General features: G+C 43.6%; 1 protein-coding gene across 1 annotated transcript; it reads right to left on the reverse strand.

Annotated features, from left to right (window-relative positions):
* Positions 1–17194: 17194 nt before the first annotated feature.
* nkd1 (NKD inhibitor of WNT signaling pathway 1) lies at positions 17195–51006 on the reverse strand. Its single transcript, XM_071529278.1, has 10 exons — positions 50967–51006; positions 50815–50847; positions 50444–50583; positions 28553–28610; positions 22908–23011; positions 22645–22740; positions 19976–20123; positions 19001–19082; positions 18336–18463; positions 17195–17727 (listed from the first exon to the last, which is right to left on the reverse strand). Exons 1-10 carry the CDS (start codon positions 50989–50991, stop codon positions 17195–17197), a joined length of 1347 nt encoding a protein of 448 aa, XP_071385379.1. The 5' UTR covers positions 50992–51006.
* Between the last annotated feature and the right edge of the window lie 4472 nt (positions 51007–55478).

The raw sequence follows: 55478 nt of genomic DNA on the forward strand, positions 1-55478 counted from the left end.
TTACTTACTGACTCATTCATTCACTAGTCACATACTCATTTACCTGTTTCATGATTCACTCACTCACCCATTTACTCACACTGCATTTACATGAACACTTTTATTTTTTTGCATTCTGATTCGGAAATAATAAAATAACTAATATTCCCACTTTAATACAGTTTTGACTTACGCCCCCTCTCCAATGTTTTTTGCAATTACCCTGAGTAGGACATAAGCCCTGAAGCACTGACCGCCTTCTTCCAGACCTTAAATTATTCAATATGGAGTTTGTTAGCAACAAAGTTTCCTCCATTACAAACATCATCAACTCCTCAACGGCCAGACATCTAAAGGCAAACACACTGTGGAAAACAAACATTACCTCTAATGACTTTTTCAGCAGGGAAACACCTGATCATTGAGCAGTATGAAAGCCACTCCAGCATTAAATTAATGATTTCTCCTTTTTTGCAAGGTGTAACCACCTGCATAATTTCAGGTGGAATCCAACAGAGGGCTGTTAAGGAAGAACCTTGTGGGAGGGTAAAAGTAAAATACACTAAAATAGTGTATGGATGTCCCAAATAGAAATATATTTCAGCTACAGGGTCAAAAATGAATGAAAAGAAAATTAATCTCTCTACCACTGAGCTTTTCACTCAGTGTCAGTCTTCATCAGGCAATGAAATGGGAAATGTTTTAAATGCCCCAATGTTCAGATACTGTTTCCCCAAGAGTGGCTATGTTTATGTAGTGATTTATTGGTATAAAGATATATTTTATACATATTTTGAGAACTTGGTATTGATGCTGTAATCACTGCCCCCCCTCTATGAGCAGCAGAGCATCAGAGCTGAAAGAAGCAGCCCCTCCCTCTCAGGCCCGCTTAGTGATTATAGGGTGGGTTTAATCCAGCCAATTATAATTTCATCAGATATATAACAAGTGAGCGCAGGGCAAATGTCGCCAGTGAAAAGTGACATTTACTGCAAATGACTACTGGGTCAGGCATACTGAACTTTAGCACTTTGTCAGCTTCTTTCCTAATTCAATGAACTTGACAATAATTGAAGTGCTTTATTTTTACCCTTCTTTCCGCACATAAAAGACTGCCATGCCAATTAGCTTTAATTCTTCTTTTTTCCTCTTTCTTTTCATGCTCTTGAGTAGGCAGAAGCCGGCATATTCCGATCATTTGCATTATCCAAAGCGAATCTGCTTTGAAGTTCTGAGATTCTGTAAGAAAAAGGGCCCACTTATGCCGCATGAAAAAATGTTCAAAGCCCATAAATTCACTGGAACAGATGTACATTATCATTGAATTTGCTTTTTTTTTTCTCTTTGCTCCTGTATTGGTAATAGACTACCTCATGTCCTTCTCATCCTTAGCGTTTAGCATCTCGCCTCTACAGAAGCTAGCACCCTGCTGTGCCAATCCGCACTTCAAAGCTCCCTGCCTATCTGCTGGAAACAAAGCACAGAGAACATATTATGGCAGGCTCTCATTTCTCCATATTTAAGTCAATATCATTGCTTTTCTGCTACCGGCAACACAGAGATAGGGTTTATTTCCACCCAACAAGACCATTCCCTGTAACCCCACAACACAAATGCAGCATGGTACACAAGCAGGGGAAAGGTTTGTCCCATTACAGTGCTGACTGATGTTCTGTTTTCCAATACAGTAACAGAGGTTTTCAAATAATTTATGACAATGGGTTTGTCAATACTTTTATCCTTGAAGACAAGCTCTTATACTTGAAAACAGGACAGGTGGCCTTCTGTTTCCAGGCAAAAAACATTTTCGATTCTAGTAAACCAAACTGTTCCCAATAGTCCGTAGTCGGTTCAATCGTCAAATTAATTTTTCTCACATTATTGTCCTGCTGTGATAAATGCCACCAAGGACCTTTTTTGAACTTATTTTTCCCAATACACAGAACCTGTGTATTTATCAGATAGTTGTTAATAGATGTGAACACTGTAAAGTCTGAGATGTGACTATTATTTTTCAGGAAATAACATTACAACAACCAAAATGTCTTCATTGACTAAGATTTTCACCCTCTGCATTGAACATAATTCCGACCTTTTCTTTTAATTTTTTGGGGTCTTTCTGTTGACTAAGACTTGAACAACCCATTACTCATCGGGTTTACAAGAAGGAAGAAGCCCTAAGCTCAGCATTATCCTACCACCTACCCATCCCTCCTCATACCTTGATTAATTTGTGAGAGGCATCTAATTAGGTGATTTATTGCTGTGTGCTCAATCATCATAATACAGCTAACAAATGAATGTGCTATGCTCTTGGGCACTGCAGAGTTATTAGAGTAAGTGAATGAATAATTTCAGATTGTAGCCTTAAGTACCACTGTGCGATGCGGGACTGGAGTGCTCCCCTCTTGCTGCTCGCTGGTTTCTTCAGTGTAAGGCATGGAGGTCTCTGAAGGCCGATTCACAGAGTAATTGCTCACTGTAATTGCTGTAAAACAGTGGGTAGTGCTCATCTATAAGTGATCATGTATCATCTGCTAAGACAGCAACTTCCCATGTGGTAACCCACTGACCTCTGCTCAGCCCCCACTCTCACACAGCAGCTGAGAACTAAGGAGTCTATCAAGAACTATACATTCATTGCACCTTGTGTTATAGTAAGTGCTTTGGGCAGTCCTCTCCTATTTGTATTCCATCTTCACAGATAGATAGATAGATAGATAGATAGATAGATAGATAGATAGATAGATGAGGATAACAGACAGGAGTGGACCTTCACCCTGTGTGAGTTTGAGAATGAAGTAAAAGGCTCTCCTGCTTTGACAGAGACTGCAGCAACTGGCAATAATGTAATAATGTGTCAAAATGTAATAGAATATCCCTCTAAATTGGTTTAAAATGTAATAAAACCTGTTACTGTAGTAAATTCCTGGATAAATTTAAAACAAATCTGATTCTCTAACTTTAGCTAAGCATGATGGACTTGTCTGTGCTGTTTGCCGTAATTGACCTTCTCTGGTGTTCATACCAGGTAAGAACACATGGACAAATAGCTGAATATGAGCATCAGTCAAGAATACTGTTTGCCCTCACTTCATTTTCTTATGCTAGGCTCCAAATGTGAGGAACTGTTGGCTATCAGATGTTGACATCTGTCTTCTTATACCCATTGTGTTTTGGGGTCGTTTCCTGTTGGTGGCTCAGATTACCTTCTCACTCCTAACGAACCACACCACAGTTCTCTTGGAAGAGGACTGAGATCTGCATTTTCAGCCATCTCATTGCGGTTACTTGGTGCTATGAATGGCATTGCTCTCACCTGCCCAAACAAACCAATCTAAAGCAGTAGACGCTCCAGAGTTTGATTAAACTGCATCAAACATGCCGGGTGTGAACGCACCCTAAGACACAACAGAGAGACAGGAGAGAAGGATCTGTCCCAGGTCAGCCAGGAACCAGAGAGGATTATGATCTGAGGTCAGCTTTATTATCCCTGTAGTGGGATCTCAACATGTAAACCCACTCACCCCAACAATCCTGGAAGACTGACAGGAGACTGTCTGCATACCGGCAACACTCTAGAAGGTAGATACAGTGGACACTTGAAAGGGAACTCAAATATCCCAGACAGTCAGGGCAAGTTTATATTTGTGCATTGATGATACATAATACAATTTCAAAGCAAAAGGATGGATCTTGAAGCCAGTGTGTGTGTGTGTGTGTGTGTGTGTGTGTGTGTGTGTGTGTGTGTGTGTGTGTGTGTGTGTGTGTGTGTGCGTGTGTGTGTGTGTGTGTGTGTGTGAATGTTCCATATCACTATGTTCTCATATCCATCCCTGGTTGGCACACGGACCAGAGGTGGAAAGAGTACTGAAATGTTTTACTCAGGTTGAAAGAAAAGGGTAGAAAAAGAGTGAAGAAAAAAAAAATTGTTTTGCCGCTAATTCCTTTTTAACTCTCATCAATAATGTACAGCATAGGTGTCCATTATGGGAAGTAAAGCTAAGATTACTAAAGTAGAGGTAAATACTTAAAATTGACTCAAGTTGAATTAAAACTACAGGCAACAATATAAAAGTATTGTTACTCTAAAATGTACTCAAGTAGGTCAACTGTAACTACAGTAGTTGTAACCAATTAATTTCTACTAATATCTATATCCATATTCCTGCTCCTGGAAAGAAAAAAAACAACAATATTATTTTACCCTTTTCCTTTCGCACTGCAGCTCCTGAAACTACAAAAAACAGATGTGCTGGTTCTCTTTTGATGCTCCCAAAATCTAACCAAGTTAGGAGTGACGCATCAAGGAAATTTCATGCTCCATGGAACTCCTGAGTGCGCGCTAGGCCATTGTAAACAATTTTTGAAAACGCATCAGTTGCCTTACCCTTACCCTAATGAGGTAATATTGCACTTTTAGACCCACAGTGCAATTGTTTGGCTTCAGAACTCTTGGATTATGCTGTCTGGAGTAATTTATGGTCATTTTTGCCATTTTTAGAACTAAAAAGAACCAGTTACCGGTCACTTTAGTTCTTTTGGACCAGGCTGACATGGAGCAGTGCCAGCTATCTCGTTGTATGTTATGTGGATTTACAAACTTCACCAGTGTTCACTGAAATTAAGGTGAGTAGATACTGACCAAAATTTCATTTTTCGTGAACTATTCCTTTAATGTAACCAACAATAGGTTCTGTGTAAAATTATTCCATGTTTTTTTCATGTAACTTAATATTACAGTCAGGGGCAAATGTTGGCTAACTTAACTATGTGACCAGTCAAGTTGATCTCTCCCTGGTGGCAGGGATTGGCACGTGACCTCCGAACATGGAAACGAAGCCCCCGGTCATAGTACTGCAGTCCTGCCCAAAAATAATTTTTCCAGTTCATTTTTAATGGTGATGACCACCTCTCCCCTGACTATATAAGGTACAGTCATGCACCACATTGACTTTCTAAAATTTCTTTGTCACACGTAGACTCCCAGACCAGTGATCTTTTCTTTTGAAATCCCATGATACTCCTGTGGAGAGAGGGAAAAGATTTGCATTTGTTAGGAATTGAATAAAGTAACCAAGTGTAGGTTGCCTTCGCTTGAAAAACCGAAGTGAACATTTGTTTGAACTTGTAAAGCATTTGTTGAACAGCAGCAAAGCTAACTTTTGCAAGCGGACTAGCCTGGTTGTGTCAGTTGGAACAAGTGCATAACAATGCCGAAAAGAGATTCAAGTAAAGAGAGCAAGAGTGGATTTTTGACGGATGCAGAACGTGTTACTTTTGACGGTCTTTGCACTCCTTTACCTGACACACCAATCAAGAGTCCCGAACCGAAGAAAGTGCGCAGCCGAGACAGGATTATGAATAAGGGGGGCGACACTGTCTCCAATGCTGACGTTTTGAAAGTGGTGAATGCATTATCGAACCGTTTCTCTGCCCTGGAGCAGAAAATCTCCATGAACATATGTGAAGAGTTGAAAGGAGTGGAGATGAAAGTCCAAGAAAATGAGGAGAATGTCAAAAAAAGTCTCAAGCCAGGTTACAGAGCTGCAACAGAGGAGCGAGGATGCAGAGCGGTAAAGTAGGAGATGGAACCTTAGGCTATATGGCCTCCTTGAGACCCGCAGTGAAGATGGAAGGAAGAAGTTTTTGAGCTGTTTGTGAAGAACGTTCCAGAGGACAAAGAGAAACTTGGCTTTCTGGTGGACTTGGTGAACAGAGTTGGCATTCTACTTGATGACAAGACAACTCAACCTGTCATCGTTCAGTTCAATAAAGTAAGGAATGTAGGGAAAAAGACTGGATATCTCAATGCCTCGTTGAGGGGAAGAAGGTTACCATAAAAGGTCTCAGATTCTGACCCATCCTTTCAGCTCAGGTTATCCCAGTTGGAATTCCATCCATGGGACATTGGTTTTGATAACCATAATGGTAATATCATCAAGTTAATGTTTAACATATTTCAGGGTTAATTATTATTTGGTGCACTTATTGTTGTAGGGCTTTTATTTCATAAAGTGCCTTACCTTAACAGATTTACATGAGGCTAGGACAGTTTTTTTTCACACATAGTTTTTTTTCCCTTAAACTATTGATTCATGTTCAACTTCCTTGATTTATCCTCACTTAATAATAGAGGAATACACAACAGTACAAAAAGAAAATCAAAACCCATCTGGTGTTATGGCAAATCTTATACATACAGCATAATTACTGTAAAGCCTAATTTGTGTCCAAATTAGGCTTGCGGGCCACTGTTTTGGTATATTTTAATAAAATCTGTTTAAAAGCTGACATTAAACCTTCACACGCCTGCTCACAGGGTTTATCTGCAATAGTGTCATTCCATTTCGTTTGCTTTATTTCATTCTCAATGAGCTCTAGATCTTTCTTTGGAATGAAAGAGATATTGGAATTTTTTTCCATTTCATTTTGATACCTGTATCGTGTCTTTGTTAACTTTCTAGCAGCTAATGTAAGATTATGATCTGAAAGACCAGTGATTAAGTTATATGTTTTTGTAATCCTGTCTGCTTTATTTGTAAAAATCAAATCTAGTAGAGTTTGGGAAGACTTTGTTAGTCTTGTAGGTTTATTTACCATTTGTGTCATCTGAAACGTTTTAGTGATATCCTTAAGCCTCTTACGGCGTGCTCTGTCTAACCAGTTTAAATTGAAGTCTCCCATAAGAAGAACTTCTTTACCATCATATCGTTTGAGAATTGCAGATAAAAAGTCAAAGAATTCATACGCCCTGTAACCAGTGAGACAGGAAATTGAGAGACGGGGAGTGAGCTACATAACGAATCGTCCAGCAGCACCACCACACCAAGTTTAAAACAATGAATACACACAGCATCTGAAATTTACAGTGTGATGGGGCTTAGCCTTGCAGTTACAGCCCCCCGCCAGTAGGTGGTGCTGCAGCCCCCTCAGCACCCCTACTTCCAGCGTCCCTGAGCTTTACGAATATTCAGATTTTATTTCGCTGTTTTATAATGACATTCTATTCTAATATTTCTAAAAGATTTGATATACTAAGAGATATTTGTCAAGAGATATTTCTGTTTCTGATTGTGGGGAAATTAAAGTCTTTGATTATACAAAATAGCACCGATATTCACGGCCTATCCACTTTCAATAGAGCAATAAGAATTACACAATTAGCAGATGACACAGCTCTATTTCTTAAAGATAAATTTCAAATTGAAAATGCAGTGAGGGTGAATTTCTCTTGCATCTAGTCTCAAGCTTGATTCATCAAAATGTGCAATTTTATGTTTATGTGAAATTAATGAATCATTACTGTTAATAGATAGAAACTGTTAATAGGTAGAAACAATATTTCAAATACATTGGGGTCTATAAATCTAAAAATAGACTGGTCAGGCAGTAACTCAACTTCTTTAAAGGGACATTTCTATGTATTGTTGTCAAGGTGGAGGGTGTATCTACATTTGTCTAACCAAGTTTGGTGTAGAAGAACAAACATCATCATATTAAAGGGGAAGTTCTTCATGCAAAAAGGGCAGATGGAGGTCTTGAGTTACTGGATTTTGTACCTCTTACATTTCTATCAGCAAGCATTAATTTAATAGAAGTTATATTTTGTTCACAATTTTCACCACATAAAACAATTTTTTGGAATGAGTATATTACTTTTAAAAACAAGAGCATTTTTTTGAAAGAGATATATTCGTATCAGACGTGTATGATAGGCTAATGGTGGCAAATTATTAAATAACATAGACTTTCTAAAGGTAAAAAGCCTTTCCTATCACCTACAAGGAATATTGCACTGTGGTTTGTTGCCATTCCCTTAGGAATATTGAAGAGTCACTTTGTCCATTGGCTTTGTCCATTTAGATTTCCAATAAAATTAGAGAGGTACATCTGAAAATATTGCAAAATATGTACACTTCCAATTTAATGGTGTCAAGGTTTGCTGATATTGATAACAAATGTTATCAGTAATGTTACTAACAAATGTTATCAATGTCAAAGACCCACTTATCACTCACCCACTTTTTATAGTTGTTCTAAAACAATAAAAGTTTGGAGTGATTTGGAAGTTTTCATTACAAATAAAATGAGTCATCCTATAAATATAACCTGTAAAGATGTTACAGTTTACAGTTTGAAAACAATAAAAATTCTTTTTGATTGATAAATTCCACATCATTCACATCAATGTTCAGTCCCCCACTCCACCCTTACTTTTAAAGATTTTTTATTGACTTTATGTTGATGGTTGAATCCCCAAAACTGGTAAATAAAGCAAACAAAGCTTACCCTTATTATTAACAAAACATAATATATCATATGGGTATCCGTTCAACACAGCCCATATTTTTGGCATTTGTCAAAAAGCCCATTCATATTATTTTCATATTTCATATTTATTTTCCACAGGGATTTTGGACTACACACCAAATAGCTGAAATGCTCATCTACGGCATACAAAATGACGCATCCTGCTATCCAGCTAGTGCCAGCTTAATCGCTAACTAACAAGCTACTAGTAGCTAAATGTGTTACGCTTATCCATTTATTATATTAGCGTCAACAGACATTATAAATATTTTGTTCAGTTTATTTCTTTATTTTGCCCTGCACTGCAAGTTAGAAACAAAATCTTTTTTTTTATTGCTTCTACACAGACAGACAACAACACAAACATCTTGTAATATTAATATGCATGGCATATGCAAGCAATGGCAACAAGGGAGCACAACCAAGAATGTGTGACATTATCGATGGACAATACATGCAATTCACAAATGACAACACAAAAGGACGACTGATTAAAACATGGACTTGACATGCAAGCATTAAATGGGTACTAAGGTTTCTGAGTTCATAATCTTATGATCTCATAGTAATATTTGGATAAACATTAATCAAACATTTGGCTAAAAGTCAGTGCTATCATTGATAATGCTGCTAATCATATGATCAAATGAAAGGGGATTACCGACTTAGTTAAGGGGGAGCTGTATAGAAGAAGGAACAGATAAAATTATATGATTGTTATTACTATCACAGAAGGCCAGCCATGACACACCACAACAGCAAAGGGCTGCACACAGAAACAAAATGTTAGGTTAATGGTGGTGCTTGTAAATCTGTTAACTTAGCATTAACATGTTTTTAACAGCTAACCTTGAAATGGCACCACTTCAAAGGCAATGAGGAAGGAGTATTGCAGTAGTCACTGCAAATAGTATGGCATTAAATAACACCATAGCAGGCCACAGTTATCTGACAGTTATCTACTATATGATAACTGACACACACCCTCTCTCCTGTTATCTCTCACTTCTACACTACAGGTTGGAGAATGTTTTCTGGCTTGTACTGTGGTGCTAACATCTGTGTCTCTGTAGCATTCAATGGGGATAACATGAATAAACCATCTACTATGCCCAATGCAGATTTGACTGATATCATTCAATGTGAGTGTGAACACTGAAAAACACACACTTTCTCCAAGTCTTGTATGTCTCACACTCTCTGCAGAATTGAATGCAGGAAACGTTGACCAGCCAGGCTTGAATGTAGATCTCAGTGGATGTGAGCATATTCATTAGGAAAAAAGTCCCAATTTAGGATGAATTAGGAAAAATGATGTACAGGTTAAGTGATATACAAGTGGCTATAAAAATGTTGTAAGCCTCAAACTGTAATTTAAACCTGCAATAAGCGATATCAGACCTTATAACCGATCCTGAAACTAATGTGTGCTATGTGGAGATTTCATTGAGACATAATGATATAAACCAATATCCACACAGCAGCCAGCTGTGTTGCTGTTTTCACCTCTTTTCTAAAACTTGTTGTCAAAATCCAGACCAACTCGAAGATCCTCCTGACCCATTAGCTTTTCCACTAGCTTGTCTCCTCCCTCGCTGTGTAAAAGCGCCGCCCTCCCATTCCTGAAAAAAAACAAAACTACTAAACTTGCTACCTACCTCTTCATTTGTCATTGTGGACATGTAACCTTCAGCGGGAGAAAGATCTGTCAAAGCCAGACTGGTACACGGCGACACTTCTCCTTAGGTACGTTTAGCTTAGCTATTATGCACGGTGCTTTGCTAGGTTTGTCCTTAGGGGCCTCCATAGTGCAGTAGCTTTGCTGTGCTTTATTTACAAATGTGTTGCACTTTCTGTCACCCTCTAGTGGTCCGAAAATTACTTATTGCAGCTTTAACCAGTGCACAGCTAAACCAAGACTGCCCGGCGGAGAATACAGAGTGGGTCCAAACACCTTGGCAATGACACCATCCAATTTGATATTTGGCTTATTAGCTAATGTTTTAACTTTTGATTGATGTATTAATCCACTCTTTAACTTATTTTTGGGTTGTGACCAGAAACGACCAGACAAATAACATTAGCTTCTCTAGAGCTTGTCAGGTAATGTTAAAGAAATTAAAGAAACACAATCTGTAACGTTAGCCTGACCGGCTTGTTTTTGCTAATCACATAGCCTACTGTTTGCTCATTAGCATCAATGCTCTGAAATTACACTAACAACATCTTTTAGCAGCTAGTGGTACAGATACAGATGAGTGGGAATGCTTATATTTATCTAACATTACCCGACAGAATAAGCTCTAGTGAAGTTAACATTATTTGCTTACCTTTATACATACAGTATATTTAAATATGTTTTTGGGAAAATATAGTATATATCCATATATGTGTTCAATATTTTTTCCATTTATTTATTACAATATTTGCACATATAACCACAAATATTTATTGTAAATATATGCAAGTATATTTCCATATGGGAATAAATAAATCTAAACTATATCAATACATATTTTAATATAACCTTTCAGAATAAATTTCATGCCATTACAATAACTATTTCCTTTGCACCTTTGATGTGGATCCGTCAGGCTACGACTGATGCTTTTGAAAGCTGAAATGAATAAAGCAGCAGCAATAATGGCCTGGCGAGTTGTGTCAGAATAGAAACCGTTTGTTATGATGATACCCAGTTCAGTGGCTGCACTGCCTTGCTTATTTAAATAGCCGTATTCGGGAGAGGAAGGCGTATCACGTTGCCAAGAGGCGGACACTCTGCAGTTGCCCCGACCGGAGATAAGCTGCTAAGCTGCAGATGAAAGTGTGTGTGCATGTAGAGAGCGTGGCGTGGCGGGCAGCTGTGGTCAGCCAGATTTGGGAACCCTCTGTGACTCCATGGGTAAGATAGAAAGGATCCTTCCTCCACAAACACACACACAAGGTTCCCCATGTCCGCTCACATCAGTCCAACACACTTCTTGCACATCAAAATTCAAACATGCAGATGAAAATACCAGACGCAAGAGGATAAAGTGATAAAGTGGTAAACGCATGAGAAACTCAATCAGCACAAACAGATGTGGTAGAAGTGAGCCTGCTTTCACTATATAATATAATATAAAATATAACAAGGCAACAGCAAACATGTCTTCCCCCAGAAATGATACAGTCCCCCTCTGGGCCAACGGTAAAAAATGTCTGTTTTGACCTGTAAGGCCACGTTCACATTAGCATTTGTGATTTGTCAAAGAAAGGACAACATCCCATGTATTTCAATGAGACCTATATGCATTGATGGATGACATGGATTGACAGAGTGTAGTGCATGAAAATATCGCAACCCAATCTGTCAAAAAAGTTTATCTGTGCATCTGAAGGATGCCAAATGTCCCATGTGAACGGCGCCTAATTGTAGTGCCCACCTTGGGCCTAGCAGTATAATTTTGAAAATGTCAAAATGCAGTAGTGCATCATTCCCCGAAGTTTTGTCAAATCCGATCATTGGTGTCTGAGGTGTTGCATGTGATGGATGGACAGATGAATAAACAAATAAATTAATGGAAGGATTTGTTGTCCAAAAACATTGACGTAATGGCACCAAGTTCTATCATCTTATCAACAAATATGATAACAGGCCAGCGAGGACAAAAAAGCTGGTGGGTGATAATGAAAGAGAAACCATAGCAGTCGTGTTCAATGTACAAATATGTGAAGGTTTAAATAGAAGATGAAATGTTCTGTGTGCTGTGCGTTTTTTGCAGTGCATGCAGTAAGATGTCGGTATGTTTTAGCAGATGAACATAGTGCTAATATTGTTTACTGGGATATTTTTGGCAGGTAATTGTACCATGAAAATTTGACGCCTGCTTGTGCTCAGTATCCTGCAGATATTCAAACCATCGAAGAAACTGTAATACCCATACATACTGTATAAATCTTCACACAAATATGCCCATTAACACAGAAAAAACATCAAATAAAAAAGAATCCAGAAGCCAGTCTGCTTATAAGGAACAGGTTCATACTTTAATAAAAGGGTAATTTCCCTTGGCACAGTTCTGCTATCAAATAAATAGAGCAATTAATCAAATACATCTATATAAACTAAACAAAGTCATGAAAAAAAAAAAACATTAGGAGGGAAGGGAAACAGGGAAGAAAGCAGATAAAGTTCTGCTATTGAAAAAAAAACAGCTAGGGCTAGACAATTTTCATTTACAACAAACACCAAGAAGTGAAAGTGTATCTGTGTAAGTGTGGAGAGAGAGAGAGAGAAATTGTTATTCTTCCCTGCTAAGTGGGATTGGCACAGCGGATACTGGAGTGCTAGCTGACAGTAGGCAAGTGAAATAGCTTGACAGTCATTTAATTATCATAAATAAGCCTTATATTCCTTCTACATCATACTGGTATAACCTTTCTGCAGTCCATACACTATATACATTAGATTTTAAAAATGTTGATAAATGGATCTTACAAAACAACTTAGTGGTGGAATACATATTAAAATGGAGTCGTGGCTCTGAATACTGAAAATCCTATACAACAGGAAAGAAGTGGTGGATCTTGGAAGGATAACATTAGATGAAAGATTTGAGCTTTTGAAATTTTTGAGATTCGAGATTTTTTTGAAAGCTGTTTTTTTCCCCCAGAAAAGACGCATCCAACATTTGAAATGAAAAGTGACACCTTCTTTTAAAAAATGATCGGCAGCACAAAATAAAAACTAATGTTGGTACACTTTGAGGGTTAGCAGATGACTTAGGTCCTTGGTTGACAAAATGAAAACACCTTTACAGACTGGATCCTCTGTATTTTAGAAATATTGAATGATGAAATTCAGGTAAATAGTTTTTTGTTTTTTTTCCCAACGGGGATATATACTCTTTATTTGATCCCTTGGCTTTGAGCATTTAATTGTTTTGGTGGCTGCCCCATTAGCATAACACTCAGCACATGGCCCCTTTAATCTAGCTGTAATGACAATAGAAGACAGAAGAAGGATTGTGAGATTGCCTGAAGACGGTGACAAGTGGTTTTGGGACCAGAAGGTTGCTGGTTTCAGTCCCCAGAGTGTCAGGGAAAATTTAATGACTACTGCTTTCCCATCCCTCAACAAATACTGTGGACGTACCCTTGAGCAAGGCACTTATCCTCCAGTTGCTCCAGTGTCGCTGCTGTGCATCCAACAGAATGAGAATGTGGTGCTAGGCAGCTCCCTGGTGTGAGCTTGTGTGATCGTATGAATGTGAAGCAGGGCATTGAAGGAAGAAGAGCATGTGCGCTCAGTAAAACCTTCCTCGGGTAAATGGAGGTTGAAAAATGTCACCTGTCTCCGAGTCTGACGGAGACTTTCACCCGAATTACCACAGAAGCCCTCACACACCGTGCCGAATTAGACCACCCTGAAGGACGGGCGCTTGCCTGCCTCAACGCTGTCTGTTAATACAACCAGAGAACCATTTCCACCCAACTTATATTTGGAGAGTCAGGTGCTGGCATCAACACCCTTTATGCATCGTGGGTGGGGTGAAAACATTGACAAAAGAGTTATAGTGTGGCGCGGGGTCCAGTAGCATGGACTTCTTAACGTCCCAGAAAAGCAGTGTGATGTGCGGAGGCTGTGGTATGGAGTGCAGCTGTGACCCCCCTTGGGGAGGGACGCGGCTCCCCCAGGTCCCATGAGATGGCCCGTCTGACTGGTGCCTCTCCTAATGGACGGCCTGCAGCTGTGAGAGGACACCGCAGGGCTGAGGACAAGCCTGGCATACACAGCATTCTTGCTCATCCAAAACACACACACACACACACACAAATGGCAGACTAACACAACCCAACACAGTGGATAGCTTTGAACACACATGGGGACCTCAGGCCTGCTAACGGTAAAGCCAAGAGGTCTGGTTCGCACACACAATCCAGACGTCAACAACTCTCATCCCTTCTGCACGGTTGACTTGCCTTTGAGCAAGGCATTTAAAGCCTAATTGCTCCAGTGGAGCTGCTGAGTTGCCAGCAGTAGAAGACTGTGGCTGCATTCAGCAGCTCCCAGGTGTGAACTGTATGAATGTGAAGCAGGATGGTGCTGAAAAAGAGCGTGCGTGCTCAGCAAAGCCCTTCCCAGGATAAATAACGGTTAAAAAAATGTACAACACACCTGGAGAGCCTAAAGTTTGATGCACCAAGGTTTTAGACTCCCGTACACCTGCAGCTTATTACCAGCTCCCACTGACGTTAATCTCCGTCAGACCGTATGAGACACAGCGAGGGGTTCATAAACATCAGTATGTTGGTAGTGGTGCCTATAGGGCATCATGGGACAGGATGGGCAGACTGCCCTGTGTGGCCAGTTCTGGCAGGAGAGCGGCAGTGGTGAGTTATGGGTCTAGTGGAGTCTGCGGGCCGGGCCCAGTGTTATCCAGCACCAGAGGAATGAGACAGCTGAAAGAGCCTCCGCCCCGCCACGTCACAAACAGAGCCTTGTTGGCTGAGCGCTGAGGACACATGGCGGCACGGTGAAAGACCTGCTGACAGCTGGGGGACAGGAAGATACCACAGAGACAGAGGGAGCAGTCATGTGGCTCTGGCCGGGCCGTGGGCCGGACGACCGAGCTGCTACTAGCCTGGAAGTAATAAAATTGTGCTTGTGACCAGACGGATGCTTGTTCAAATCCCCGGACTGGAGAAAGTGAATGATCACTGTCTAATGTGCCTGTGAACAAGACACTTGCTCAGTGGCCAACAGAAGAAAGCTGTGGTACTGTGCAGCTCCCAGGTGTGAATGTGTCTAACTGTATGAATGTGAAGGAGGGCAGTGCTGAGAATCACATGCATGCTCAGCAAAGCCTTCCCCTGCATAAATAAAAGTAGAAAAAAAACAGTGCTTAAGGGCCATGCTCCGCACTGATGGATCACTACAGCAGCCTCTAACTGGATGCAGGGGGGTGCTTGCAGGCTATGGGGTTCAATTTATGCAAATATGCCAAAAGGCCTGAGCCAGAACTGGAGTACAGCATTACCTCCTCTGGTGCCAAGATCACTCCATTTCTAGCTTTGTTTATATTTATATCTTGGTACTGATCACATTATATTCTCTTGAAACAAGGACTGATAGCAGCTCAACATGAGCTTTATATGCATTTTGAAAGGATAAATGCTATTTAAGTATACATTGTGTGTACACTAGAATAAAGGGACCAGTACTTTGAGCCATGTGGGATCTGAGAGCTGCAAAGATGTAAGATTTATTTTTAGATGTAAGAGTTTTTTTCACTCACTCATTAACACAGATTTATTAAGAACCTATGTGTATAAATCCAAAACGATAAGGATATTTACAATTAATCCTTAATTCCAATTTGTAGTACACGCCCTATATGAATAACCGGATTAAATTACAGCCATGTTTACCTAAAGTGCTCCAATATGTATTCTATATTACAGCCATGTGTGTTAAAATATTTCCTTGTTTTTCATGTTGACAATCATCAGCCAAGCCTCTGTCATCAAGTTACTGAATAGCACATTTAAGTCATAGCTTGTTCAACCAAAGTTACTGAAATACAGTTGGTGTAATGATGTGTGGTGTGATCAGAGAGAGAGCGAGAGAGAGAGAGAGAGAGAGAGAGAGAGAGAGAGAGAGAGAGAGTGAGAGAGAGAGGGAGAGAGAGACAGGGGGGGGGGACTAGCTGATGCTACTAAAGTCATACATTTTCAAGTCAAAATGAGACTGCTAGTGGTCTTACAAAATGTGGGTGTGAAGGAAAACTTGAGCTTCAGATTGTGAATACAAACATATCACATTATCAATAAAGCTTATAAAATTGATAACAACATTATATACCTTATGTACATTAAATGTTAGTTAATAAAAGTAAGGAGCTTTTCAACACTAGTACTGCAGATTGTGGCATGATTTGTTTTCTTTCAAAAAGGTGAAGTAATTTGAAAATAACCTCTGAACGCTTCTCAAAGTCACCATAACACCGACAATTAGGATAAAACTAGAGGTAGCAGCGGATTTAGGATTTCTATTCTCACTTTAAGGAACATTTCAACATTTTCCTTTCCATTTTTGCTTCCGGGGTATTGCGTGCCAAAGTCAGAATCTTCATTTTCATCTTCAATACCTGCCTGACAGCCTACTTTAAATACTACTGCACCCATGAGCGCGCTTCAAGTGGTTTTCAATAGTGACACAGGTGTCGTGACACTCACACACATATACATACGCTTCGCTCACACATGCACACACGCACACACACATACAGTATTTTATACATATGCACAAGCATTCACGCTCGCATACACACTCAGACACACTATGCCCTGCTCTCCCTTCACCTATATTCCTTCATAAGTTTTCATCTATACATCACAGTCTTTCTGCCTCTAGTCCCTCCTTCTCCTTACAAACCTTTTGGCTTAGTGGTCTGGAAGGATTGTGGTGCTGGTTTGGAGCCATAGAGTTCGTCAGGCAGTGGGATACAGGGCCAGGGGAGAGGAACTACTGGTGTCCAGCTGTCATTATTTACTTGAAGCTGTTCCTCTCTCAACAACCCCAGCCATGATCCTCAGTCCTGGCCGTACTGTGGCTATCCTGCTATCCTGCTGCCTACCCAAGCTTCTGTATGTCTGGACCACCTCTTAATAACACTGGTTAATAACATCTCAGCACTGGGCTGCACCTCCCATGATCCTCCTGTCCTCCCCATGTCCTGTTCCCCCTACAGTGCCAGCTCCTCCGGCAAAAAGCCCAGCTGGCCGCTGCAGTCCTGGCTGTGCAGCGCTGGGCCGCCTGGTGGTTCAGGAGGAGCCTCGCTGCAGTCAGTGTCTGCTGGCCCGGGTGGAGCTAGTGGGACTGCAGGAGTGCTGAGCTGGGCAAGGCAGAGCGGAGGGTTCAGGACTGGTAAAAGTGGTGGTAGTGGTGGTGGTGTTCGTGGTGGTGGTGATGCTCGTGCCGCTGCACCACCTGAGCCAGCCCCCCCTCGTAGAGCAGCACGCTGGGCAGGTCTCTCACCTGCTCCTTCTCCACCACGGGCCCCGGAGCGCCCAGAGAGCCCAAGGCCCGGTAGCCCTGGCTCTCCTTGGACCGCTGCTTGTGCTTGCGGTAGGGGGCCGCGGACTGGTGAGGGGGGGTCTGGCTGGGCAGGGCCGGGGGAGGAGGCACGCCTCGGCTCCTCATCACCCTGCCGCCGGTCTGTGTGGGGGGCGTGCGGCTGTGGGTCTTAGGAGAGCGGAGGGCGTGTTTCCCTGAGTCTTGGCCTCGTGGCCGGGCGGGGCACGGACCGTCCGGAGCAGCGGAGTCCGCGACGGTCTGCGAGCGGCGGTGGTGGGAATGGGAGTGGCCGTTCTCTGGTTCGTGGGAGCGAGAACGAGTCTGGTTGGATGATCGGGTCTGAGGCTCCGCCTTCGCCGGCTCCGTGGCGGGGGCTGCGGTGGAGACAGACACAACCTTTCATTTTTGACTGACACAGCAGCATCAATGACAAACATAAAAGTTGCAGACAGACAACAAAAAGCGGGTGTATGGGCAAATACACTCAAATTCACATGAAAGGTAAGTTCAAAGTCAAAATTCACTCCTACGCCAGCCGCTCACTAATAGAGCTCCACTGGAAATCTCCATCATTCTGTTGGCAGCTTCATTTTCAGGTCCAATCTTCATGCGGATAACACAATGTGACACAGAGTAGATCTCTGTTAGCACCGCTCTAACAGGGCCAACATTAAAATAATCACATGTCATCACTGACTGTCAGATCAAGGCTGCTGCTTATTAGACCTAATAATTCACTTCACAACAGCCCGTACTGTTGATGGGCTTTAGCCTCGAACACTTGATGTATTGTGCTCGCCTGGGCCCAGATGTTTGTACTGGCCAGGATTGCAGTGGGCTGGTAGTCCACCTAATGGCTCCAAGCAGGTGCCGCAGTAATGAGGGCCTCTGGATGCAGCTTCAAAGCGCCATGGACTCTCTTTCTCCCCCCCACTCCCCCCCTCCCCTCTTCCCTCTCCGCCCCTGGCCCCGGTCCACTCACCGGTTCCGAAGCGGGACGTGTAGTTTTCGATGCCTGCCAGGTCCAAGTAGTGGTTCCTGCGCTCCAGGTTCTCATCCACACAGTGGCGCTGGCAGCCCGGCTGGGTGTGGTGGTCACTGTGGTGGCGCCTGCGGGCACAAGCGGCACTTCTCATTAGGCGGCAGTTTGGGCCCGAGTCCACAGTGAGGTTCAGTATAGTAGTGTTTGGAAAAAGTAAAACGAGCGCTCCTTATTATCGGGCGGCGGTAGACTAATTGTTACAGCAGCAAGCTTGTGACCGGGAAATCGCAGGTTTAAATCCCAACTGGGGAAAATCTGGACGGGTTCAGTAATGAGGCACACTCTCCCCTTCACTGATAACTTCTCCTAAGTATAGCTGAGATGCTTTTGGACAAGTCACAACCCCAATTGCTTCACTGGAGCCGCTCATTGGCCAACAGCAGAAGACTGTGGCAGCACTAGCCACCTCCCAGGTGTCAATGTGTGAATTTGTGTGGCCCTCCTTCCTCCTGCAAGACTCCCCCCAGACCACTCTAAATGAGAAAATGTTTTTAGGTAACTTGCCTGGTTAAATAACGGGTTTTTATTATCAGTGATGTAATGTTTCAAAGGTATCACTGGTTTTAACGATAGAGGCTACAGTGCACAGAGAGACTGGGCCTTACCTTAGGAGAGCTCGGGACTTCTTGTCGGCGCTCTTGGGGTCTTCTATGCACTTGTCACTTTTCTCTCTGGGGTGGGACATGTCTGTGTGTATGTGTGAAAGACAGGAGGCCATTATCAAAGAGAGCTACACAGAGCAGCCGCACACACACATTACAACAGTCACACAAGCCTCAGAAGAAAGCAGCCTTTGTTTTAGGGTTTTTACTTTGAAGATCCATAGAAGAGGAAAAAACAACAATGCTTCATTTATTCTATTTTCAACTCCAGGTCTCTTATACGGCATGGAATTAAAAAAAAAAACATGCACACATCACAAATAGTTTATTAAGGGCACAAGATCTGATGCGGTTTGAAATTAGCATGAAGGCAGCCGGCAATATTTTCAAAGCTTGCTCTGTTTGAATCGCTTGACGGATATTTATAGCCAAAACAACAGGACGTAAACACACAGGAATATATATTTTTTGAGATATTTTTCCCTCACTACTTGTTTACCAAGTCGTCAGTGAGAAAAGTTAAGTTGAACGTAGCTATATTTTCCCGACAGCTCTGAGCAGGGGGGGTGGCGAGGGGGAGAAGAAGGGGGAAAAAAGGGAACTTTGGAGAAAAGAAAAATGGCTGTGGTTATCAAAAGGACTCGGCACATCTCTTAAGGTTTCTTTCAGAGTATTTGAAGGCGCTGGGGGGGCCCTCTCTTGGCTCTGTCACTCCCCCCATCATTAAAAATGAACCCCATTGAGTGGGAGAGATGGAGCGACGCCGAGACGGCGAGGAAGAAAGCTCTGACAGGCCTGAAGCAGCCGCCTTTCTGCATGACAACAAACACATCTCCGGGTGAGCTGACAGCAGGCAACACAAGGGGGACCCCGAAGTGCCCCGTTCTCTTCTCCCCCACCCTCCCCCACCCTCCACGATACTGCCTCTGAACCGAACCGAACCGAACCGAGCCCCGTCCCGTCCCGTCCCGGCTTTACCTGCCGCACCTTGCGTACAGCTCCTCCACCGTTGGCTGGAGTCGGGAGCCACCGAGAGTTTGACCCGCAGTGTCTTGCTGCTGCTGGGAGAATGGTTGACGGAGGCGTCCACCACCTCGTAGATGGTGTGGAGCAGGCTGGTGATATCCTGGGTGGGGAGGGGAGAGAAGAGAGGAGCGTGAGCGTCAGCCAGAGGACGTGATTTTTCAACTTCCATTCATTTCTAATGGGGGATCAGAATCGCTTGATCGCCACGTACAAAAAAAATTCTTAGAGATTCTTGGTAACATTGGTGCAGAGACACATTGTCGGTATGAATTCAGTACTCCATAGCTGTGTACATTCAAGCTGTGCGGCATACACCAGACACATTACAGAGCTTCCCTGCTTCTTCGTGTGCCTGATCAGACTCCGATCAGCGCTGAACTCATACTTCACGCTAGCTAGGATTACAGTGAAGTCACTCAGACAACAGCGAGCGGAGAAACGTACTGATGTCAGTTGTTTTAGTTCAGCGTTCCAAGTAAAACGATCAGACAGGGTGTAAAGACAAGTTATAAATTCATGAAAAGAACTGTCTTGGCGGTGGCAGAGGAGGCTGACGGGGATGTCAGGCCTGATGTGAGGCTTGTTCTACAGCTCTGTACGCTCTCTGCACTTTCCCCATGTTCACTCCTCCGTGTCTCATAATCGCTCAAATCACATACGCGCACATGCAGAAAACACGTGCATACGATTACACACAGACACAAAAGCACACGCATTTACACACGTATGTGCACACACACACACACACACACGCTAGCTCATCTATGTAGCTAAGGGCCAGTATAACAACCTCTGCCCCAGGCCAATGAGGGCTGAGGAAATGGAGGGAACACAGAGAGAGAGGCAGAGAGAGGTAGACTGATAGAGACAGACAGGAAGAAAGAGAGGAAAAAGAACAGGACTCATACAGCATGTACACACTGAGTACAGTTTGAGCTGCATTTCTTGTATGAAAGGTGCTATACAAATAAAGTTTATTATTATTATTATTATATTACAGTTGACATCTGCACTGTTGACAAAGCCATACATAAGCATCAATATCTTCAAATTGAACGGCTTAATTTGAACATGAAATGATCTGGGCTCTCTATAAATGTTATGTTTTGAGCAGATTTTTTTTTTTTTGCACCACACTGAGCTATTGACTCACTCTCGGGTCTCAGCAACTGTGTTATGTGTTTTTTTTTTTTTTTATTGCAAACCAAATTTTAATTCTCTATGCAAATTTCAATCCTCTGTGGAAGTGAAATGAATTGACTCGTCTCTCAAGTCTCGTTAGTGTTTTCCCTCAGAAGGTAGCACAGCTACACCACAAGAGCTCCTTTGACAGCCACTACCGAGAAACGGCACTCCTAAAATCACTCTGAAATTAGCCTGCGCCTGTTCTTTGGGCCTATTAGCTGCTTCCTTTCCCTTCGTTTCCCCCCGCACACAAAAAAACCCAACAGCATGATTTCCACTCACCACTATACTATTCTGACTCATAACATAAAGGACTATTATGAGTTCTTCAGGGACCGGTTCCAGATACTGTTTTCAGACAGAGACGTACTGTAAAAAAAAATAAAATAAAAGCCTCCCGTGTCATTTTTGGTTTCCTTCTCTCTTTTTTTATACGTGTGAAGGAATATAAAAAAAAAAGGGAGCTGGAGAAGAAAGCGTTTTTTTTTTTCCCTCTCCAAGCCGCCGCCTGCCGTCTCATGAGCCGCGGAGCCGCGGAGCCACAGGCGATGCCAAAAAAACTGCAGAGCCAACCACACAGAGGACAGCTCCAGTCTCTTTGCGCCGTTTCAAGTCGCTCTCAAAAAACACGGGCCTTTCTGGATGTGCTCTCAGATCTGTACCAGGCAGACGCAAGCCACTAGGTATCTTGCAGGAGAGGAAACACACACAGACGTTGCTGGATTTGGTTCCTTACAGTGAGATTGAGGTAGAGGCACAAAACTTCCATCCTCGCTCTCTTCTCGAGTGTGGTGACACCAAAAAAGGGATCATTGAAAAGGTAACGGGGAAGTTGCTCGTTCAATCCAGAGTTTGTAGCATGTGAGAGTGCTCAGGTTACTTTTTTGCGGTAGCTAGTAACTTAACTCATTCATTTTTCTTGTAAGCCAGTATTAGTTACTTTTTAAAATTATAATGTTATTTCTTACATTTTTCTTTCATATGATTTCATTTTTGTTAGCGCGATTAAAAAAAGTAGAAGAAAATAAAAATCCTGCAGCATCTCATACAGACAAGTTACAGCTTGATACATATGCGATTGGCTTACTGTTTTAAAAATAGAGCATTAGTCTTGCATTGTATTTTAAAACAATGATTGACAACACATTTGGCAGCACAAGCCATATTTTTGCTACGGCATGTTTATGAAGTGGGTAACGCAAAAGTATTAAACAGTAAATCAGTAAACAGTAACTAACAAGCTACTTTTAACAAAGAGCAACTTACTAATTACTTTTAAAAGTAACTTTCCCCCAGCTACTGTGCAGTGTTGGTGGGTGTTTTGATGCATTTATTGTCTGTTCATTCATTCATTCATTCATTCATCTATTCTCATCCATCCATTCATTTAACGTTTATTTCTGCAGGTTAGTCACTGGTCAAAGCAGGAGTCTTACCTCTCTGGTGACTTTGCCGTTGTTGTCAAAGTCGTACAGGGTGAAGGTCCACTCCTGTCTGTTATCCTCTTCCACAGACACAGCACACTCCAACTCCTGAAACAGCACAGCACTAAACTATCAATACCATAATGTGTGTGAGTGTGTGTGTGTGTGTGCGTGCGTGCGTGTGTGTGCATGTGCGTGTGTGTGGTTGTCCTGCCCTTGCCCTAGTTTCATCCTGAGGGGAGGTAATAAACGTCCCAGTCGATGTTGACACTCACTTCAAACTGGAGCTGCTTCTGTGGCCCTGCGGGAGATTGGCTGTCCCTCTCCTGCATCTTCTCCTCCACACAGCAGCTGTCTGTCTTCTCCGGGGGTAGAGCCACTGCAGCGACACACACACACGCACACACACACATGCACACACACACACAAAGATAAAAGAGAGAGCCTGAGGATGGGAACGTTGGGTGCAGTCATAACCTGGGGATATGTCGCCTTCAAGTGTTCCTTGTAAGCACCTACTTCCGAGTTTGGCAGTCGCAATTAAGACGTGTCACGCATTCAAGTGCTCTTGGTTGGAAATGAAAGCTAGACGGATGCTGCAACAAAACTCCTACACAGTTTTTGAGTCTCTGGCTATATTGTTGAATTGTATTTTTATTATAATATTATATTTATTATTATTGTACTATTTTTGAAAGCAGCACAGAGCTGTTTTGTGCTTCAGGTAGGTGGATACACTGGCAACTAGGGCTGGGACGATATGTTTATCTCCCGATTCGATACTATCACGATACTTGGGTGCCGATTCAATATGTATCGCGATTCTTAAGTATTGCAATTCTACAAGTATTGCGATTCGATATTTTCCGTCTATCGGCAAGACAGAACGAAGGACTCAGGCAATTCGAGGGGAGAAGGTGTGTGCTTTATGGTTAACTCTTCGTGGGCCACGGATGTCTGTGTATTAAATACGCACTGTTCCCCCTGTGCTGGAGCTGCTGACCATCAAAGTCTAGACCCTTCTACCTCAACACAAATACATTTCGCCATCTGCTGGATAAAAGCGGTAACTTCTTTCCACCTCGTCTAATAAGCATAGACTAAAATGAGGCAATTGAATTTGAATTATATCAATTCAGGAATTTAAAAAAATCAATTAAAAATCGTAAAAAAAAACGCGATACTTAAGTGAATACATTTTTTTCCCACCTCTACTGGCAACATCCTCTCTAGATGTCACAACTCAGCAACTCAAGTATCAGAAAAATCATATTTCCCTGTCGTAATTGCCATTTCTTGGGTCACTTCTGTACACTGAACTTATATTTACAATATTTCTGACGGTTCTCAAAGGCAACAGAAAACAGACGCTTGGCTCAAGTCAAAAATGGTCTTTGGAAGGTTTTGGGTCAAAAACAGCATGGGGAGGCATCATTTGGGCTAAAAGGATCTGTGAAAGTGTAGGGGTGGTCAATTCCAACAAAATCCAAGACACTCTGTTATTTAGTTAATGTTAAGACATTAAAAGCCTTTATTCTCACTAGTGTCTCACTAGCACTAGTGAGTATTAGCACTGAAAAAGTACTATGTTACCTGATTTGAGAAATGGTACTATACTAGAGCTTTTCCTGAACTGCTACTTTATTTTGTCGTGTTTCACCTCAGGTATCAGGTAAGATTATTGTATCATTTCTGGCTGCAGTAGTGTTTGAAAATCAAAAGCGTGATACCAAGGCTGGCATCGGAATCAAAGTCAAAATTTTGGAATCGTGACAGCACTTATTCTCACATGGCAAAAACATCTTCTTTAGAGTCACTTTTTGAATTGTAATGAGGTAGTAATGGTCCTTTAAGCTCTTAGCTACAGCATATATCCCAGGGGTTACATAGAGCAAACATGAAACTTGAATGGCATAACATGCCAAGAACATGACAGAATATTACGTGTCATTTAGAAAATAAATGGCATGCTGGGAACAGCATGTAACATCAAAGGGCCCATAGGAGGCACCTGAGTCCCTGGCCCAGTGCAGCAGAGCTCATAACTCTGTGGAGTGACATTCACCCTACATTACCTCCCAAACATACAGCACAGGCAGACAGTCCAGAGGGAACGCTAATCTGTCACATGCACTTCCCAGCTCCTGTGCTCCCACATCCCCAACAACACTGACGATCAGACGCACCTATGTGAAACCTGCCAACATCTCCTGCTATACTGCAGACGTTTCATTGCATGTAGTGGGATTACCTTTCTTTAAACCTTTGCGCACTCTGTTTCAGCCACTGTTTCTCCATGTTCACATCTTGGTGCTGGTACCCAATACGACCACAGTCTGCTGATAACCAGTGAGCAGCTCCACTGGAGCAGTTGGGGGTTAAGTGCCTTGCTCAAGGGCAGCTCGATGGTAGTTGTCAAGAGAGGGAAGAACGTTTTTCCATCACCTTTACCAAGATTTTCCCAGATGGTCTGGGGATTTAAATCGGGAACTTTCTGGTCAAGGTTGCTTCTCAAACCTTAACGCTGCCACCGCAAGCCTCTATAACACTTGGGACCAGGGTGTCAAAAATGAAATGAGAGCGCAAAGAGACACACGACTGGCAAAGATCACAAACTCACCCCGCCACTGCCCCTGTTTATTTTCCAATTCCACCACTGGCCATTTTGTTTTGCTTGAGCATCGGCCCATCATCCCACCACCGGGATGTTAACGTCTGCTCACTGCGGATGGACTGAGAGGAGTTACAGAGCCGGCTGAGTCCCATAGGCCGCATATACACACATGCACACGTATACACAAACACACACACCGCACCCCTCTCTCACCACCCTCCCCCGCTCCTCTCCCCTCCCGTCACACTTTGAAGTTCCATTCTCAAACCTTTTGGAAGAGGATCAGACCGGCTGTAAAACAGAATCACTAATTAATTAAGCCAAGTCAAATCTGAAACACTGTTTGTTGTGCTCGCCAACGGAGCAGACACAACAGCCCCGTTTCTTTCCTCCTGATCCAAAGCAGATCAAAGCGGACCTGTCCCATCCCTGGGTAGGGGAAAATGCCAGAAATGAAAGGCATCATCCCAGGGAGCTTTTACCAACTTTTTGGAGAGGAGCAGCGTTCGGGGTCCCGCCGTTTGATCATCTGAGGTGCTCAAAGGGAACATTGTGTGCGAGGGCAAATCTGTTCCGTAGCAGGCTCAATATGCTGGTGAGATGCTTATCTCGAGGCTAATGAAATGCCGGGAGGAGTAACAGTAATCTGCCATCTCCCTCCCCCCCCTCCCTCTGACCCCCCACTACAGACATAAGCCGGCTCTTTATGAGAGGAGCCGCCGCCAGGGGATTGGCTGCACATCAGATCTGAGGGGGGAAGACGGGGGCGGCCGAGGCTGGCACCCTCTATGCCAAGCCTGTTCCAACAGCCCCGCTACACACACATGTGCGTGCATGCATGCACTCGCACGCACGCACACACACACAAACACGAGCACAGCTATAACAGTCAGCTCAGGAAAGCTGCCACACACTCTGAGCTATCACACCCAGCTTAGCTAGGCTACTGTATTACACATAATTGGGTCTGTGCCCTCCTCTTACAGTCAAGCTGCACAGTGCTGCAGACTAAGGTGATTCTGATTGAGAGAATAACACCGGGCTATATGACTGAATATTCCTGTTATACAAACCCTAGCTGGGGGCAGCTGTAGGTCACCTGTTCAAATCCCCATTCTCTCCTCCCTCAGCAGCCCTTGAGCAAGGCACTTAATCCTCACTTGCTCCAGTAGCGCTGCTCAGTGACCCACAGTAGTAGAACTGGTTGTACTGGGCAGCTCCCAGGTGTGAACGAGCATAAATTAATCTGAAGCAAGGCGTGGCTGAAAAAGGGTCTACTCAGCAAACCCTTCCCTGGTTAAAGAAAGACTTAAAAAAAACACTATAATGTGTGAAAAGCCCATGTAGGCTATTCTTCTTGCATGCTTGCAATGCAATGTGAAGTATCCTAAAGACACTTTCATCGCGGAGCCCTTCTTCTCTTCTTCTCTCCTTTGCAATTTTTGCCGGTGAGTTCTTTTTTAATCCCCACAAAACTTTCTTTGGAAGTGTTTCCTGAAGCCCTGAGGAAAGAGGGCTTTTAAGTGCGCTGGTCGTCCTATCATCTCTCCTCTCTCTCTGTTTTCTCTCTCATTTTCAGTTTCCACTTTGTTAGATCTATGGACGATAGATCTGATCACTGCACTGAATGGAGTTCAACCAGGGGACATCATAAATCCTCCATTGCTGTCTTTATTTGGGTCTCAATATGCCTGAGGAGGTACGAAATGGCTCGCTATGTGAATATTGTGTCTGAAGACAAATTATTCCACACTGAAATAAAGAATTGTTTTTATAAGAGGTAGTTTTTCAAAAGTCTGAAAAAGGTCATAAGGAATACTAATGCACTAGCTGCAAATCAAACACGGTTTGCCAATTCCTCTGAGAAAGAGAATAACTTGGATGTATTCACCGCTGCCTTATAAAGGAAAGAAAAAAAATTCCAAATTCAGATTGACACCATTTGAAAACTGTAACACCTACAAAGTGAGTGCTGGCATGAAAGTAAAACTCGTTATTAGCTATCCTGACCTCTTAAAGCTGCACCAGGCAATATTTAAATGTAAAAATAAATCCATCTTATCAGCCTAAATCACAAAGTGTGGCTGCAACAGAGAAAAGCATCCCATCCCCCCTTATTGAGACACTGTAGATTTGCCCTATTTACCCAAATGAAATTCTGGTGTCAGGTTTGTACTGATGAATCGAAACTTCAAGGTGGAATACAAACTGTTTCCCAAACAGTGGCTCCGTCCAGAGAAATCTGGACCCACTTCTCTTGTCCCTTTGGTTTCCTTTGGTTTAAAGCATCACAGGCCGGCCGGGCTGGTAAACATGAACGTGCTGTGTGCAGTTTACTGACATCACCTTACATGAATTCTGGGTATTGAAGTTCAAATTTTTCAATTACCTTTCACTGCCATTTGCCTTTTATAGCTTACAAAATAGTACCATTTTAGAGGGTGCAGTCTTCTGTGTTGTGGCAGATTTTGAGATATCAGCTATGGGGTGCTGTATTCAAGTGAATGGTCTAGGCCATCATGGAAAATGGACTAAAAGTACAGCATGGCTAATTAGCAATATCTTTCTTGTGGGGAGGACATTAACCTCGGGCCAGACTCAGCTTCACCCCAGTGACAGAACGCCCTTTCAAACTCCAATTACCTAAAACTGAATCTTAAAAAGAATTCTCTGCCAATGCTGCCAAACATCTGGGCTGGTCTCATCCAACTCCACCTTTCAGCCTGCATCTCACGTCTGATCCTGCCTTTAAATGGGAGGGAGCGACTTCTCCTCCCGGAGCTCTTAATCCAGGATCACACCACATTGGGGAAAAACATGGGGAGTGGAGGCACTTTGCACAGCGCCACGGGGGGAAGGGCGGATGAGAGAAAGGGAAGAGGTGGAGAGGAGGGAGGGAAGGTAAAGGGGACCTCATCAGCACATTGTTGGGGCTTAGCGAATGGGTGTGGGTGGGGAGAAGAGGGGAGAGGATGAAGAGCGACTGGTAGCAACGCTAGCAAGAGAGCTATACCACACCTGGATGGCCAGTGTGCATCTAGTGAGGTGGTTTTCAATCATTTGCCATCGTGACCCAAGAGCATGCAAGTTTTCATTCAAACCAAACACTATACCAGCTAATTTAACTGATTAGCGCCTTCAATCAGAGAGGGGGAACAGATCAGTGAAATGAGCTGGTGTAGTAATTGGTGGCAGAATGGCAAACCCTTTAGGAGAGGGGAGGGGAGGAGAGGAGAGGAGAGGAGAGGAGAGGAGAGGAGAGGAGAGGAGAGGAGAGGAGAGGAGAGGAGAGGAGAGGAGACCTACCTTCTAAGCGGTAGTGTTCATCACTGATCCCCTCTGCACAGGCTTCATCCATGGAGTCCTGGAGAGACAAAGAGACATGTAGTTTCAGTGTTTCAAGCCATACAGTGGAGAAATATTGTATTTTTGTCACATAAAAACAAACAACTCTTGATTTAACGGTGCAAGTCCACGGCACAGCTTTCCAGTACATGAGTGACATGCCTGATTCCAAATTACAGCGTTTAAAATCTATATATGTAGAAAGTTTGACAACTGCACACTGAGCTTAAACAGAAGCGGAAAGTCTACGAGGATGGTAATTGGAGGATCGAAAACAAACTGAGCGTAAGACTGGCACTCAGGACGGAGACTATGTGAAAGAAATATCTAAATCGCCGCCGCTGGCCCAGCAGCAGATTCTGAGAAAAAGGGCTGGTAGTGGGGCTATTTTGGTGGCGGGTTATCGTTGTGGAGTGCAGCGATACGTTCAGAGGCTTGTTTTCTTCCCGGGCCGTTTTCACCCGGGCCCCCCTCTCTTGGCAGCCCTGTCTGCGAGTGCATACCACAGAGACTGGAGGGACATGTGATCCCGGGGCTTCACCATGGAAAAGTCTGGCTCAGGTATCCATGTGGCATTACAGTCATCTGGCCCGAAAACCATTACTCACAGGCCGACAAACACATTCATGCACACATCCGTACACACACACTAGCACACAGACTCACGCCCCTGGCCTCAGTTCAGACTGTATTTTGGACTGTACACAGACTACCACCGAATAATATTTCCCACAATCATCAAAAACAAACCAAAAAAATTGCACATACTCCTTTCAGACTCTGTGGAGACTGGTATACAGAACATACTGAAGTTACTGCAGTAATTTTGAAGCGCACTTACAATAGGTTGATTAACCTTATCAAAAAGCCCCTCAAGCTACTCGCTTCACAATAGTACCGTGTTTGTGTGCGTGCATTTGTGTGTATGCTCGTGTGTGTGTGTGTGTGTGAGAATCACAGTGGTGAAGCTACTGTATGACAGCGAGAGAAAGGATCTCTGTCTAATCCGGAGAGGTAGAAGGTCAGCTGGTGTGATCCTACCCTCCTCAGTCTAGTGCCGGCCTGGCTGCAGCACCGTGGGTGGCCTTAGGATGAGAATACACCACACTACAGAACTGACTGACAGACCAACTGACTGAGCGGTCTGTCTACCTGACTCTCCCAAAACCTGTAGCCGGGCCCTCTGAGCCCCTAACAGGCATGTATGTTAAACTTGGCTTGAACCCGACTAATATGGCAAAGCAGTACAGAGAGGCAGGGTTAAAGGTTCACCCCAAACTGAAAAGTCTGTCATTATCTACACTCCTACATGTCAGTCAGCCTGCTCTTACATCATTAAGTTGTACTACAAGCTACATTATGTAGTTCTGCCTGAAGACTCAACCTCCTCTATTGGCCGGCCAGTTGTAAACAGAATCAGCTCATTTCCCTGTTTCGGTTATATAATGTAAAGAAAGGCCTTTTGGACTCTCAGTGCAGTCGTTTGGCTACAAAACACTTGGAATATGCTGCTTGAGCTGTTTAGAGAAATTTGTTGGTCACGTTATGCCCCGTTTGGAGCTCTAAACAACCAGACCCCTTTACGTCAGTTGTTTGGGAGAAGGCTCACTTGATCGTTTGGGAGATTCAACTAACATGGGGTAGACTTCCACATTTGTCTCCACTGTCAACAAACAAAATGATAAGAATCAAAAATTACATCAGAGGAGCAATGTTCCCTTTAAACTGTGATAGTTTGGTGCCTTAGGTCTAATAATTTATCAATATCTTGTCAGTCATCAGTCATTCAGTATATGTTTTGGAAGTGTTGGTGGCAAATGATATTAGATGCAGGGACTTTGCCATAACTTAGCTTTTAATTCATTCACACCCCTGGTATGTGTGAGTGTGTGTGGGAGAGAGAGAATATATGTGAACACAGTTCATGTGCACATATTTGTATACATAGGTAGAGACAGAAGGACAGAGACCCCAGCAGGCACTGACAAACTGAACCGGACTGCTGCCATGCTGCCATGCTGCCATGCTGCCTGTCCCAGAGACGGTGGCATCTTGCCTTTCTCAGCAGGTCAGGCAGGGTTTGTTGGGTCAGAGAAGAGGCCGCACAGCCACTAATACTGCATCCAGTACCAATGCTACCCGGCCGGCTATGCATCCCAGCCCTGAACGGTATTTGTCTCTATTATGAAATGGTTATTGTTGTCCCAGGGCTCCTCTATCTGAGAAGAGTTTTGTTGTTAGATATTCTGAAAGACTGACTGTAAAATATCTGTCCATCACAACCTCCCAGAAACGTCATACATGCTGTCTCTCTCATGTGTATGGCACGCGTCTTGGTTGTATGGCCATTAGTCGATATATTAGAATATTGCCGCATGCATGTCTTTAAATGAAAGCATCAAGTTGTGGCCACATTTGCTGACACAAAAAAACAATAACAACTTCCCAAGTACTAATCAGTTCTTGAAATACTCTCCATTCTTCTGGTGGATGTGGTTTTTCAGGGACCCAATTTATCCGCTTCAACTCAGCTGATGGAAATGCACCTAACTTGCATATCATTTCTTGCTTAAAATTTTACTGAAAGTTGGATGGAAACATACAGTAGGTCATGAATCAAAGTTGCAAAAGAAAATTGACATTGTAGCGGTAAAATCCGTTACCACGGCTGATCAGATTTGTCTCAACACTTCTGATCCATAGGATTCCTGAACACAACTGTGCATACAGTATAATTTACAGCAAGAGAAATGCATTAGAGATGAAGTGTGATCATGTCTTTAGTCTGGGACAGTGGTGACGTTAACCTGCTTCCATTGAGCCCCGCAGAAAAATAAAATAACCCCACAATCAACATTCCTCACACACACATTTTGCACATAGACACACACATGCACAGCCCCGCACACACACAATCACAATTATACACATAAAGGAAATCAACACATGCACTACATAGACACACAGTGAGAAACACACAGATGCATACAATTACATACAGACACATACTATACAGACACACACATGCACACACACAAAGGCACATGGACATACACACAAACTCGCATGCACTGGCACGCACATACACACACACACACACACACTGTCTTGAGTGCATTTCTGTTTTTTGATGAATGACCCAAAATTATTGAGGGGTTAGCCAAGAACATGAGAACAGGGGAAAGAGGAATGTGCTAATTGGTTGTTGTCTGTGGTGATGGATGGCAGCTGTATTATTAGTATGCTGGGGTTACGCTGGGATTTGCTCTGGTTAATGTTGGAAAAAAAAATCACATGCATTCAGTCAAAAACCTCAGATTTCCAGAAAACTCGACCCCCCCTCCACACACACAGACACACACACACACACACACACACACATACACACACACACAAACCCACACACACACACACTTCCTCGTCCTGTCATCAAAAGTCCCTGACCACTAAATGGCAGCGGAAATATGAGGAAAAAGAGGCAGAGGAGAAGAAAAAAAAAGCAGAAACTGGCTTGGAATCTCTTCACATATTCTTTTGTAGTTTCTGGAGTTCAGAGAACGGGGCATTTGACACAAGCACGCATTGTCAAACTGGGCAGCAAAAGAAAATTTCCCATCACTCCTTAAAGGGGAACACAACTCAATTTAAGGACCCATGTGCGTGTTTTTCTATGCCCTGTGACACTTCAATCATTATTTTGTGACAGTTTTCTACCAAACCAGAGAACTAAGACTCAAAGTTGTGATGATATCAGGTAGAAAGTCTGGATCTGCTTCATAAAAAATTAATGGGAGACTGATCTGAATGTTTGTTGGAGTTTTTATTCTCAAACGATCTTTATTCTACAGCAGTGTTGGCAGTTCTGAACCAGAAAATGCACCCATATCCCCAGAAAATCCCCCTGGTCCTGGCTGCTCTCACACACTTTCAACCTTACAATCTGTTCTAATGCATTCTCTATGGAGCCGCTCCAGACTGAATGACCTGATGACATTACAGGTTTCAAGCTTAGCTCTCTGGTTTCTGGCTGTGGCAGAGAGTTGTTAGCAACAATTGATCGGACTGTCCTGGATCACAGAAATAACATTGAGGAGTTCTAAAAATAAGCAGTGTTTCCCTTTAGGGTTCCTGTGTTCCCAGCAGCCAAATGGTCGCATTTTCCTCCAAAGGAACAATGAGGCCAATTTCTTTGTCCAGCTCAGAGGGCCTATTGCTCTCCAGAACGGGAGGTTTTAATGGCAGCAATAACACTTTTGGCTGGACTCAGGTCCTCGGTGGGCAGCGGAGCTCCATTCAGGCCTGTGAGAAAGAGCTTAATCCCCTCAACCTCAAAAGTGACTCTGGTGACACTCTGAAGCCTCCTGCCACTCCCTCTCTCCGCAGATCAATGGAAAGCCTGGTCCAGCAGCCCAGCATTCACTGCTGTCGAGGGACTGCTCTTTTTACACTTCACACATCTAGCTGGCATTCTTATCCAGAGCAGCCTGCAATGAAGGAGCAGGTAGGGGCTCAGGGTGTTGTTTTAAGACACTTTGACAGGACACATGGCTGTCAGTGGAGACACTGGTGGCGCAAGGATCAAACCTGCGACCTGACGGTTACGGGGCGGTCTCTGTAACTACCAGGACACCCAGGCTTTTCTCTTCATAGAGACCTGCAGCCCCTCCCCACACTGGAGGATTAGAGAGCCTGTTCTACAGATACTGATCAGGCTTGGGATCAATTCTCTTTTGTTTCCATTGATTCAGAAAGTAGATTTTCTTCCAAATTTGGAAACTGGACATCTTTTGATATTTTAAGGTCATTAAAAACTAATCAATGAAAAAAATCAATTGACTTGTTTCGCAAAATAAAATTGATTAAACACAGATGTGAAGTGATGAAAACATGACAACAAAGCACAACATGGTCGAAAAAAGAACAATAAGAAGCAGCAAATGCGAAGAGAAATAATAAAATAAAATAAATGGAAGTAGCCCTGTTGGACGATTGAAGTTCAATCAGTTCAGTTACTGAAAATGAAGGCTCCGTCAGTATTATGTTAACTGCAGTTTCACTTAAATTGAGTGAGTTCAAAGTGAATTTACTCCAACTGTGATAGTGGCCATTCTCTTTAAAGTGATTTCTCTAGTAATCAGTAAAGACAAGGCTCAGCTGATGAAACATTCACAAATAGATAGTTACTGAATCTGAATATTCATGGATATCTATGAGAGAACCGTGTTTCTTCAGTTTTCTGGCACATATGGCACACAATGACCATGATAACTATATGTATGCAAATGAGGTGACCTCAAAAGAGCCATCCATCTTGACCCATTTTGTCAGGCAATGAGCCAATGACAGGCTTCCCTGGGGACCTTTGCTCACTTAGAGGTCAGAGGTCACTGTGGGGGAGCATAGGCCAAGCAGAGTGGAGCATGAGGATAAGCCCCCCCCACCCCCCACCACCCTCTTAACTGGCTCAACCAGAGTCAGAACAATGTATCAGAGCACTGGTGACCTTTCATAGAGCCTTAATTGGCAACACCAACACATTACTGTAAAATCAGCACTAGCTGATCCAGCACCTTATTTGTGCAGCAGCACAATAGAATGCACCACTATTAAACACTGGTATATAGTATGTGTCAAGGTGTTTGTACGCTCGGTTCCAGCCTGTGTTTATGTTTATACTCGTATTCCAAACTGTTTTATGCACGCTACAGTGAGGTGTCACTTTCCCAGGACTCTGCAGGCATCGGCCAGAGCTGCAGGCTTCAGGGTATCACAAAAGACATTCAGCACATAAACAAGCGTCTTTCTACAACACTTGGGACCACCAAAAACAATTTTCCAGACATGATGTTTAATGTTCTGTGGAAACCAGAGTATAAAGCGTTTTGCTTTCAACAGCAGCCAGGTCCTTCAGAGCTTCTTCGGGGCCTGGAGGACAAGGGATTGTATGGCCCTTGTGTGTTTTAAAGTTGTTCAAGCCCCTTCACAGAAAGTGATTTATGGCTAGACTATACACAGGAACACAGTGTGCCTGCCCCATTACAACATCCCATCTACATTACTCGCCGGGCTGAGGGCCTGTTTGGTTTGGCCATTGAACCTAAATGGCAAGACACATCAATGGCACACATTATGAATATGGATTTGGATATAAGAAAGATGGATTTGCATATTAAAAAATGATAATATTTACTGAACTAACACTAAATCGGAGTAGCTATATTTCTTTAAGGATGATGGGCAATCCACTCTCCTTAGACTTATTTTCCTTTATTAAAGAAAAAAATCCACCATAAAACACTTCAACACTGTTAAAAAAGCAGCTATTGCCGATGTACTTAGCATTTCTGGGCCTATTTTGTTGTTTGGTCGTGTATTTTTTTATTCCTGTGGATAACTATCCGGACGTAAACAACGTAATGTCATGTCACGATATTTAAATGGAGTTTAATAGGAGAAAAACGTTCAACTTTCTGAAACATCAACAGTAAATGTCAGGTTTTGGTGTCAGTCCCTCAGAATCAAAGAGAAACTGCTTCTGTCTAGATTCACCATTTTGCACCGACATTCAACGATCATGCAGGAAGAAACCCATTGTAGAAGAGGCAGAGAGACCAATTTCTCCACTGAGAGTATCCTCAATAGACCAAAACAAAACGCAGCCGCAAGACATGTTGCATTCTGAGTATGAAGAGCGACTCTCACTTTTTTTACTATAGTTATTGCTATCTCCACCGACACGTAAAACCCAGCTCAGTACAACAAGTTCAGACACATTGTCTGGAGGTATTCTGGGAAATGTAGGAAATCACTAACTGAAGTAGAAGTACATGAGGCAGGCTGAGAGAAAGTGGGTACAACAGAAAGGTAAATTACCTAATCACAAAATAATTGAAATATATTAAAAATCACAGATTAATAATATATAGCATTGCAAGAGTATCTGAGGGTGGAATGTTCCTTTAACGCCGTAGGAAGGCCAAGAGAAAACAGAATGGGAGAGACACAGGAAAGAGGTTGATGGCAGGATTTGCTCATAAGCCAGCAGGGATGCATGTGGCTCCAGTCTTAACCACTACACCACCTCTGACCATCTGAATGGCTAGATTGAGGCTTTAAGTGGTGTGTGAGTGCCAGGTACCATTACCATTGACTTATGCAATGGAGGGAGGGAGACAGAGAGGGAGAGAGAGAGAGAGAGAGAGAGAGAGAGGGAGCATAGGCTGGAAGTGCCAGAATGAAGCTTGGCAAGTTAGGGCAGAAAGTTGCCTTGGGGCTCTAGCGTCATCTTTACCCTGGCACTGCAGACGCGGAACGCCTGGGCAGAGTGTTTTTTTCTGTTTTTCTGTGTGTCTGCGTGTTTGAAAGCAAAAGGGTACATTAAAGTGCAAGTAATATATGCTTATATGTGATTGTGGGAAAGTCCCACAAGGCCTCTCGGTCTGTATGCCGTCTGCTTCTACGCCACACAGGCTTCCACGCCACACAGGCTAACAATTTACGCGGCCGACGACAGCTCCCCCTGATCGTGCGCCAGGGCTCAGTGGAGGCAGGCCGCTGGACCAACGGCGGCGTTACTGGCACTCCATCAAAACCCAGGAAAAATCTCATTAGGGCTGCGGCCGGGTGCCTCCTGTTCCCCCCACCCCCACCCCGCGCTGGAAAACACCTTCAGGTCTGTGACATTCAGAGTGGGGCTGCCGACATGAAGTGAGGAACGACGCACATGAAAGGCCATTTAGCCAGGCGGGTGAGACAGGCAGAGTGAGAGAGACAAGTGGAGAATGTGGGAATGGTGGTCGTGCTTCCCCCAAGTGCATCTCTGCTTCCCCTGGGCCCTTTTAACAGGAGACGGCTGGGGCACTCACATGAAAGCCACCCACCGGTGGAGAGGGTGAAACGGAGCGCTGCAGCAGCAGGTGAGGACCGGCAGAAACCATCACACTCACCTGAGTCCAGCTTCAAACGTGCTACACTGCTGAAACGCCCACAGCTATAGGATGTTCAGTATCTGTGTATGTACATATGTAGAGTTATCTCTGTCTTGCACTGTCCCTTTGCACTGTATGTGAGGCCCTGCTGTCCTTGTACCAGGTGTGTTACGATGCACTAAATGCACAGACGATGCACACAAAAAATGAATACTGCAACTGTTTTTAATTTTTATTTAATACTGTATTTACTTGCTTCGTTTTAATGGTGATTAATTGACTTAATTTGATTGTTGTTGCTGTATTCTCGACTGCATTGTAAATGAGGGTTCATCCCTCAATGCACCCTGAGACTTTTAAAATTAAAGGGTTACTATGAAACTCTTGAAGTTTTCAGTATATTTTAGCACCAATGTCACCAGGACAAAATCCTATAAATTTAGTGCACTTAGCAATTAAAGTGATTTTGATTCTGATTCTGTATAACGTAGATAACCGCCATAAAGCTAATGTTTATGAATTAATAATGGAAAAAATAGTTAGTCGTCTAGCCTGGGGCATTTCAAAAGCTGTAATGCAGCCACAGCCCCAATGTTGAAAGCCAAGAAGTAAAACAACAAAAAACTCTTATTAGCTTTAGAGCTGCAAATTAGCTTAAAGGTGTAGTGTTACTCGCACAAGACCTCAAGAGAGGAAATACCCATCCCCCTCCACCCCCCAAAAGAGTAAACTGAGATACACAGGAGGCCGTTTCAAAGGACTGAGCAGCACAACTCAGGAATCTGGATCAGTGCCCATCCTGGAGTATTGCAGAATGACCGAGATCACTGAGTCGGCAGTGTGCTGACCCCCCATCCGCTAACGTGGCGCTGTTGCGAAAAAAACAAAAACAGAAAACATTCACAGTCACCACCAGACAGGAACTTCAACCTGGATCCAGTCTTCTTCTCCACTTCTTCACGCTGAACTGCTCCTCACCTTCCAGCGACATTAAACAGCCTCACTCAAAGCAGCACGTAGCGCTAAAACACGATGCCCCAAGATGGAGCCAAGATAGAGGGTGTTGATGTGAGGTAGTGAAGAAAGCACTGCCTCTGAGCGTGGCTTCAAAGGGGATCAGTTTGCACACATGAAATTAAGATCTCAGATAATCATATAGCGTAGCAAAGCTGGCGCGAGACGGCCCCATTTAGGGAGGGGAGAAAGGATATGGGGCCAATTTTCATACAACACCTACAGATTGAGAACCGTAGCCGAGCAAAAACCAATATAAGTCTCTGCATGTCTCTCTAGCCAAACTGGATAAATCTGTTTTTTACAAAGGGACTATCAGGCTCATCATCACATGATACAATGAGGTATTTCTTGGGTTCACTCCAGTATAAAAGATACTTGGGTTCTCTGTAAAATGTTTTACAACTTACTGTATAAATGCATAAAAACTGTGCTCATGTGCAGACCGCAGTGCCAAGAGTAAGTCATATCTGCTGTGTTTTACAATGCAATTTTATGCATTTGATAAGGAGCCGAATGCCTTCCCAGAGGTCACAGACTGTAAATCTTTTGATGTTGAGTCCTTTACATATCCCATTAACAAAACATAAGCCATTTGGTGGGCGCTTTTTATCTGAAGCACCAGTACTTTTAGTGCATATGTGTTATTTTTTTAGCACGGGTGGGAATCAAATCCCAACTCTGACAGTATTATTACCAAGTTCACTGAGCGACAAAGGAATTCACAACTTGGGAGCTTGATCGGACGAGAAATAACAGCAAAAGTGCCCAGATATCGTCAAGTGGTTGAACCCCCCGGCTTTGAAACCACATGTAGGCCCCAACTGGCCGGGGATCAAAACCCAACCAAAGCTTTCTCTCCTAGGTCTCCCCCACTCCGTCTGCCTCGCTTTTTTCCCCCCCTCTGTCTATATAAAGAAAAACAACAATGCTGAAGTTGAGCAGACTGTCCCACTGTCCCGTAAGAAAAAAACCCAGCAAATATAGGAGTTGTCATGCATCAGCTGGATAAATAAGCCCTTAAACTCTGAGATGAGCGGTTTGAGACGGTCCTCTAAAGCAGGCCGGTGCGTAATTTGAGGTCTCAGAGGGAGCCTGGTAGACACCTTCCCTACAGACTGCGGTGGGCTGCGGTAGGGGGAGGGGGGGTGGGCAGACTCTGCGGCCCCACGCCTGACACCCCTCAGTCACAGCACACCCACTTCTCTTCCTGCACCCCAGGAAGGAAATTATAGCCACGGACTTGGGATCCATCAGCAGGCAGGTTGGAGGAAGCTGCTCTATGATTAAAGTGTGCATGGTCAGCACCACGGAGGCGGGAGGGGTTCGAGTAGCCTGCGCATGCCAGAGGGCTTACCCTGTTAGCTCTAGTTCACTGGACAGGTCATCCAGAGACTACACACACACACACACACACACACACACACACACACACACACACACACACACACACACAGACCAGAGGCAGCTTTAGTGAGGCTGAAGCAAAGTCCCGCACATGGCGGAGGTGTGGTTTAGTAAAGCCTAGTATCCAAACATCATGATTTGCTCGCTGTATATTTAGTCATTTTATGTGTCTGTGTAAATGAACTCTGTGTCATTGCTGGACACGCTTCGTAGAGACACGTGTCTGTGTAGTGTGTGTGACTGTGTATGTGTGTGTGTACATATTTCCATGTGTAAAGATTTGTATGCGCATGTGCTGTTTAGCGTGTTTGCTTTCTGGCCTGTGAATTCATTTTTTATAGCACCCATAAGACCTGCGATCGGATGCCTTGCTTTTGTAGAGCGATTGTGCACGGCCACCAATCATTTCTCCACGTCAGATTAACATTGCAAACATTGCTGGTCACATTACCTCACCCACATCAAAGGCTGCCTCCTGAAAGGCTCAGTGGAATATTAGCAGAGATTTACAGCCCTCATCTCTGTGCTTCAGAAACATGCTGATTTGAAGTAATCCCCCTCCCCCTCTCCCTCTTTGTGCTTCATGTGTGAAGTTGGCCAACGCTTTAATGACCCATTTACAAAACTTTTACACCTGCAAAGATAAGCTTTTACAACTCGGCGAGCCCCTCAGGCACTAAACCCTGCCTGTTACTCAAGGTACTGGCCTTTATTAGCTTTGAAAAATATGTAACCAGAGCAATTAGCATTTATCAGACTGTTTATCAAAGCCTTCTCTCACCAGAGAGGAGGCGAGGGAGAGGATACAAGGTGTAGATCAAGGGTCTAACTGTGCGTTCGCCCCTCAAGCAATTTCAGAAACCAATTGCCGGTAGTGCCTTCATTTTCTATGGCCAGAGAAACATTGACGTTAACCACAGATGTCTTATTTCCTCTTTCGCAGGCATTGAAAAGTTGGCTGCAGCTGAATTTATCAACAGCCAATCACACACACAAGTGTTGCTATATATCCCACCTGTCAATGCAATACCACTTGTGCTTCAGCTAGTGATCAGAAAGCTCAAACTGGCCACTGATGATGTGATTGCTGGCGGTGTGAGTGCAAAATGAGCCTCTTCTGTTTTTATCCTGAACTTGCCTTGGGAGTCAGAGGGTTAACGGGGAATCTGAGCTGGAGGTGGACTCCTCTAACACATTCTCCACCAACCAATGAACCCGCTCTGGGACCTTACATTCCCAAAAGGGAGCTATGGATTGGAAGGGAATGGAGACGGCCCGTCACTTGGCCTTGATTTACAGGTGGTCTCCGCCTGCCAAGAGTAACAAATCACAACATTATGGCCTTTTGAATTCAGAGTGAAGCTAAGTCCCAAAGAAAGGGGAGGAAGAGCAAGAGAGAGAGCCATATAGGCAAAATGACACACCTCATCTCCAAGGGCCTGTGTGGTTCATACTGCAATAGGACACCTCTCCCTCCATGAAGGAAATAAGTGATCCTGGGAACCTTTAATATCCCCAGTAAAGAAAACAGAACACAGTAGTTCTCATTAGGTTTCATGGGTTTGCTGTGTATGTGTGTGTGTGTGTGTGTGTGTGTCAATCAGTATTTTAAAAATAGGATGGATTATACAGTGTGAGACTCCCAATTCAAATGGTTGGCGACATGCCTACTTGCATGCATGAGTGTCTGTGTGTGTTCTGTTTAACAGTGGGTGTGCCACACTGTGTCTAGAGGCTCTAAGTAATTAGTTAAAGTATCTTTAGAGGGGAGACAGTCCTTTAGTCGTCTGGGTGGCTTCAGACGCCAGTCTCAAGTGCTGCAGAGCGTGGGAGGAACAGGATTTTAGTCAAGAAGTCTACCTCGAGGGCAGCGAGAAAGTGACAGGCACTTCAACCTTTCACCACAGCCAACTGAGAAGAAACACCTCTGTAACTTGTCATGTCAATGGCTACAGCTGAAGGATTTCAACTCCAAAATGCTATATATCCATACTGGGAGACAACTGTTCCTTGATGTTTATCAATCAGTATTTTAAAAAATACCATGGATTATACCATCTAAAATGTAGCTTTTGTTGTAGCTAAACTTTATTAACCATGACATTTCCTCGTTTTTGAATGACACTCTTCAGTTACGCTTGTTTTTTCAGTGTGATTTTTATCATCCGATCAAGGTAAGACACATTAAGTGAGAAGTCAGAATGCACAAATAATTGGATTTTGCTCACATTGCTATATGATCTATCAAACCAGATTTGGAAGAGGTCAGGCTTGCATTGTGAATGGAATTCTACACAGTCTGGATGCAGTCCAGCCACAATACAAATGGGGAGAAGAGTGGGAAAAAGTAATGTGGACACAGATTTAAATATAGCCAGGGGAGACACATAATGGTAATTTTCAAGCCAAGTGTGGACACACAGATGTCATAAAAAAATCCGACCTTTATAATCAAATCTCAAAAATCCCAACTGTAGTCAGGGACATCTATACCTAACCACTAACAACACCAGCTAGGAGCCATCTTCTTTCTTCAAAGCCATTTGCTAGACCTTGTCATTCCAGCTGACAGATTTTCCAAACTAGGTGGTAGTTTGGAAAATCTCAGACGTGTGCAAGGCGACCATTTTTTCTACAGCTGGGAACCCGAGCGACCTCAACACCAAGGTGGCCGCTCTTCATCTCTGCCCACGCTCACACACACACACACACACACTCACACACACACACACACACACACGTTTCGGAGCAGACATCCTGCCAGCCACAAGCCACTACCTTTAAACATCCCTCACATCTGACCTTTTAACTGTGGACTTAAAATCTCCGTAATTACAGACAACTTTTCAACTTAGCAAGTAAGCATGGCAGCAGAAATAGACACTTCAACTACTGTATACAAGCACTCTGGTGCCAGAGGCACGTTTCTATTCATAGCTGACTGGAATTAGTGGCTTGTGTCACTGCTCACCATAATGAACTTGCAGTGAGTAGGTTGCTCACTTGCACACTGCTAACAAATTTCACTACCCATGTACACATGCACATTCACCCACATACACGCACATAGACTTGAGCACATGCACACGCACACACAGACACACACACGCACACAGAGTAAACAGCTGGTGCTAAATCTGACCACTGAAAACCAGGAAACCAGGAAACAAGATTTAAAACAAGAATGAGCCAAGACAAATCCCTGTTCCCTCAATTTAATCTTAAGCCCTGAATGTAGCCAATGAGCATGTCCCTTCTATTGATTTCACAGCTCCTACAGAACGTATGGTGGCTTGATCATCGCAAGAGAAAGCATCGCATCGTCGGCATATAGGCGGCTTGGCTTTGAAGCATCAAATACAAATCAGCACAGACAGTTTGTTCTGCTTCCAATCCCTTCAGGCAACGCATGTCTTTCTTTTCTAAATCCATGAAGTTCCAGAGCTGAAGCAGAAAACTAAGGCAGAATGGTAAAACTGAAGGCAGATCACTTAGAATGAGGAGCTAAATGACACACTGCACTGGAACAAAACCATGTTTACCTCCTATAAGTGAACCTCAGAGGAAGGGCTTAGGGAAGTTAGGAAAGTTAGAGAAGTTGACTAAGGGGACAGGACTGGATTAATTTTAGGTCATAACAGTATTTAGTTGTTAAGACAAAAAGATATGCTAGCTATGCAGGGATGCTGTAAACACAGGCCTACATATGACCGCACATGCATACACACTCACACACACACTCACACACACACTAAGAGGTATACCGAAACACACACCTACAACAAACTACAGGCTAGTGGGCATTAGGGAGCCGGTGGTTACTTTGCAGTTCCCTACAGACTGAAGAACCACTCAGTTAAATCTGGTGAAGTACTCTTCCTGTCAGGGTCGCTGTTTGTTCCAACATGAGTAATGGGTGGGTGGGGTGGGGGGGTTAACAGGCAGGGCAAATGGCCCTTTGGGGAGCCTGCTTCACTGACAGTCTGCAGGGTGAGCTCCTCCTTGGGCTGTGGCACCTGTGGAGCGTAAACACACCAGGGGAGGACAGCCTTTCCTTTCCTTTCAGCGGGGCCGCTCCTCTGTTTAGCTTTCCTTCCACCAAAAACATCCCCTAACAGACAATCCAGACCTCCTCCAGCCCCGGCGCCACGGGAAGAGCTGAAGAGCCCTGGAACCTCTGTCTGGGGGAGGCACAATGCTCTCCCAGCTCTGTTTACCTAAACCCACTTCCTTCATTCCCTCTACCTCAGGTGGCCTTAGGGCCCTGGTCACCAAAGCGCTAAAACACTAGGAAGATAAATACAATAGCAGGGTTGATGCAAGGTGTGGAGCCCATCACTGGTGTTTCCCTATGTCCTGTGCTTAGGAAAAACAAATAGAAATGGAATGGAAGAGAACCATGCTGGGACTCTGTGTCTGTTAGTAGTGATAAACAGATCCACATAGTAGAGTAAACAAATGGGTAGTGCGTGCATGTATGTGTGTGTGCCTGTGAGTGTGTGTGTGTGTATGTGTATGTGTGTGCGTGCATGCTTGCGTGCACACGTGTGCACTCTCATGAGAGCTTGATAGCAGTTTTATGCAGATGTTGATCGTCCTATTTATAAGAGCCACTTTGAGTGCTCAGTCAAATTATTCAGCACTTACTGCACAGGCCAGAGCGCAACCCGCAGGGGAACCTGATAAACAAACAAGAGAGAATTATTCAGGGTTTAAACACTTAAACACCCACTTCAGCAGAGCCTTTTAAGTGGGTGATTAAAACGGGCACCGAGCTCCCATGGAAGGCTCATAGGAGCCCAGCGTCACTGCAGGAGCCCCAATCACCCACAGTCTCTCCCACACTCTCCCCCCCTGCCTCCCCCTGTTTGGGAGATGCTGGAGTTTTGGACTTACAGAGGTTCTTGACAACTCTCACACAGACTATAAATCAATTTCAACCCTCACAATCCACTACCATATGAATAGCCATAGTTATGTCATCGTCATCATAATCATCACCATCACCATCATCATTGGGAGTAGCACCATTCTAAATTACCCATCACCGCCCTTTCTTTAAATTGATCACTTCCACACGCTTCCATATTATAGCAATAACAAAAGTAAGAATGTTCTCTACACTATGCACAGCGGTGATGTAATAGGTTTGAGGCACAGCCGAGTACCATCAGCACCAAGCAATAATCACCATAAAGAATGTCCCCAAGGGTATTATGGCTTTTATACAATTTTATAGTTATCAATGAATGTATAATGACAGAAGTTTCCTTAAATGTAGCATACATTTCTAAGAAGAAAACAGAAGGTTGATAATTAACTTCTTGGTTACCACAAGAGTTGGCATAGCAACCAATTAAGCATGGCTGGCCACGCTTTATGGGTATTATCAGCATGGTTGGAACGTGTCCTTGACCAATCAGATTGGCTGTATGAAACCAGCTGCTGTATAGTCTCTGAGAGACAATATCCATCACTTTATTGCTTTCCGTGAAGGCTCGATGATTTCAGTAAGCCAGAAGGGGAAAGCACAGACAAACTAGGAATACTTTCCTTACACTTTTCAAAACACATTAGCGTGTCTCAGGCATACACACACATCAAAAGGTTAAAGAAAAGTGAGCGTCTTGGCATGATGATGATGTCAGTTAAATTAACTCCATATTTAGACGGATTATCTGCTAATTAGGACTCTCACAGATACAGTATTTAATATGCACGCGCTCATCAGCTGTAAGCCATTTCAACCGGAGGCTTTAACCCCAGTTTCAAAACAAAGGCAAAGGGGGAGAGAAAACGTCTATGGCCGTACATCCTCAGAATCCAACTGTTAATTAGTATTTTCAAATGAATGCCGCCGAAAAGTCTCTGAAGCGTGGAGCAAACACTCCAGCGTAAACGTAATAGCAAAAGGGGGCGAGAGAAGAGAGACACTTTGAAATGAACAGCGGCTATCCGTCGCTCCACAGTGAGCAGATATTTGGGGAAACAAAGCACAAATCTCAGCTGCTAATCCCCCGGGATTCAGAGCACATTCCCGCAGACGCCTTTGATCTCTGGAGCGCATCCGGACAGCCGATTCCAGACATGCGGCACCCTTACACGCACATGCATGCACAGATTTACACATACACGGGCACCACTCCAGCCCCACGGCCAAACCCCCCCCATGCCCACTTTCTATTTTTAACTGTGCATGCACATACAACAATATGTGGTTTCATTCCAAAACGAGACATCCAAAAAAGTGACACCTACTCTTACAAAATGATTGCTGTCACAAAATGTATACAAGTTATGGTTCTTCGTAAAGGATAGTAGTTAAGTCCTTGGTTCATGCAACACTTTTATATGATTAACTTTGGAGTAAAGATGTATTTTGCCCAAATGTCTAAATAGATCAAAAATGATATGTATTGTATAAAGGCCAGAGTGAAATACATAAAGAGCTGGAGAGGAGACGCTGTGGTTTTTAAAAAAATTCACAACAAAAGCAAAGAGAAAAAGGGAAGAAGCTGATCAAATGTCTGCATGCCACTCCGGCTTTACCTCATTCTATACCATAAGCACAGAAGCCCTTTCCAGAAGGCACCATTCACAACAACAAATGAGAGTTTGCTTTGTCACGTAGGAGAACCTCCTCCAGCTCTGAGTGATCAATGTGACATACGATGCCGGATGTGACATTAAAGCCACCTGCAAATCCTCGAATCTCCCAGTCCCCCAGCTATGTTGACGTCAGCCCAATACTTCCTCCCTATCTTCTCATGGGAAAAAAAAAAATCACAGAGCCCTTCTATAGCCAGGTGCTCCCCCCCCCCCCACCACCACCACCACCACCATCCCTCCCCAAAGGCCAAGGCTTTTCTTTTCTTTAGAGTGTGGCTCCAAACTTCTCTCCCAGCCTCTTCAAAGAGCAACAACAGGCCTTGGGTCCCTTGGGAGCGCAGAGGGGGTAGAGCCCGGTGGGAGAGGGGCATACGACACGCAGCACGCACAAGAGGCCAGCCGGTGGGAAAAGAAAATGCACAGGGAGAAGACAGAAAGAGGGAGAGCGAGGAAGAGGAGTCTGCATTTGAAAGGTGCTTTCAGCTCCTAGACAAGGGCCCTCGCTTTGTGAAAGCGACAAGGAGAGAAAAAGCACGACAGCAGAAGCGAGAAAAAGAAGGGGGCGCAAACCTGCCATGTCTTTTATCAGACTCGGAGGCTGAGGGAATGCGTTTAAAAGCTTTAGGCCTACTTCCATAAAAAAACTTTCTACTTGCAACGAGAAAAAATAAAAATCAGAGAGCTGGCAACCAACTGTGAAACAGGGCGGTTGGGGGCAGAAGTTCCACTGTGATTCGCTTTTGAGTTGCGTTCTGTCGTCAGATGTACCTTTGCTTTTTGTCTAGGATTTCGTATGGGTCTAGATGGAAGCGCGTTTGAAAAAAAAAATGCTTTGGAATTGTAAGAGCAGAGGCTTGGGAGCCCAGCAGAGTGAGCTTCACTACGGGGGGGGGGGGGGGGGGGGGTGCTCCTTTTACTACACAGAGGGTAGGGCTTGCAGCGGAGGAGGAGCCATCAGTGTCACTACAAACACCTCCCTGCATGGCCCACTTCAAATGCAGTCTCATTTCATCAGCCACAACCAACACAGGGCCACAGGGTAAACGCAAGAAACAGATGGAGACTAGAAGGGGAGAAATGAGGGGAAGAGGCGAGAGGGGAGAACCAGGATAGGGGGAGGGGGATTTTTAAGAACAGAAAGAGGGAACTTTGTAGGGAAGAAAGAGAATGCTTCAACAAATCATCAAAATGAAATCTTTTGAAGTTACTCTCGATACACTACAAACACGCTGAACGAGATGAAGAAACAATCCATAGCGTTTAAGTGTCAACATTTTCTATTGAATCCCAACCCGGAGTGACTTAGAGAGAGATTTCATTGAGTTGGAACAATCTAGCCAGCAGAAATTCGAACTTCCAAGTCATACGTTGTGAAAATCTTCGTCCCTCTCGATGTCTGTGAAGGCGACATAATTCTACAGGGTGCACATGACGTATCGAATTCAAAGGGTAGGTGTGGACACCATGCTGTACACAGAGGAGAAAGCGTGCCAAGGCTCACATGGTCTGGATCGCACATGTTGAGATCGCACAGATCCACCTGTCCATACCACTCACTGTCAACCCAAAGTGCATCTCGGACCACGGAGCGAACCAATAGGTAGAATCAGCATGGAAACGTCATTCAGCTGTCAAGTTTATACCTTTCTGTCTGAGTCTATCCTTATCTCCTCACCCACGACTTCAGTGTAAAGCTATTACTGAAGGCAAGCTGCTAATGTGAGCAGCGCTACAAAACAAACCGGCATTGTTTGTACGGGGAACATAGGATTTCAGGAATACGGTTTGGAAAAGATCAGATCAAAAGAATTCCAAGCCCGGACTCCCCACTGTTGACACCCGACCCACATTCTCCTGGACCCCAGTTCAGCTGGGAGAGGGGGGGGGCTACAAGAACAACGGCTATAAATAACTATCTCACCAGGTATCCTAAACAACACAGACAGCTTTCAAGACTAGGAGGGTTGACTTGCATTCTCTCACCTAAGAGGTTTGATTCTGTTTTTATCTCACAACACCTTGGGTTGAGATACGCGTTTCATTCTGAAACATATTTTGGAAAAAAAATTGAAGATTTGAGGAATAAGGTTGATTTCATCCTCAAAAAGATTTTGTAAGCAAAAGTCTGGTTCTTAGTTTGGTGAATAACTTCAAACCAAACTCCGTCACTTTTAAGAGTCACAATTTGTCAAATGGTGGATATCATTTACTGACAACTACAAATAACAAGTGACCATTAACACTGCAATATATTAAAATAACATTCTTATCCTCTAAACATTGTCCCTACCTGCCTATACTTTATATGACTGGATATAGCCTATTTATGATCAATGACTCAGTGCCAAAAGAACAACCAAACAAAAGGTTTAAACTTCTAAATTGAATATTCAAGAATTTGGATCCACTTTTTCAACGCAAAACAAAAGGGAAAAGCTTCCAAATAAATATTGATATCGGAAACACCTTTCTTCTTTTATTCATTTTCCCTCTGAGCTATAAAAGCCATTACGCACACAGACTTGAATTATTTATACAAACAGAACTCCACCAAGTCCAAATTGTTCAAAAACATCCAACTCTTTCAGCGGGGGTTCCTTTTCCATCCTGGGCCAAGTCTCACTTCACACCATCTGGGAAATGAAAACATCGCTGTTGTCGGGGGGGGGAGGAAACCTCATATCTGCAAAAAGTACATATTTCCAGGAACAAAGAGACGAATGTTTGTTTTCACACCGATGCCCATGTATTTTGGAAATTGCACAATCAGGTTTAAAGGTTTCAAGGGCCAGAAGTGTGAGAGAAGAAAAATACTAAAATGTCAGTTGCGTGGCTTTTCTGCGGCAGCAGCAACATGCTCTAGAAAACAATCACATGGCTTCAGATGTTTCCCATAATGCCCTCCACTCAGCTGACACCCAAAAAAGGGTCCACAGACAGTGTGCCTGCAGTGAGCGGGGTCCTGTTACAATATGAAGATGTTTATTGGAGCGCTGGGCACATGTCAGGCTTAGCGACTTTGACACCATGTGCGTGCAACATGTAAAGCCAGCGCCGACCCCTCACCACGCTCCGTGCCTCACTTGATCGCTCGCACGTCCCCTCAAACCGGGACGCTCGTAAAAGGGCCCCCGCGTTTCCCATTGCGGACCCACCAGGCCTCCAGGCAGAGCAATGCCATCAAAAGCACCTTGCAGCAGAAGACAAAACAATGGCGGACTTTAGACCCAGCTTGGACTCTGATCAGGAGATATTTCAGTCGCCCGCTTAAAGCTGATTGTCGCTTCCTCAAGTTTGAAGCTTGCTTCCTCACCAGCATGCCCTTCATTCCTCATACCAAAGAATTATTTTTCTAAGGAACGCACCCAGCATGTGCAGTGGTGTCTTGCTTCCTTGACAATCAGTTTAATTGCATGGCATAATCTGGCTTTTACGCAAGAACTGCTGCATGCCATAAGGGCAAGAGTTTCTGTCATCATGAAAAGCAAATGAGAGGGCAAGAGAAAGGAAAATGTGATTGACTGCTTATTACACCTACAGTAGTAGCATACCACTGTTGATAGGACCCTTGTTTCTGAAAATGGTGAGTGACAAAAGGAGTCGCCACGTATTTTAAAAGAAATCATGGCTTGTGCTCAAAGTGGCCTTGTTTGTATAGAATAAAACAGAATTGGCTATAACGCGTTCAAAATGAAATAGACACTTTTCTGTTCAGAGTGTCTTGGTCGTGGGTGGAGGAACTAAGCTTCCTGGTGGATTTTTTCTTTTTTTTTTTTTGATGGGCTCCCATTCTTCAAACATGCTGCCTTTGAGGAAAGCATCGCTAACCAAAGAGGCTTAAGGCTCCTCTGAAGCAATTCCAAAGGATTTCCTCACTTGACAACAACAGCACTGTGTTTACAGCGATGCCAAAATACAAAACAAGCATGACCTCCAACACTTCTCCCCAGCCTTTACAATGCACCCTTGTCACCAGACTGTCAGACCGCAATGCTTTCAACTCAGGCTTAATCTATTGTTACCTAGAAAAAAAGAAAAACTTGGATCTGCACATAGGCTGATACCAACGTTTGTTCCCAACATGAGCAGATGAGACATCTACCAAAGGATGCCGGAGTGTTTGAAGACATGGTTTCGTTCACCAAACAGAAAGGGAAAGGTATAGATTGCAACAAGCAAAGGTCTTTTTGTGTCCAGCTCAAGAGAGCCCACTTCATTTTTTCAGTCATTTGTAAAAGATCAAATGGGGGGGCATAGTGACATCACTGATGGGCAAACATTTCACACTTCCAGTCTGAAATCAGCAACATCAATGTAACTCACAAATGTATACGATGTGGTTGACACAAAAACACTAGTGGAGATTCCAGGGTTATTCATCTTATTTTTGGCTCATGTTAATCAGGTAGGCTATTTTAGACATGGATCAACCGACAGGGATTTAAACTACAATATCTCGCCATTGCAATACCGTGGTAGTTTTGGCCCCCAATAGACCTTGACAAATAACTTGACAAATAAAACTTTGTCAAGTTTAGGCTATAAGCGCAACTGAGGAGCAAGAATTGACGAAACAAATTACAGATGCATAATACCGGTTGTTTTTGTCCAGTCTATACGGCTTCACCCACTTAAAACATAACCTGGCGACAAAGTGCAATGCAAAACTACGAGTAATCCAAGGTGGGAAGCCTATATGAAAGCGCAAAATTCAAAACAAAAGTTGCACAAAAGGTGCGAGGTGCGCACGAGCGCCGTCAACCGCCTAGCCTACTAGGTACGGCAACTTTACCAGGGCAGTAATTTGACAACCATATTAAGTAATACACTGTAATACTAAACAGTGAGTGGTCCACACACATTAGGCTACCCCCCTGAATAACGTCGTACTCACCCGTGTAGTCAAGCCGCAGTTGTTCTTGTGGTGACAGCCCTGTTGCTCGAGGCGAGAGCCCGTGCAATAGTATTTCTGTTTCACAAGCCAGTCGTCGATCCCTTTCCTCGCCAAACAGGCATTGACTACAAAACTGTCGCCTGAAACAAAGAAGCGCATCATTATAACTCATATCTAGAACTAATTTCTCGCCCTGCACTCATGTTTTCTATAGCAATCCATCTTCAAAGAGTCGGACGCTGCCCCGCGTAATGCCCACAATGTGCTGGGAATAGACTCTGAAAACTGCACTGCTATTCTCAAACTGCCGAATATTCTCAGAAAATACTATGCTGTATTATATGCGATGAAAATAAATGTATTGCGCTTACCTTCTGGACTCTCCCTCGGTTTACAAATAGCAGCTTAAGAGAAAGAGAGAACACAATGAATAGTGTTACTCGAAAGTATATCGCAGCACCAGAGCGCATTCAGGATCAGGACAACTACAGCCGTGATTTCTCACGGGAATGAGAAACCTTACCATGTTTCGAGTGCAGTTTACCCATTTCTATGCATCGAGTTGGACTTGAAAACCATCAGATGAATATAATCCCAAGGAAAAAAAAGAGCAGCGATATCCAGACAGAGGTGCGTCCGTGGAGAAAGAGAGCAGACTGCGCTCAGTACATCCGACGGCTGGAGAGCCAAACGAGCCTTTGATCCAGATTCCCACCAGCGTCAAGCCAGCCAGAAGGAGATAGACGAGTTCCCGTCACATCTTTCAAAATAAAACTCCTAACTTTCATATAGTAATACAAAGTACCAAAAATTGAAAAAAAAAATGTGCAAACAATTACTTTTTTCTGCAAAACGAATTTTCACAGCATATAGGCTATTCCTAGCCATATAAGCCTGTGCAAGATGCCGCATCCAAAGATACACTTAATCACAGATCATATTCCAGACAACTCGGAAGGATGCTTACTATCCTTAAAAAGTCTATTTTAGCCCGCAGCAGTGGTACACCTGTGCCTAAAGGCCATATAACTGGAGCTCCAATATCTGTGCACTCTAATACTACTTTAATTTTTGAAGCGATAAATTCCACGCTTTTATTCTGAAGACAAAATCGCCTCACTCCCGGTGTTATGTTGGCTATCTCTGTCTGGCTTGACGGAGCTCCGCTTTCCCTCTTCGTCTGCCTTCAAAGCGCAGAGGAGGCGTCACGAAAACCTTCACTTCAACCGCTGAAAGATCAGGACTGACACCTCACCCAAGATTAGACGAGTTGCCGGCAGTCTCACTGTGTTTTATTGCCCGTGGCTCCCAAAATGGGGGCCTGGGGACCTCCAGGGGTCCCCCAGCAAAATGAGGGATAAGTTTAATTTCACTCCCATACTTCTACCATACCTCAGCCTAAGTGAGTCCAAATTTGACCGTGATCGTTTTTATCATTATAATGGGGAGTAAGGATCAAGCAAAAATCCCCAGAAACTTAGTGGGAAGCCATAAAAACCGAACCGTCACATCGGGGGAGCATTCAGTTCCAGTGTTCCCTCTAAGACGATAGTTTGGCTATTACAATAATTTATCACACTGACCAAGTAATAATATCTTGTCAATCATCAATCACTGTTCCACTTGTCCCCACAAATGTAGTCAGGTTACAAAGTACTGGTGGCAAATGATATTAGATGCATGCCATAATGTAGGGTTTAGAGAATAAGCACCCCTGCTAGAGCCTGAGAATATATAAGGACGGCTGTTTTGATCACTGTTATCCCCCCAAATCACCACTGTTATCTACTAAATCATAACTACCACCAATAACCTTCTCAGATGGGGTTCCTGGGGACAAAAGACAGGGGTCCGTGGTTCAATTTGTGTCTACTTTGGGGTCCTTGACATGTAGAGGTTTAGGAACCCCTGTTTTTTTGGGCCGAGGCAGCAGATGAAAGCAAGCCTAGATTCTTTTGAAGCCTTCAAATGTAAAAATCTTTAAAGAAAAAAAGCCTGAAAAAGAGAGAAGCCACTATGCCATTCCCAGCCAGGCTACCAGGCCCATGTGAAGAGAAACTGTGACAGAAATCGAGCAAATACAGCGCTGAAAACAGGAGATTTTGTCAGCTCATTACAAATCTTCATTATCTAGGCTTGGACTATTGTAATATATACTGTATACAATCCAAAAATATGGTATTTAGATTTTGTGTTTTTGTTAGTGGTAATGTCACTACTATAACACGGACTTGCCAGTGCTACAAAGTGACACAGTGATATATGGACTGTGGACAAATCTGTGGTAAAGGTTCAGAAAGCTTTAAAAGGCATTACTTTATGCAGCCTCTAATGCTGGAAACGTTGTGGCACTATTAAAGTCAGTTATAAATACCTGGTGCAGGGTGGACACCAAACTTTAAGTTGATGTTTAAGAAATATATGAGGGGATTTTGCTTGCTTTTTTACCACCTGCAATCTGAACCTGTTATTTTTTCTGTAGAATAACCTGTATGAAGTTAGCAAGTATTCAGTCACATCTAGACAACTAATTTACAATGGAAATATATACATTATATGTGTTATTTACTGAAAGATTACAGATGAACATCATTGGTCTTTTTCATTGAACTTTAATTTTGAAATGCTGGAATACCTTACACTGATAACCCACCCTAAAACAGAAATCATATACAACTCTATGATTTTCGAGACTAGAGCGAAGAGACACTTATCTATGATACATTTTCTACAACTGCTCCTTTGACAATAAATGGAGAACTGTCAAGTCATAAAATGTTTGCTTGATCATTTACACCCAAAGGAGCTTTATTTCATAGTAGTCTTATGATAGTAAAGAACATATACAGAAAATATATCAGAAATATACTTGGAAATATACCTTGGCATACATGGACAGTGAGTTTGGGTAGCTACTGTCTCGTTGCCCTCCTGTTCACTATCAGTGCAGCACAAGAAGTTGTTGGTTGGTCTTTAGAGAGTTCTTAGACTTTCAAATCTTCAAATCTTACCTACTATACCTTTAAAGGTGCCATTATTTGTTTTGAATTTGTGTTATCAATCATGTTTTAAAAGAAGGTGCCAGTTTTTTCAAATGGTACATGTCTAATTTTAGAGCAAAACTCTTCTCATGTGATTTCTGCGTCATGGTGGATTTTCCCTTTAAATCTAAAAACAGCAGATTAAAATCTTAGGGGAGGCTTTATTCAATTTTAAGACATAATCTTATAAACTAAATGTCTGAAAAAGCAAATTGACTGGTTGAAGGGCTGCTTTAATGACAAAATATAGCACCGTTTCAGTAGATGGCTCCCACATGGCCTGGCAGTAATGGCCCCTAAATTATCATGGGCCTCTACCGTCAAGGCTGTGTTTAAGTTTACACGCCTGGTTTGCTCTACCTGCACCCATGTGCCTCCAGCATGCCAAGGATTTACACCATCTCCTCTGGGTTGGAGGACTTGAGGGTTTGGGGCTATGCTCCATTAGAAGAAACTCACAGCCCATGGAGCTGACGATAACGTCAAACTGTGTATTTTCTGCAAATGAAGACAGTGTGCAAGTGTCTTTTTACTTTGTGTAGCTGACATTTTCCACTTGTATCTGCCTCCAAGACTTAAGAGTGGCATTCGGCTGTACCAACAACTGAACTACTCCAGTCAACTGAAACTAGCTCTCAGACACGGTTCAGCCAGACTAAGTGACCGGTTACTGCAGACAGCAGAGTGCAGATCTAAGTGGATAAGAGAGGCAGATATATGAAGACACCACAGTGGCGTCCGGTTTGTAAAATAACTTGGTTGGAAACTTGCCACTGTGGCCATTAGAATGGAAATACTTACCAGCCACAGGAAAGGTTTTATTAGCATTTGACTGGTGACTTGTGGTGATTCCTCAGCCTATTGACATCCTCATTTAATTCCCTCTGTCTGACAGTGCACACTTTCCTATTGGGAACCTGTGGCCTCTCTTGCCCCACTCTGCATTCAGCTGCAGCAGAGCCTAGAGGAGACACTCATGAGGGTTAGGTCAGTGTAGGAGGTCTCAGCAGAACGTGCGTGGCACTGAATACTCTACCAGGCAGTCTGCTAAAGTCCTGCACTCAGTAGAGCGAGAGATTACCCAAAGGTGGTATATGTAAATATAACCGAGTTGGGATGATTTCCAGGGAAGTCGAGCCCAAAAATGTAATCTGGCCCCATTTCTCACTTCTTCTGGGACGTGACCGTACGCTGGATGCATGTCCCTGACGCAGCCCTCCAAGTGCATTCCTGCTAAACAGCGGTTTCCGCATCCTGAGTCTATCATCACATGTCGTACCAAGAGGAATCAGGCTCCCCTTTGAACTAGCCTGCCGCAGACACACAGATGAGCTTGTTATTATAGCCACTCGCCTGAATTCGCTGGGAAAGAAGGCCTGTCCCTCTGACACACTTCCTGTCCTTTGAAGAGGCCAACGGAGAGATGGCTTTGCGGGCCCTATTTCCGAGCTTCGCCTTTGATGCCTGTGAGAGAGGAGGTGGCGGGGGTTTAAAGCCAGAGTTCCATCTCATGGACGTGGACCCCCAAACCTCCAACCAACCCCAGATCCTCATGGGATGCGCACTATTTTAGCCTGACACATCATCACATCAGACAAAAAAAAATGAAGTAAATGTTTGACTCTTAACATAGTCCATCCTTAAATAGAGTGCAGTGGAGGAAATCTGTCTCCTTTTGGGGTTTTTTCTTTTGTTTTTTTTGATAGTGGAAAAGCGAGGTTTAGCTTCACAGGATTAGAGCAAAGTTCTTTAGACACCTGCCTGATTGATGTAGGTATTTATTGACCTGGGGGAGCTCCTACCTTGGTGGCCAAGCCTAGCTCATTCCACCATAAAACCCTGCATCCTCCCTGGAAACAGGCATAATGGGGGGCATTCAGGCTGCCAGATTCAGGGGGACCTAATGGTTTGTCTGTGTTTATGTCCTTGTAACAATGTTAGGGGCCTGATGCCTGGAGAGCCCACCGGAGGGAATGCTGCATGGTGGTGGAGAG

Source organism: Centroberyx affinis, unplaced genomic scaffold (assembly GCF_046629955.1).
Source record: "Centroberyx affinis isolate AG114_WGS23_722 - 3 ecotype Tasmania unplaced genomic scaffold, CSIRO-AGI_Caff_v1 ptg000124l_1, whole genome shotgun sequence".
Classification (NCBI taxonomy): domain Eukaryota; kingdom Metazoa; phylum Chordata; class Actinopteri; order Beryciformes; family Berycidae; genus Centroberyx; species Centroberyx affinis.

Bases quoted from the DNA above. Each gene is read 5' to 3' on its own strand.
- nkd1 (XM_071529278.1), bottom strand. From the start codon at position 50,991: ATGGGTAAACTGCACTCGAAACATG. The intron at 20,124-22,644 runs GTAAGACTCCTG...CTCCCCACCCAG, and splicing joins ACGGCAAAGTCACCAGAGAG to GATATCACCAGCCTGCTCCA. The intron at 19,083-19,975 runs GTAAAGCCGGGA...ACATACACACAG, and splicing joins CTGTACGCAAGGTGCGGCAG to ACATGTCCCACCCCAGAGAG.